Below are 72,089 nucleotides of genomic sequence, written 5' to 3' on the forward strand. Positions count from 1 at the left end.
TGGCTTGTGACATCACAGTGTTACATTTTATCATCACAGTGCTCCAGTTTGTAATCACAAAGTGGAAACATGACATCACAATGCTGCTGCGTGTCATCAGTATAAGATAGATTATATCACAGTGATCTACAGTGTGATCACAATGAGACATTATCTCACTGTTGAATTGTGCTCTCAAAACACAGACTTGTCAATGTCAATGCTCCATTGTGCCATTGCAATGTTCCATTGTTCCATTGTGCCTCCAGTGCTGTAATGTTACATTGTCCTCGCAATGTAAATTATAGTATTGCAATGACTAGGTTCATGTCACAATGTCAGTAGTGACATAGTAACTCTATTATGACATCACAGTGCCCAGCTGGGATATCACAATACTCCCTTGTTACTTCAGAAAGAGAACAGTCATATGTATTTTGTTCGTGTGCCATTACAGTATTCCATTGTGCCAACACTGTGTTCCACTGTGATCTATCAGTGCTCCACTGTGACAACAAAGTGCACCATTGTGACATTACACTGTTGCACTGTGACCCACTAATGGTCAATGTCTTCATTTGCCCATTGCAATGTTGCTAATGCCACAGTGCTAAAATCTGAGGACACTTTGCTGTGCTCTACTGTCACCGTGTCCTGTTCTTTTATAACAATGTTCTTTGTCAACCACAATGCCCACTTGTGCCATAACAATGCTTAATTCTGACTTCATGGTCCTTCCTTATTCTTTCACAAACCTGAATTTTGACATCTCGGCATGGCAACATACACTGCCACATGCTCTGCTGTGCCGTCAGTAGACTGTATGGCACCATGGCCATGCTTCATGTTGTATTCCAGTGATGAGTGTCGACAGCCAGTGTTCTGCTAGACCATCAGAGAGCTGCGTCGTGACATCACATTGCTGAACTGAAGCATCAAAACGCTCCATGAAATGTTGGATTGTGACAGTGTAGCTCTTGTGACACAACAGGATTCCTGTAGGACATCATAGTGCTGCATTGTAACAACACTTCACAGTGACATCACAATGTTCAAAGTTGGCACTTCAATAATCAGTTGTGCTGACATGAGGCTGGATTGTGATTTTGCAGTGCTATATTGTGCCGCACAGTTCCCTGTTACATCACTTCAGCACTAAATTTTTATGATACAGTGCTGAATTATGAAGTTGTCATGCTGTGTTTTATCACAGTGCCCCATTATTCCATGAACATGTGCTTTGTGATCCACGGCTCCCTTGTGAAAACACAAGAGCGTGAGTTACAGGCAATCCTGCTCTGTCCTGGATAGCTCCCAGCTCCTGTGAAGCACATTCCAGCTCAAGAAGCCCCTACTCTCATAACTAACAGCTTCCGTTTTCCACTTTCCCGTGGTCCACACTACTCATACTGTCCCTGCACAGCACACTTTAATCGTGAATCCTGCCTGGACACTGAGCTGACCCACCTCAGTCCTGATAAACCCAGTCCTGTAGAAGTCCGCTTTCTTTGCTTTTTGGTTGAGAGCCGTTCATCTGGTTTAATTCAAAATAGACTTGTCTCTATTGTCAAGCTATCTCTTGCGTTCCCTTTCGTCTTAGACCTGTGCTATCACAAAGCTATACTGAGGCATGACTATACCATGACATACCAGCGCTGCATTGTGCCATCATCCTGTTCCACTAAACCAGGAAAATGTTGAAATGTGACATTACAGTGTTCCATTGTATCATAACTAGAATTTATGTTACCATAATAAGATTGCCTGATGTCATCTAAATTCTAAAAGTGACAAACCAAATTCTTTTTAAAAAATTTATTTTTTTATTAATTAGAGTTTATTCACTTTGTATCCCAGCTGTAGCCCCCTCCTTCATCCCCTCCCAAATCTACCATCCCTCGCTTTTCTCCCCCAAATGCCCCTCCCCCAGTCCACTGATAGGGGAGGTCCTCCTTCCCTTCCATCTGATTCTGGTCTATCAGTTCTCATCAGGACTGTCTGCATTGTCTTCCTCTGTGGCCTGGTAAGGCTGTACCCCCCTGAGAAGGAGGTGATCAAAGAGTAGGCCACTGAGTTCATGTCAGAGACAGCCCCTGTTCCCATCCCTAGAGAACCCACTTGGATACTGAGCTGCCATGGGCTACATCTGTGCAGGGCTTCTAGGTTATCTCCATGCATGGTCCTTGGTTGGATTATCAGTCTCAGAAAAGACACCTGAGCCCAGAATTTTTTTTTTTAATTTCTTTGTGGAGCTCCTGTCCCCTCCAGGTCTTTCTATCTCTCCCTTTTTTTCATAAGATTCCCTGCACTCTGCCCAAAGTTTGGTTATGAGTATCAGTATCTGCTTTGATACCCTACAGGTTAGAGTCTTTCAGAGGGCCTCTGTGGTAGGATCCTGTCCTGTTCCCTGTTTTCTCTTTCTTCTGATGTCCATCTGTTTGCTGTTCTGAATGAGGATTGATCATCTTACCCCGGGTCCTCCTTCTTGCTTAGCTTCTTTAGATGTACGCATTTTAGTATAATTATCCTATACTGTATTTCTAATATCTACTTATAAGTGAGTATATACCATGTGTGTCTTTTTGGTTTTGGGTTACCGCACTCAGGATGTTCTTTTCTAGTTCCCACAATTCGCCTACAAATTTCATGATTTCCTTGTTTTTAATTGCTGAGTAGTATTCCATTGTGTAAATGTACCATAATTTCTGTATCCATTCCTTAGGTGAGGGACATCTGGGTTGTTTACAGATTCTGGATATTATGAAAAAAAGCTGCTACAAACATGACAAACCAAATTCTTAACTGTGACATCACAATGTGGCCTTGCAACAGCAGAATTTTCCTTTGTGCCATCTCAAATTTTTATTATGGCATCACAGTGCCCAACTGTGTTATCAGAAGGCTTTATTGAATATGCCACTGCTCAACCATACTAGCACAATGCTGAATTTTAGCACCAGCATGTTGCAGTGTAATAACACAATGCACCATTTTGACATCACATTGCTTCTATAAGACACCACAAAATGCATCTGTGGTATCACACTGCCCCCCCTTGTGATATTATAATAGCTCATTCTGATATGTCAAAGAAGATATTTGACATAACACAAAACCTAATGGTTTTCTTTGAGGGAAGTGCGAATTCTTATCACAAGTGCAATGTACCAACACAGTTTGCATTATGACATTATAATACTTCATTGAGAAAATATGATATTATGATTTGACCCCACAAGCCCAATTGTGAAATCAGAGGGCCACATTATAATACCTGTATATAATTGCCACATTACAGTGCACCATTGCCATTGTGATAACATAATGCTCTACTTTGGTGCTATTACACCCCACTTTGACATCATAATATACTATTGTGACATCATAAAGATTCAATGTGACATCAAAATATTCCATTGTCTTCCAGTCACAATATCCGGTATGATAGCACAAAGCTTCATTTTAAACATATTTGTTGGTATAATGTTCTTTTGAAATCTTACCCTTGTTCATTCAAATGCTGATTTATCTCCCCCCACATACACTCTGTGGTTTCAATCCAGATATTGCATTGTGATACTTAGTCTAAGCATCCTGTCTCAACTTTGTGTAAACAGGCCAAAATAAAGCAACTAGCCACATGTTGTACAATGCGAGGAGCCAGAGGACAGGAAAGAGGGGAGGAGCCAGAGGACAGGAAATGAGTGGGAGGAAAAAGGGCTAGAGGAGAGCTAGTAGAACAGAAGTGGAGGAGAGATCTTGGAGGATGTGGAGCATTAACCAGACCTAAGATTGCACAAAAAGCAAGTATAATGTGGGAAATCTAAATGTTAGGAAACTATGAGGGCTTAGAGATTTAGGAGGGAGTAACTATTGCCCAGCATTGTGTTCTAGGTTAACTAAAGAAATCCCAGTGTCTGTGTGTTGATTTGGGTATACAACTGTTTAGGATAAAAAGCAGCATTACTAAAAGATATATCAATAGCAAATATTAATCTCCACTTAAAAAACATATTCAATTCTTGAATCACAATGATCCATTGTGACAGAATTCTCCATTTAATATATGGATTTTCCACGTGATAATATCACAAAGTCTTATTATGAAATCATAATACTCATTGTACATTCACAATTCCCCATTGTGACATCACAATGCTCAACTCTGAAAACACAGTGCCACAATGTAGCATGATAATACATTTTATGACCTCATAGTGCCCAATGTGATGTTGTAATGAAGCATTATGATGTTGCCATGGTGATCTATTCTGGTATCACAGTTATCATGGTATCATCACAGTATTATATTTTGACATTAAAATCCATATTTGTTCCATTCTAGCTCCTCAGTGCTGAGTGTGATATGTTGCTGTCTTTTTTTAACTTTTATTATTTACATTTTATTCACTTTGTATCCCCCCATAAACCCCATCCTCCTCCCCTGCTAATCCCACCTATGCTCCCCCATCTTCATGCATGCCCCCCAAGTCCACTGATAGGGGAGGTCTCCCTCTCCTTCCTTCTGATCTTAGTCTATCAAATCTCATCAGGAATGGCTGCATTGTCATCTTCTGTGGCCTGGTAAGGCTGCTCCCCCCTCAGGGGAAGGTGATCAAAGAGCAGGCCAATCAGTTTATGTCAGAGGCAGTCCCTCTTCCCATTACTATGGAACCCACTTGGACACTGAACTGCCATGGGCTACATCTGTGCGGGGATTCTAGGTTATCTCCATGCATGGTACTTGGTTGAAGTATGAGTCTCAGGAAAGACCCCTGTGTTCAAATTTTCTGGTTCTGTTGCTCTCCTTGTGAAGTTCCTGTCCTCTCCAGATCTTACTATTTTCCCGTTTCTTTCATAAGATTCCATGCACTCTGCCCAACAGTTGGCCATAAGTCTCAGCATCTGCTTTGATAGTCTGCAGGGCAGAGCCTTTCAGAGGCCCTCTGTAGCAGGTTCCTAACTTGTTTCCTATTTTCTTCTTCTTCTGATGTCCATCCTCTTTGCCTTTTGGGATAGGGAGTGAGCATTTTAGTGAAAGTCCTCCCTCTTGATTAGTTTCTTTAGATGTACAGGTTTTAGTAGGTTTATCCTATATTATGTCTATATGAGTGAGTATATACCATGTGTGTCTTTCTGCTTCTGGGACAACTCACTCAGGATAATCCTTTCCAGTTCCCACCATTTACTTGCAAATTTCATGATTTCCTTGTTTTTCTTGCTGAGTAATAGTCCACTGTGTAGATGTATCACAATTTCTGTGTACATTCTTAAGTTGAGGGGCATCTGGGTTGTTTCCAGCTTCTGGATATTACAAATAAAGCTGCTACAAACATGGTTGAGCAAATGTCCTTATTGTGTACTTGAGCCTCCTTTGGATATATGCCTAGGAGTGTTATGGCTAGATCTTGAGGAAGCGTTATTCCTAGTTGTCTGAGAATGTACCAGATTGGTTTCCAGAGTGGTTGAACAAGTTTACATTCCCACCAGCAGTGTAGAAGGGTTCCCCTTTCTCCACATCCTCTCCAGCATGTGTTGTGACTTGAGTTTTTGATCTTGGCCATTCTCATGGGTGTAAGGTGAAATCTCAGGGTCGTTTTGATTTGCATCTCTCTGATGGCTAATGAGGTTGAACATTTCTTTAAGTGTTTCTCTGCCATTCAATATTCCTCTATCGAGAATTCTGTTTTGCTCTGTTCCCCATTTTTTAATTGGATTACTTGGTTTGTGCTTTTCAACTTCTTTAGTTCTTTATATATACTGGATATTAGCCCTCTGTCAGATAAAGTGTTAGTGAAGATTCTTTCCCAATCTGTAGGCAGTCGTTTTGTTCTGATGACAGTGTACTTTACTTTACAGAAGCTTTTCAGTTTCATGAAGTCCCATTTATTCATTGTTGCTCTTAGAGCCTGTGCTGTTGGTGTTCTGTTCAGGAAGTTTTCTCCTGTACCAATGAGTTCTAGGGCCTTCTACACTTTTTCTTCTAACCAATTTAATGTGTCTGGTTTTATGTTGAGATCTTTGAACCACTTGGACTTTAGTTTTGTGCAGGGTGATAAATATGGATCTATTTGCATTTTTCTACATGTACATATCCAGTTAGACCAGCGCCATTTGTTGAAGATGCTATCTTTTTTCCATTGAATGGTTTTGGCATCTTTGTCAAAGATCAGGTGTCCATAAGTGTGTGGGTTTTTTCTGGGTCTTCTGTTCGGTTCCATTGATCCACCATTCTGTTTCTATGCCAGTACCATCCAGTTTGTATTACTGTTGCTCTATAGTACAGCTTAAGATCAGGGATGGAAATAGCTCCTGAAGATCTTTTATTGTAGAGGACTGTTTTAGCAATTCTGGGCTTCTTGTTATTCCATATGAAGTTGAGAATTTTTCTTTCAAGGTCTATAAAGAATTGTGTTGGTAATTTGATGGGAATTGCATTGACTCTGTAGATTGCTTTTGGTAAGATGGTCATTTTTACTATGTTAATCCTGCCAAGCCATGAGCATGGGAGATCTTTCCATCTTCTGATATCTTCTTCTAATTCTTTCTTCAGAGACTTGAAATTTTTTTCATACAAGTCTTTGATTTGCTTGGTTAGGGTTACACCATGGTACTTTATGTCATTTGTGGCTATTGTGAAGGGTGTTGTTTCCCCTAATTTCTTTCTCAGCCCTTTTGTCTTTTGTATACAGGAGGGCTACTGATTTTTTTTTCTTTTTTCTTTTTTTTTTAAGTTAATTTTGTATCTGGCCACTTTGCTGAAGGTGATTACAGCTGTAGGAGTTTCCTGGTAGAGTTTTTGAGGTCACTTATGTATACTATCATATCATCTGCAAATAGTGATAATTTGACTTCTTCCTTTCTAATTTGTATCCCCTTGATCTCCTTCAACTGTCTTATTGCTCTAGCAAGGACTTCCAGAACTATGTTAAAGAGATATGGAGAGAGTGGACAGCCTTGCCTTGTCCCTGATTTCAGTGGGATTGCTTTAAGTTTCTCTCCATTTAGTTTGATGTTGGCTATAGGCTTGCTGTATATTGCCTTTACTATGTTTAGATACATGCCTTGTATCCCTGATCTCTCCAATACTTTAAACATGAATGGATGTTGGATTTTTGTCAAATGCGTTTTCAGCATCTAAGGAGATTACCATGTGGTTTTTTTCTTTCAGTTTGTTAATATGGTGGATCACATTGATGGATTTCTGTATATTGAACCACCCCTGCATACCTGGGGTGAAGCCTTCTTGGTCATAGTGGATGATATCTTTGGTGTGTTCTTGTATTCGGTTTGCAAGTACTTTGTTGAGTATTTTTGCATCAATGTTCATGAGGGAGATTGGCCTGAAATTCTCTTTCTTCGTTGGGTCTTTGTGAAGTTTAGGTACCAAGGTGACTGTGGCTTCATTGAATGAATTTGGTAGTGTTCCTTCTGTTTCTATTTTGTGGAATAGTTTGAAGAGATCTGGAGTTAGCTCTTCTTTAAAGGTCTGGTAGAATTCTGTGCTGAGATCATCTGGTCCTGGGCTTTTTTTGGATGGGAGACTTTCAATGACTGCTTCTATTTCTTTAGGGGATATAGGACTATTTAATTTATTTACTTGATCTTGATTCAGCTTTGGTAAGTGGAATCAATCAAGAAAATTATCCATTTCATTTAGATTTTCAAATTTTGTGGCATATAGACTTTTGAAGTAAGTTGTAATGATTGTTTGGATTTCCTCAGTGTCTGTAGTTATGTCCCCCTTTTCATTTCTGATTTTGTTGATTTGGATGATGTCTGTCTGCCTTTTACTTAGCTTGGCTAAGGGTTTGTCTATCTTGTTGATTTTTCTCAAAGAACCAGCTCTTGTTTTCATTGATTCTTTGAATTGTTTTATTTGTTTCTAATTGGTTAATTTCAGCCCTGAGTTTGATTATTTCCAGCTGTCTACACCTTTTTTGGTGTGTCTGCTTATTCTTTTTCTAGGGTTTTTAGGTGAGCCATTAAATTGCTTGAATGATCTGTCTCGAATTTCTTCTTGAAGGCACTTAGTGCTATGAACTTTCCTCTTAGCACTGCTTTCATTGTGTCCCACAAGTTTGGTATGTTGTGTCTTCATTTTCATTGAGTTCTAGGAAGACTTTAATTTCTTTATTTCTTCCCTGACCCAGCTGTCATTTAGTAACAAGTTGTTCAGTTGTGTGTATAGGCTTTTTGCTATTTCTGTTGTTGTTGAGGTCCAGCTTTATTCCATGGTGATCAGATAAGATACAGGAGATTATTTCAATCTTCTTGTATCTGTTGAGGTTTGCATTGTGACCAACTCTATGGTCTATTTTGGAGAAGGTTCCATGAGGTGCTGAGAAGAAGGTAAATTCTTTTGTGTTTGGGTGTAAGCTTCTGTAAATGTCTGTTAGGTCCATTTGATTCATGACCTCTGTTAGAGACATTGTTTCTTTGTTTAATTTCTGTTTTGTTGACCTGTCCTTTGTTGAGAGTGGGGTGTTGAAGTCTCCCACTATTAATGTGTGGGGATCTATATGTAGTTTAAGTTTTATCAATGTTTCTTTTACAAATGTGGGTGCTCTTGTATTTGGGGCATAGATGTTCAGAATTGTGATGTCTTCCTAGTGGAATTTTCTCTTGATGAGTATGAAGTGTCCTTCTCCATCTCTTTAAATTAATTTTGGTTGAAAGTCTATTTTATCAGATATTAGAATGGCTACTCCTGCTTGCTTCTTGGGTCCATTTGCTTGGAAAGCCATCTTCCAGCCCTTTACCCTCAGGTAATGTCTGTCTTTGTGACTTAGGTGTGTTTCTTGTATGCAACAGATTGCTGGGTTTTGTTAATGCATCCATTCTGTTAGTCTGTGTCTTTTTATTGGAGAATTGAATCCATTGATGTTGAGAGAGATTAATGACCAGTGGCTGTTAGATCCTTTGATTTTTATATTGGCTGTGGTCATAAGTTTGTGTGTTTGGTTGCCTTTTGTTTTACTGTAGTGAGGTTAATTATTTCCTGTGTTTTCTTGAAAGTAGCTAGTTTTCTTGGGTTGTATTTTCCCTTCTAGTGTCTTCTGTAATGCTGGATTTGTGTGTAGGTATTGTTGAAATTTGTTCTTGTCATTGAATATCTTGTTTTCTCCATCTATGAGGACTGAAAGTTTTGCTGGGTATAGTAGCCTGGGCTGACATCTGTGTTCTCTTAGGGTCTGCATGATATCCGTCCAGGCCCTTCTGGTTTTCATAGTTTTTGTTGAGAAGTCATGTGTGATTCTAATGGGTTTGCCATTTTATGTTACTTGGCCTTTATCCCTTGCAGCTTTTAGTATTTTTTCTTTGTTCTGTATACTTACTGTTTTGATTATTATGTGGTGGAAGTATTTTCTTTTCTGGTCAAATTTGTTGGGTGTTCTGTAGACCTCTTGTATTCTTATTGGCCTCTCCTTTAAGTTGGGGAAATTTTCTTCAATGATTTTGTTGAAAATATTTTCTGGGCCTTGGAGGAGGGAATCTTCTTTTTCCTCTAGTCCTATTATTCTTAGGTTTTGTCTTTTTATGTTGTTTTGAATTTCTTGGATGATTTGTGTCAGAAATTTTTTAGATTTAACATTTTCTTTGACAGATACATCGATTTCTTCCATTGTATCTTCCACACCTGAGATTCTTTCTTCCATCTCTTGTAGTCTATTGGTTATGCTTACCTCTGTAATTCCTGTTTTCTTCCCTAAGTTCTTTCCACAATTTCCTCCATTTGTGTTTTCTTTAATTTTTCCAATTCTATCTTCAGATCTTGAGCTGTTTTGTTGATTTCTTTCACCTCTCACTGTATTTTCCTGTTTTTCCTTCAATTCGTTTAGCTCTTTGTTTGAGCAATCCTCTGTTTCTTTTATTTCTTTCAGTGATTTAAGTATTTCCTCTCTAAATGCCACAAACTGTTTGGCTGCAACTTCCTGCATTTCTTTACGGATCGGATGGCCATAATCTGTTTTTCTTTATCTTCCTCTATTTCTTTACGAATGGCCATAATCTGTTTGACTTTATCTTCCTCTAGGTCTTTACGCATTTTATTTGTTTCCTCTGTTATCCTCTTCATGAGCATAGATATTAGGTCATCTTCTTGAATTTCAATTTTTCTGGGGTGTCCAGGGCTACTTGCCCCTGGATAACTGGGTTCGGGAGATGCCATATTGCTCTGTCTTTTGTTGGTTGAGCTTTTACACTGGCCTCTACCCATTGGACTATGTTATGTGTTGGGTGTTAGTTTCTGGTGGTTCCTGGAATCCTGTGGTGGAGAGAATCCCTTGGCAGGAAGATGGTTTTTCCTGAAGGAAGCTTCCTCAGGTTTTTGGGTATGGTCACTGTATGGCTGGTCTTTTTCAGGAGTTGCCACAGCTCACTTCAGGGGTATAGACCTGAGTGGTAACTGTGGTCCTTGTTAGTTGATAGGGCTCTCCTCTCACCAGGAGAAGTCCTGGAGACAGCTGCCCTGCTTCTGGGTTTCTTGCTGTAAATTTAGTGAGCTTCTGCTGTAACCTGGGTGTCCCATGGTTTGGTCCATGGCCTTCTATCCTGCATCTGCCCTTCTGATATACCCATTATTCCATGATGACAGACATTAGCCTCCTTACAAGCTTGATGATGGAGCACAGTATCAATGTCACAGGTTGCCAAAGGTGTGTTTTGACAGTGCTCTCACTCAGCTCCAGTGTGTAGACCCAGTACAAGGAAAAATGGGGAAAGTTCATTTGTGGGTGAGTCCCAGGTTAGTTGATTCTGCGCCATACCAGGAACAGGCAGCTGCTAAGATCCCAGGATGGAGGAACCATAAGTTACAAGAATTGCTCCATGAAGCAGCCTGCACTTACCATGTGAGACAGGGAAGCCTGGGGGAGCAGAGTGATCACCGGGCCCAGGATAAACTTCCAGTCAGGAGTCCAGATGGAAGTCTGTCTGGCCTTACACCAATTTTTTCCCGATCTAGACTCTGTATCTCTTTTCCTGTCTATTCCTGACTATAACAGCTCTTTCCAGTAGCTCTTGCTTGCTCTGTTAATGGCTGGTCTAGATCCGTCCCTTTCGGTTGCGATGGTAGAGGACTGACTTCTCCAAGTTGTTCCCTAAACCACTATTAGGATGTTAAGAGAAAAGTTATGCCCTATCAGGACCATGCTGTATCCTCTAAGGGACTGAGGAGACAGATGCTCCTCTTGCTCATTGGGCACATTTCATTTCTCTTGTTACACCATCTCCTGAGCACTCACACCTTGTGGGACATTGTTCTGTGAGCAATGAAAATGTTTCTTGAGGAGTCTGTTCCCAGGCAACCTGGATAAAAGTAGAGGGAATTGCTTTTTATTGTTTCTTCTCCACCAACTTTTCTGTCTTCAAGAATCTTCTATTATCTTCTAACAAGTACTAGAGCCAATTAAAGTTTTATCTCAAGTCTCAGTTCCTAGAAAATTCAAATGTTTGCCTTCTATCTCTAGAAAATTGCCACTCTGTTTTAAGCAGTAGGGGAGGTGTGTTCCTTTGGATATAAAACCACAGCACTCTCACCTCTAGCCTCAGGTGACTTTTTAATTTGCAGCATCACATTATATTTTGTTATTTTGCAAAAATAGCAGCTGAATTTACAGGAATAAGAAATGACAGAGAGAAATGCCTTACTCAGCTTCTCAATTGTAACATCAAGAAAAATTATGATACAATATCATATCTATGAGTATTTATTGGATGAATGAATAATAAAAAACAGAATATAAAACTAATCTGTTTGCCATTTATATATAAATATTATTACTTAAAATTCTTACCAGAACACCCATATGCACGTGAAAAGGACATGAATTAGACAATCCTTGGGTCCTTTGCCAAACATTATGGTAGGAACTATAAGCATTGAGTCAAAATAGATACAGGATCCTAGAGGCATATGAATAAAAACAAATTACAAACCATTAAACATGCCAATACATTATTGTTCACATTATCAAGAAAGTTGCTTAGGCTAGTGAGACACCATGGAATGATAAACAGAACACTGAAATTCTCTAGTCTGATGTCCCTCCACTACAAATTTACACATAGGATCACAATTGTGAAATGCAGTGTTTTCTCATAGCAGTAAAATCCATGACTACTTTTACTACACCTTAAAATTACTGAGTCTATGGATATAAAAATACCTCAATAGGTCAAGGCAGTTGCTGGGAAAGCCTGATGACTCAAGTTTAATCTTTTGAACACATATAAAAGTGGAAGATGAAAAGTGACTCCACAAAGATGACCTCTGACTGTCACAAACTTGCCACTGCGTAGGCCAGCCTGCAACCCACGAGTCATAAATAAAAATTTAAAAATTCTCCATCCAACACATGTTCTTTGTAGTGAAATTATTTCTCAGCATGGTTCTCTGTGATGAGTTGTGGGGATTTCTGGGGATTTCTTGATCCAAAAATAAAATTTTAAATGTTGGGGAAGGCCACGGTGGAGAGGAGTGAATGACAACACAGTGGGTGCAGAAGCTAATTAAGTGGATCACATAACTGAATTTATGGAGGAGGTGAAGTCAGAAAATGGGAAACTCCAGTGGTGAAACAGAAGAAGCACGATCTACTTTCAGATTGCATCAGAGAGCTCAGAGCTGTGTGACAGAGCTCAGCACCTCAGTAAAGGACTCTTCTATCCCTTCCATCAACGTTTTCTCAGAGCCTTCTTTACCTATTTATTCCCAGGGCTGTAGATGAAAGGGATAAGCATGGGGTGACCACACTGCACATGACAGTTGACTGAATTTTCTGTTGAAGCGGAACTGAGGTAAACACCCAGGCCTGTGTGATAAAATAGAGACAACCCACAGGTGAGATGCATAGGTGGAATGTGCTTTGTACGTCCCCTGCAGTGATGAGATTGCACTAATGGAGGAAACTATCTTGGAGCAAGAGCAAGTGATGACCATCAGGGGACAGCAGGCCCACAGTACAGCTGGAAAATAGATAACCACACCAGTGGGAAAGGTATCAGAGTAAGCGTGGTGCACTACTTGGTTAAGTTTGAAGAAAAAGTGTAGGGTTTCCAAATCTGTGCAGGACATTCGCAATGTCATTAAGCTCTGTGTTGTGGAGTGGAGGATATTGATGATCCAGGACTCTAGGAGCATCAGCACAAAGAGTTGAGGGCTCATGATGGCAGGATAATGCAGGGCATGACAAATGGCCACATGCCTGTCATAGGCCATCAAAGTCAGCAGAAAAATGTCCAACACTGAAAAGAGTATGAAGAAATGCATTTGGGCAATGCAGTTCTTATATGAGACGACATGACTTTTTGTGTGTATATTTACCAACATCTTTGGGACCGTTGTAGAGATGAAGCAGACACCTACAAAGAGTAGGTTGGAGAGGAAGAAATACGTAGGTGTGTGCAGGTGGTGGCCTAATATTGTTGCCAGGATGACGAGCAGGTTTCCAAGCACGGTGACCAAGTACATGGCCAGGAACAACACAAGTAAGAAAGGCTGGTGGCTTGGGTTCTTTAAAATTCCCAGAAGAAGAAAATGGATAATCTGTGAGTTGTTCTCTGGCCCCATTTAGTTCATGTGGCTAATGGAAAGAGAAAGGGCATGAAAATATGTCACACAATTGTCCAACCTTAGAGAAACCCAACCACATACATCCTGTATTCCGGACTTTACATATGAATGGGACCCGCAATAGCCCATAACCTTCCCTGTATGACTTAAAAAACTCTTACCACACTCAGCCTTTTCCCAAAAGCTCATAAATTTTGAGTGCTAACTTTCTCCTGCATCTGAGAAATATAAAGTAGTTATGATCCAGGAGTAGGCAATGCCCAGGAAGGAACTGATCTGTTCAGAATGCAGATGTTTCTAAAATCAAATAAGGGTGAAATAACACAAGCAAATAAAAACAAATATTTAAAGTCATCATGTAAGGAAGGTGTCAGTAGGTGACAGTTACTCTGAAAGAAAATAAAGTTACACGGAATACAGTCATATTGGGAGTGTTATTTTGTACTAAGCATTTTGGAGAGAAAAAATATGCAAGTGAAAAGAGACCTCTAGAAAGGTAACAAGGGAGCTGTTCCCTAAAGGATCATCACCATATTCTTAATCTTATAAACTGAAACGCATCTCTTTGTTGCTATCATCTATTACTATAATGGTCTAGCCTCCGTGTCATTATGAGATTTTTGTTTGGCATGAGTTTGGGCAAGAATAACTTTTCATTGTACCCATAGATTAGCACATGCCTCAACCTTCACTAGAGAAGCTTGGGCTTTTGCAGTAGAAGACAATGAACACAGAGACCTCTGACTGGTCATGGTGCAGAGAATAAGAGGCTGAAGAGCAGTTAGCTCTAAATGAACATCTATTTCGATGCTCCCCTCCCAAAGCCCAGAAATCATCATGGAAAAGAGCTCATAAAGATCATAAAACCCAGAGGCTGTTTGTGACCTATGTAACAGATGCCTGCTGCGCAGCATGCACTTCCCGTGTGAACCGGCTGTAGTTGAGGCACTAGGCTGTTTGGTTTTGCCAGCACATGTTTCAAATACCCACAGTATTTACAATTCTGCATGTCTGCTCATTAGCTACATTTCCATCCTATTATTCCACAGTTCAACCAATCATTTCCCCATGGGGTGTGGCTCTTCTTAGGAACCAATGTCTTTCCTGACTCCCTTTTCCCTGAGATGCCTGGCTATTGTCAAGTGAATCCTTTGTTGGTGCGGTTACTTCTCTCTGGACTCTCCTAGTGCCCAGAGATCTACAGTCTGAACACAGTACATAGACCATCAATTAAAGTTTTCTCTGGTTTATAATTAATGAACCTATCTTTAGTAGGTCCCATGTGTCCCAAAGCCTTCATTTGCATTTGGAGAGAGCCACTGATAAATCCACTTTTTAATATTCTTCTTTTCTATAAGGGACTAATCTGTGATTCCTCAATAGAAAACCATGAATGTACAATGCATGTGTTCATGCTACATTTTTACAAGACAAACACTAATACAAGTGTGTAACAAAATTAGTGTTTCCATTTCTTTAAATATTTTAATATTTTAGAAATATTTTACAACTTAAATGTAATCATTTCTTTTAATTTATGTTTGAGTTTCATATATGTATACAATAAATTTTAGTTATTTGTATCCTCCATTACCCTCTCTCATCTTCTTTCCCCCTCTTACTCTTCTTCTCAGCAATTCTCCTTCCTGCTTTCATGTCTTCTATTGAGTCTTAACCCTTTGAGTTTAATTAGGGCCACTTGCATGAGTGGGGGTGAAGGTTGAGAAGACTGAGAAATTTATCAGTCCCTCCATCACCCATTAACTACCCATAATCCCTCAGTGACAGAGCTTTGTGAACCTCTTTCCTGAGCATGGTGAAATGGTGGTGGGCCAGATAATCACAATTTCAGTGAGGCCAGCAGTGCAATGGCCATACCCGTATATAGAACACATAGTATTATAGCAATCCTCTCCAAGCGCTGGCTCTGTCATTCTCTCCCGCCCTTCTGCCCCTGTGTTCCCTGAACCTTGGAAGGGAAACACAGACGTGCCATTTAGGGCTGAACAATCCAACATCACTTATTCTGAGAACATCAAAACCAAATCTGTACATTTACAGATTTATTTTTTTTAGGAGTGTCATATGTCGGGTCTGAAGCAGGCATGTGAAGATCATATAACCAAAAAAGTTCTACATCTTACTGCAGAGATATTTGCTCATCCATGTTCTGGCTGCTTTATTCATATTATCCAGGAAATTTAAAAACCTGGATATCCATTAATAGATGAAATGGAATGTTGTTGACTGTTAAGAAAAACGAAATAGTGAAAACCGGAGGTAAATCAGTGGAGCTAGAGACAATCATCCTGAGTGAGATAACTCAGACCTAGAAAGATGAATGGATCATGTTTTCTCTAGTTTGGGGGCTGTTATCTTTGAATCTTCAGAAGCATGTCCTATTGGGAATTACCAGAGAGGTCAGAAAGTTAGTTAGGTGGCCATAGGAAGGGAAGATTTCAAGGGAGATAGGTTTTCAAGATGGAAAATAGAATGAAACTAATAAAGGAGGAAAAAGAAATAATGTAACATGAAGGGTAAATGGAGCAAGTGTGGGAGGGCAAAGTCCAAAAGCCGGCACCTCTGTATTCCGATGGCAAGCACGCCGAGAGCAGGACCCCTGGAACGTCCTCATTTGCCTTCGCTTTAAATATATCTAGGAATAAGCAAAGGAAGTGGCACTTCTCTACAAAGAAAACTGGCTGCTCCTCCTTCCGCTGGCTGCTGTTCCCACAGCTTATGGCACGCAGCTGCGGCTGGCAAGAAGGACCAGAGGAAGGCACAGCACCCACTCAGGCCCTCCACCAAGCGAACCAGCTGGCTGCATCAGTTCCCACCAATCTCTCTGACTTCTTCCCGAAATGCCAACTGTGTCAAGGCCTTCGAGGATGCCAACCAGGAGATGCACTCTCTGGCCTACCCTGACCTTGGGGTGAAAGATCGAAAGGCGGTGACATTCCTGCACTACCCCGCAGCCACCTCAAATGGAGCCAAAGCCAATGGGTTTCCCACTAGCCCCTCTAGATCACCATCTCCAATAGGGTCTCCTACTACGATCCCCGCTACCAAGCCCTCACCCTTCAGTGACCCTGCCCCTCACCGGCTGGCTACCATGCAGCTGCAGAAGCTAGTCAGTATCAGGAGCCACAGAGGCAGCCATGACCCCTCCAGGTCAACCATGGAAGGCGGGGGCCCAGGCAGGAACGGCAGGTTCAGCCTCTCCTCCTATGCCCAGAGCTCTGCTATCATTGATTCTGACCCAGTGGATGGGGAGGTGCTAATGTCTCTGGTGGTAGAACTGGGGCTAGAATGAGCCAGTGAGTTTCCCAAGCTGTGGCTGGAACAGAATGAGCTGGATTTCACCTCTGGCTGCTGATGTCAAATATCCCTAAAAATTGAGGAACAAAGCCACCAATTCTCTTGTAAATAGAAATTACTTGCAAAGAAAAAAAAAAAGATTTTTCTCTTTGCAGCAGATGACAATCATTTAAAAGTGATACAACTGGTAAAATTCGAGCACATCTGACTGCAGATCCCTCTGCTCCAACGCTGTCTAGAACACAGCCCTCACACCCAAGGGAACATCTCAGAGGAGGGGACGGAAAGATTCCAAGAGCTATGAACCAGGAAGTCTGCTCTGAGGTCCTGTCTCCCAGAAATGACAGGGAATTTAGCCAAACAAGACCCGAGCAAGTGTTCGGCACCTTTAACAACTAGAGAAATGCAAACTGAAACCACTTTGAGATTTCTTCTTAGCCTGGTCAGAATGAAAAAGGTTAGAAAGCAAAGAGCAACAACAAAACCCAACAAGTGCAATGAAGACATGGAAAAGGGACAACGCCTATGCTCTGTCGGAGGAACCACTGTGGAATTCAGTGTGGAAGATTCTTTTTCTTTTCTTTTTTTAACTTTGCACTTTATTTATTTAGGTGTGCACTTTACATCTCAATCATAGCCCACATCCTCCTCTCCTCCTAGCCTCTCCCTACCCCTCAGGAAGGGGTTGAAGTTTTTGTGGGTGGTTTGGTGTTCCACCTCTGTCCTCTAGGAGTCCTGTCTAGGTAGAGGTGGCCTCCTCAGTCTCCAGGACCCTCATTACTAGGGGTCTCAGCTAAAAAGCTAAAAATAAATCTATCATATGACCAAGCCATACTACTCCTCAGCACAGACCCAAAGAACTCTTGCTCATAATAATGTAAAAGGAATGAACATATATAATTAATCAGTAAATTTGGTTTCTGTTATACGAACTTGAAGAACTCTTCTGTATTTTTGAATCACTAAATTAACTAAATATAAATTAATTATATTTATTATTTTGTCCTATGATACAGAATAAAAATCAGGCTATGCCTTCTGTTAGACAATCTGCAAGATACACACACACAGGGGTTGGGGAGCAGAGAGAGGGGGGAGGGAGAGAGAGAAAAGGGGAGGGAGAGGGAGGGAGGGAGAAGGAAAAGGAAGGGAGGGAGTAAGGAGAGGGGGCAGGAGGGAAGGGATGAGAGAGAAAAAGAGAGAAGAGTGAATTCCATTTTCTACTACCAAAGCTGAGGACTTGGATTCAGGAGAAACCTGTCATTACAGGACTGTGTCATCTGAGAATGTAGCAATAAATTTCATCTGGCGGGTGTGGCAGATTCTGGATGATGATCTTCAGTCCACTTCTTCTCTTCTTTTTGGCTTCTTAATGGAGGAGTTTCCACACTGATATTGAACTACCTTTGTATTTCAGAATAATCTCAATCTCCTGATCTTGTTGAATCTATTTCCTGAGGTCTGGGATTTTTAGGTGTGTGTTACTGTACTTACTTATCAATATATTTTAGGTGATTTATATGTATAATTAGAGAGAAGGGTCTGTTACCTTTTCTCAGCCTGTGGGGACCCAAGTTTCTTGGTCTGGTTTATAGATGAGAACTCCTGGATATAATGCATTTATCCCTGTGTCTGGTTTTGTCCTAATACCATGATCATTTTTTGATTACTATGGCTCTATAGTATAATTTAAAATTGAATGTGCTCTTATGGAGTGTTATTTTTGTTTAATGTTGCTTTGGCTATACTATGTCTTTTTGCCTCCATCTAAATTTTGGATTTTTTCCCTGTGATTTTAAATAATAGCATTGGAAAGCTGATTGGGATTGCACTGAATCTGTAGAATGACTTTGGTAAGATGGTCATTTTTGCAAGACCTAGAAGGTCTTTGAATGTGGTCTCTTGCCCGAGCAGCCATGTTCTGAATGATAATTTCTCTATGCTTAGATGACTAGAAGGCTTTACCATTCTACTCAGCCTGGCCTCTTGCATTCTCATGGGCCTGAGGCACTGATGTCCTTTAACGTGGTTGTGCTCATATCAACAATCCACAGTCACTCAGGACTTCATCTGCTTCCTACGATGGGGGATTTAGTTGTCTCATTGTCTGTGGTGAGGAATGAGCCCCATTTTTCATAGACTTTGACAGAGAACAGGAATTCTGAGCTGAGAGTTAATGCTTAGCCTCTGGTCTTTTTTGCCAAGGCTATGTGTTTTTGCTGAACTGTAAGACTGAGAATTCTGAGCTATGGGGAAAACAACAACAACAAAACATTGGATTTTCGTAGCTTCCTCAGCACTCTCAGGTCATGGCGCTCTCATGTGGTGGGTTGAGTAAGAATGGCTCCCATAGGCTCATAGCATATATTTGAATGGTTAGTCACCAACCGTTGTTGTGTCACAGTTTAGGATTAGGAGGTGTGGCCTTGTTGGGGTAGAGGTAGCCTTGTTGGAAGAAGTGTGTCACTGGCAATGGGCTTTGAGACTTCAGAGCCCAAGACAAGCTCAGTGTCTCTCCCCTGCTGTCTGCTGATCCGTCTGCAGAACTCTCAGCCACTTCTCCAGCACGCCTGTGTGCCACCACGATCCCCGCCTTGACAACAGCAGACCAAACCTCCACAGCTGTCAGCAAGCCCCAGTAAAATGCCTGCCTTGGTCATGGTGTCTCTTCACAGCAGTAGAACACTGAGGACGACTGTGCACCAGGCTCTTCACGAGTGGAACTGATTCTTTGCTCTCTTGCTTTCATTCAGTCTGGGGAGAACAGAAATTTGTTCAGGAAAAAATTCAGAAGACATTTAAGAAACCGCTAGGAAGGAATTCAACTACGTTGATGTTTGAAAGAAGTTGTTTTGGGGATCAGACTCACACTCAATTACTCTGGAGAGCTTTAAACATTATTAATTGCCCAGGTCCTACATTCTGGATTCTGAGTTCACTGGGCCTTTGTAAATTGGCTTTCGCAGAAAAGTTCCTCCGAAAACCTTTGCTATAATGTCAGAGGTTACAGCCACAAGTTCTGTGGTTTGTGAAGCTTGAGCTATGCATGACATCTGTGAGTGCTGTAAGGCTCTTCCTGATGCAGCATCTGAGTTCTAGATGGGAGAAAACAGCTTTGCCTCGCCCTTGTTCAGCTACATTGCTGCAAGGGAAAATGCATTCTTTGCACACATCTGTGCCCCGTGCTTTCATGGGATGACTTAAGCACAGACATTTGATTATTGTCTGTGTTGAAAAAAAAATCCTATAAACCCAAAAAGAATGTAAATATCTTTTAAATTTTTATTTATTCGTGTATTTATTTATTTATTTATTTTTGGTACAGAATTTCTCTGTATAACAGCCCTGGCTGTTCTGGAACTCAGTTTGTAGCTGGCCAGGAACTCACAGAGATCTACTTGCCTTTTGCCTCCAGAGTTCTGGGATTAAAGACCTTTGTCACCATGCTGGGCCAAAGAATGAATGAACATATTTTGCAGGCATGTGGGATGCATTACACATGTTTTTCAGATTTTTCCTGAGGTGAGCAGTAAAAAACATGGCATTGGTTTCTTAACTGGTAGTTTTTACAATCAAATTCAAATGCTTGTGCTTTTTTTTTAAGTGAATACTAAAAAAAAAAAAATTAAATTTGCTCTTCTAAGTAATACATAGGACACGACAATGTATACAGATTTATATACAATTCATGAATATCATACTTTATTTGCAAGTTTAAATGTAGACAAATAATTTAAGCCCTGCCTTAATTTACCTTTGAGAGCAAGGCCTTGTCATCTGGCTTCATCTACCTATGGGTTGAGGCAAGAACTGTCACTCAGGGGGGGACCTGAAGCACTAACCAATCAGAGGCGCTGGGCTGAAGGCTATCCAATCAGACACACGGACGGAGAGGAGGGGGCGGGCCTTCAGCCCTGCGTCCACTGTTGCTGACCCGCCATCTTGGCGTGCGCGGCCGCTTTTCTTCTCGCTTCTCGGGCTTCTGGATTGCGCCTGGTCTGTGTCGCCGTGTGAGTCGCGGGCGCCCGGACGCCCACCGCGAGGGGGTCGCTCACCCGGAGTCCCGAGATGGTGCGTGTACCCGCGGCGGCGTCCCGGGCCCAGCCCCGCGTCGGGCCACCGGGCTGCCCGGGTCCGCCCGCAGCCTGCTGCCCCGGCCTCCTCCCTGGTTGCGGGAACCGCCTGTGGGAGCTCGTCCCCTCCCCCGCGCCGCCGCCTCTGCCCTTACGGCCCCCTTTCCCTAGCGTCCTGCATCTCTGCACGTCCCCCCGCGCGGCGTCCGCTCAGGCCCCGGAGGGTGGCCTGGAGTAGGTGCCTCTCTCTGAGCTGTATTCCCCCCTCGGCTCTGGCTCTCTTTGTGTTTCTGGAGATGGAACGCAAGAATTCATCATACAGGGTAGTGCTCTGCCGTGAGCCCGCGCTTTTAGTGTCATACATTGATGGTACAGCGTAGCCGCATGTCACGTTTTTTTCTTCATCCAGCCTCTCCTTCCCTCCCAGTCCCTTTCCCACCCCCACGGATTCCCTTTCTCTTCCCCAGTACTTCCCCTTATTCTTGGTTGTCGTTTTGTTTTGTTTAAATGACACCTGACTTAAAAAAAAAAGATTTATTAATTTTATCATTTATACAGCGTTCTGCCTGCGTGTGTGCTGGCACACCAGAAGGGGGCACCAGATCTTTCTAGAGAGGGTGATGAGCCACCGCGTGGTTGCTGGGAATTGTTTAGATCTTGTTCACATCTTACCTCTAAGCCAGCAGGCTTGGGGGTACAGGCCAGTAAATGTTATATATATATGATCATAATATATATATATATATATATATTGTATATATATCATAACCCTCTCCAGTACACCTAAAGTCAGGGGTCATTTAAAAATTATATAAATGTATATCATATACATATACATATTCATATATGTATATGATATACAAGTTTGAAGACTATAAAGTGAGTTCATGGTGGTCTTGGTCAATTTAGTGAAACCATAACTTAAAAAGATACAAGCCAGGTCAGTGGTTTGTATGTGTGACGTGTGTGGTAGGTTCCATTCCCAGTCATCTCCCTGTGGGACTTCAGAGAAGCCAATCCTGGCTTTAGATTCTGTTCTGTAGAATGATGTCAACCCCTTTTTGTTGTCCTGCAGCCATAGCAAGAGCAAAATGGGATTGCTGTGAAAGGCCAGAGGATGCTTTAGTGCCTACAGACCATCCATTCTGGGACCCGGAGACCAGAAGAAGGGCACTCTGAAGCTGTTCCCCCTATCATGAGGCTAAGGGTAGTACGTAGGAAGTGATTCTATCACTGCCCAACTCCCTGGGCCAGTGACTTGGCCCTCCAGGACGGGAGAAGGCAGCCTGTGCACTGGGTTCAGTCAGCCTCAAATGGCTGGCAGGGGTGGTGCGGGTGTTCTTTGGTGGCTGTGGACAGATGATTTACTAATGGTTCTGAGAGAAGAGAACCTGTAGGAGGAAGTGAGGGTCTGTGGGAGGAAGTCTCTGAAGGGAATTCCTCCTACAGGCAGTAGTGTAGGATTGCCCTTTTCCCAAAAGCTGCTGACAGCAGGAGCACCTCTGGAAAAGCCACTTCCAGATATGGGAAGATGGTGTCTGGAGACCTGGCATGACCCAATGGGAGGAAGTGAAGGGAAGGAAGGGGCCAGCTGTTCAGCATCTGTCCCTTTCTGGAGCTAATGTTTCTGAAAGACCCAGTTTCCACAGCAGCTTCAACTGCCGTATCAGGGATGAAGGACATAGGATAAGGATGGCCAGCTCTTGCCTCAGCTCTTCCCTGTGGGTAAACTGAGCCTTTCCGTCGTGTGGGAAGCAAGTTTGAAAATCCAGAACCCTGTCTAGGACCTCCACCACCTTCTGTGTCTCTGGCAGCCAATTCTAGTCTTTTTTCTGTAAGTGTTACTAAATAGCACCATCCGTTTTTGCTTGTTAAGAATTTATATGCATGGCATGCATGCAGTAGTCTCAAGAAGCCGGGAGAGGACATTGGTTCCTTGGAACTGAAGTTGCAGACAGTCCTAAACTGCTGTGTGGGTGCTGGTAACTAAACTTGAGTCCTCTGCAAGAGCAGTGACTGCTCCTTAACTACTGAGCATCTTTTCAGCTCCATCATCATCTCTTTTCTGTAGTATGATGAGAGCTATTTGTTCCATATGATCCGGGATTTATTAAAAAACAGACATGTTTTGTCTTCTCTTGAGTCCTGGGAGCAGTGGATATTTGAAGTATTTAATTTTGTTCATAAACATATCACAAGAGAGGAAGACTGAGAGATCCACTTGAGCCCACGTAAATGATCTTGTGTTTCTCTCCTGAATGCCCTGCAGGCAGAAACCTTATCTGGTGACATTGTGTTGAGCTGCCCCCTAGCAAGCTTTAGAGTGTGATGGACCCCACCCAACATCTGTACTTGCTGGTCCTGTGCCCACAGAAGCCATATCTCTGATCACTTGGAGTGTCTAATGACTGTCAGCGCTGCATTTCTCTATGAGCAGGCAGTCTCATATGTGCTTTAGGTCTTTTGGGAACAGGTGGCTGCAGGGGCCATGTCCTGCCATGTCCTGCCAGTTAGTTGTTAGCATTCTTGGCAGTGAGTGTGGCTGTGGAACCATCTCTTCACATGTAGACTTCTTCTGTGTATACAGCAGCCATGGTGGTTGGATAGTATGGAAGATCTGTGTTTACAGTTTTGCAGAGTGTGAATACTACTTCATAAAATAAATACTGATTTTACACATCAACAGAAGAGCTCTAGAGTTCCCTCTTTGCCGTGTCCATCGTAATTTGACCCTTGTGATTTGTCATTGCTTTGATGTGGGTGGTCATTCTCTTAGCTTTACTGTAGCTGCAGGAAGTATGCCCTCTGCTACATCCAACTCTGGACCAGGTTTGTTACAGTTCACACTGTTCAAAGAAAGGGACTAGACAGCAGTCTGTCTTGTCATCCTTCTTGGTGTTATTGCTTGATTTTAGACAGTTATTTTCTGGATCCTAGAGAGATTCGCATGTGCCAGATCACTTTGTTCATAGACCATTGGAGTTTAGCATATATCCCCACAAATATACCCAGTTTAAAGCTGAGGCATTCTGTGAGTGCGGACTCCTTCCATGAGCAGCTAGTGCACCTGGAGATGTGTGGCGAGCAGTGGGGGTGCAGAAGCCTAAACCCCCATTCAGGGACCACAGGGTACTGTACCACGTTATGTTTCTCTGTTATCCTTGAGGGACAAGTGAAAGCTCAGCTGTCAATAACAGCAGCAGACCATGGTGGAGACTCCCTCCAGAGAAACGTGGCGTGGAGTTTTAAACTCTTTTTCTCTCTCTCTTTCTGAGACAGGGTTTCTCTGTGTGGCCTTGGCTGTCCTAGACTCACAGGCTGGCCTCAAACTCACAGAGATCCACTTGCCTCTGTCTCCCTGCGTTCTGGGATTACAGGCGTGTGCCACTGCACTCCACTAGGTGCTGAGCCAGTGGAAATATTTGTATTTGCATATTAGCATATGAAATCAGTATATGAAACCATGAGTTTTCTCAGTTTTCTAGAGAGGTGGGAGGGTCCACATATTCATTGTATGCTCATTATCTTTCCCCCTCTCGATGACCTCAGGAGCATGGAATCATTTTCCTCATGTATAGCATATGATCCAAGTTGAGTTCTTGCTCGTGTGTCTAAGCATTTTTTAACTCACCGCTGTGACTTTTCCCCGTTGCCCAGTGTATGGAGGGCAGCTCATTGATGCTTTTAAGAGAGAAATGATCCATATAAATGCTTTGTGCTTATGATTCCTTTTTGCCTGAGAAACTGTGTGTGAACCCTTATATAGAAGTTAATAAAATAGAAATGTAAATCAAACATTTGTGTTTAATAATTTTACACACTTACTTTAAAGTAGTTCCTTACAATTTTACAGTTGCAAAAGATGAAATGAACTTTGCACACAAGCAAAAATGCACGTGCTTGCTTATATAATACAACACAAGTCAAACACATGCTGTTTCAAAGAGAGGGATGACGTTGGGAAAATATTTAAAATCTTTCATTTCCATGATTACGTCATTCTTTTAATAAGAGTGGGGACTATTGCACAGTAGAGGCAGTGAAGTATGAAGCATCTTTCCAGGCTGTGTTCCTGGAAGTCAAGTGGTGTGATGGCGTGGTGTGTGTTTACAGCAAAGGCTGCAGTGCGGTCGCCCAGTGCAGCATGGCTAAGTGCTGTCCAAAAGATTGTGCCCCAAACCTGGGCTTCCTTATATGTCTTTCTGAGTTATAATTTGGTCATGGCATATTTAGGAAGCCTCTCTTGCAAAAATAATTTTAAGACCCTCTGTATGTCAGGTGCGCCATCTATTCTATCTTTTAACAGTAAGATCTGTTGTATAGGAGCATGGGCTTGAGCTCAGACTCCTGTATCTTCTACACTGTAGCACAGTGCTACTCGGCCAGCCCAGCATCTGCCTTTTCACTGTGCTGTTCCGACCTGACAGATGTACTCTTGTGTTTTTACCACTGAGCTTGCAGAATTCACTCTCTCTTAATGCAAACCTTACAAACACAGACTCAGCTACAAATTTCGTTTCTATTGTAATTTCTTGGAGAGCTCTTTAATTGTAATTTCTTCAATTCACTACATTAATACAGAAGTAAGATACATTGATTTTAAACTGTCCTGCTGTACAGAATCCAAGTCACACCCCAGCATCTGTGTGACACTGGCAAGACACAGACACCTAGGGAAATGGACTCTGTTTCCAGAGCTGAGGCCCTGGGTTGACATGAAGTGTGTCGTTGCAGGGGCTGGTGTCATTTGAGGACGTGGCTGTGGACTTCACCTGGCAGGAGTGGCAGGAGCTGGATGCTGCTCAGAGGACCCTCTACAGGGACGTGATGCTGGAGACCTACAGCAGCCTGGTGTCCTTGGGTGAGTCCCATTCCCTGGCAGCTCTCGGCGATTACTGTCCTCTTGGTTGAGACTACAGGGATTGTTGCTAACTGTTAGTACCACGTTGAGCCACAGTTTCACTGGTCTGTGTAAGTGCTGACCGGGCATGAAGAACTGTGGCTTTGCAGCACGCTGGGGTATATATGTGATTGGACGAAGCCCGTTGTCGAGTCTGCCAGCGTGGATGCAACGCGCGTGTAGTAGGAGCATTTACATTCTCCCTGAGAGCTGTTTTGAAAGAATTAATTGCTGTCAGATATAGTTATTACCACACCATAAAACATAAGTTTTGTGTCCCATGGCTGTGTACCAAGAACAAGTACTAATCATCCTCTGTCTACCTGTCTGTCTATGCTCTGCTCATGTAACTGCCATTTTCTCTACTTCGTTGACATCACCTTCAGCTGGCAAGTATGATGAGGACATGTGAGATTGTGCTTTTTGTGACAGATGTGGTTCATTTATCTTGTGTCTTCCCTGTATAGACATAAGAAACCATGTGTTTATTCCCATTATGGAGGAAGTCAGTAACCCAAGAAAATGTCCATCTATTCCAGTAGGGTAACTCTCAGACGGTGGTAGCCCTGAAAACCCCTCATTCTTCTCAGTTTTGCCCTCTATGGTACATGCATTTGGGCAGAAGGGGTCTGGATTAGAACCCCTCTTGAGAGGTCCGTGACAATCTTCTGAGGGCATGTAAGTGGCATCATTACCATGGTCAGAGACCTAGGTACTTGCTCTATTTGTGTATCAAGCACTCCTGTGGGTCAACAGTATTTCCGCTTAAGCGTGTTCTTTGTGGGCTCAGAAAGAGTGATGTAGCTTCACAGTGTCTCTCCAGCTCTGTCCCTGGGCACATGTTTCTGTTTGTGAGGCGATTCCCAAGAAAGAGTGTTAGGATGTCAGCACCTCCTTCCTTTGCTTTCTGGCTGCAGTCAGGTGAGGAACATAGCTCAGCCACTGCGGCCTTTTCTATGTGATGATTTTGAGTCTGGTGTTTTTTCATTTGCTGATTTTGCTTTGATGGCTGTGCATATGGCAGACATCAGAATACCCTTTCTCTGCCTCACTGTCCTGAAGTGTTTTCTGTAGTGGTTCTCAGTCTTCCTAATGCTGCAACCATTTAATACTATTCCCCCAACCAAAAATTATTTTTGTTGCTACTTCATAGCTGTAGTTTTGCTACTGTTATGAATTATAATGTAAATATCTGATATGCAATTCCTGTGGGAGGGTTTGTCTACTGCCAAAGGGGTTGAGACCCACAGGTTGTGAACCAAAGGTTTGTTGTATATTCCAGGGACATCGTTATGTCAGGTGTTACATTTAAACCTTTGAATTTCTTTTGGTTTTTCTGTGTCATTGTCATGCATTTGGAATGCACTTTCTCAGGCTGTCTTTGAACACCTTTGTAGCAGAGAATGATCTTGACCTTCTGATTCTCTTGGCTCTATCTCAGGTATATGCTAGTACACTCAGAACTTGATCTGTTTTAGTTGATTTCTGTGTAAAGTTTAGAGTCGGTTGTCTTTCATCATCCTGACTAGTCCATCTTTCTCAGCAAGACTTACAGAACTTCCCTCCTGGTTATAAGGTCTTGAATCCTTTGTTGAAAATCAGTTGTATTAGTCGGCTTTCCATTCACTCTGAAAGAATCCCTGAGGGAATTTGTTTTTTAAAGGTTCATTTTGGCGCAGTTTTCTAAGATTTTTCATGGTTTTACTTGGCTTTGTCACTTTGGTCCTATAGTGAGGAAGAGCATCATGGCAGGGAACATAGAACTAAGATATGCTGCTTACCTCACCACTGCCAGAAAGCAAAGAAAGGTTCTGCCATGCCAGCAGCCCTTCTTTGTCCCTCCCGGTGACCTCCTTTGCTTCTGCTCGACTGTACCTGCTGGTGTTATCAAAGACTGTAACTGTGACGTGAGCAGCCATTCTTTCTAGTGCATTTCAGTCCCAGTGTAAGCTTAGGTAGGTGTGGTTTTGCTTAGGGCTGTCCAATTGTTGCAGTGTATCTGTGTCTCTTTTGTGCCAGTTGCCTGATTGTGTACAGGGTATTTTAGTTTTTTAACTTCCTGTTCTCTACGTGTTCTCTAGTTTTCTTGTAGGTTTTTGTTGTTGTTATTGTTGTGTTTGTTGTTCTTTTTCTTCCCCCACAAGTCCTTTCAGTTTTTTTCTATGTAGCTTCGTTTACCTTTCATACCACAGCTCAGATGGAGCGGCCATGTTCCATCAGTGAAATGGATTTCCTACTTGGGAATAGTTATGTGCATTTTCCATTTACAGGGCACTGTGTTACTAAACCTGAGCTGATCTTCAGATTGGAGCATGGATTTGGGCCGTGGAGTATAGGAGAGGCTTCACTCTGGAATCTCCCAGGTCAGTGACCATGAACTGGGGAGGGACATCAGCAGGGATGACTCCTCACAGTGAACTGCTCATGTTGAGCTTTCTTGACCAACATTGCAGCATTAGTCCAGGCGACAGCTCCTTCGTCTGTCAGTCATTGACTTTATGCGGTTTCACATGGGGTCTCTGTGTTAGTCCATCTCCTGTTTTGTTGTTAAAGTCTTTTTTCATACATTTGCTAAAACAACAACAAAAACCAAAATGAGAAATTGATCTTTTATCAGTTTTCTCAGCTATTGTCTAACATTGCCCAGCCTTCCCTCACACTTGTTTTGTAGATAGGGCCGAGTCAAGCGCCTTACCCTTTTCTCCCCGCCTCCTACAGCCGGCATGCCTCACCACCCCATCTTCTGTGTACATTTGTCAGTTAGATACTTTGCCCAAATATTTCATTTGAATTCTTAATTGTCATTCCTACCTTCTTTTATGTTGAAGGTTTCCGTAGATCAGTGCTTGGTCTTGATCTGAAAGTTTGGTAGAAGTAATTTATGTTCAGATATATTTCTTCTTGAAGGGCTTACATTCAATAAGAGAAAAGTGAAATGGTGATGTAATAATATACCACAGTGAGATAAGAGACACGAGGAATTTTTACCTTGAGGAGGGGAAAAAAACAGATGGAGTTTTACTATAGAAAATTCGTTAGGGTAAAGACATCTGTTGAAGAAGTATTCATTTATTTTAGTTTAATGCTGTGATTATTGTTTTTAAAAATTTTGAACTCACTGGGGCTGTATGATGGTGATATACATCTTTGATCCCAGCACTCAGGAGGCAGATGCAAGCAGATCTCTGTGTTCGAGGCCAGCCTGGTCTATAGAAAGAGTTCCAGGACAGCCAGGGCTACACAAGGAAATCTTGCCTCAAATAATAAGAAGAAAAAAAAATGAATTAAATATATGTGAATATGAATTGAACACTTGAAAGTGTGAATAGGATGGAGAAAGAAATTTGAAAATTGGTGTCCTAAAAATACAACTGCAAAAAATTTTTTTTTTTAATTAGGAAAGCATTGGAAGTTTAAGGATGGGATGCAGATCAATTTTTTATGCTAATACATGAATGCCCAGTGCCAGAGTCTTGCTCATAACACAGAATATAGAAACTGTGTCATGTGAGTAGCCAGAGAAAGAAAATCTTCCCACCTCACTTAATGAGAGAGATGTGATGGTAGATGGTGTGTGTACAATTAAGGTAATAGAGGAATGGAGTTCAGGTTAACATAAGCAGTAAAAATTAATGTGCTAAAAACAGTATCCAAGAAGTAGGTAGAATAACTTTTTTCCATATATTTCATAAGAGTAAAAGCAGCGGAGAAACATGACTTAGCACTGACTTACCTGTACCTGTAAAACTTCCCTTAAGCTGAAGACTTGTGAAGAAACTTCACGGTTATATTATAACTGGATAAACAGTGTGTTAGATGTATTTAATATTGTTTCAGGTGTTCTTGAAGTGTATGCTCCAGATAAAACTTGCCTGGGAAATCCAGAGAGTCACATCTGGCCGTTGGGAAGTGTCAGCGGGAATCTGTCAAACAAAGAGATGATTGAAGTAGGTAAACATGAACATCTTGAGCCTGGACATAAGGACTGTAACTGCTCACAAATGTGTTTTCAGAGCTTAATCTGTGCAGAATGCCTGCATAGTGAACCTAATGTGGCGCAAATGGTAAAGAACCTGATAACATAACTGGCAAACCTCTCTGGCACTCTGAGCACCTTAGTTTCCCTACCAAGCTTGGAAGTTCACATTATGATGTTTAGTATATTTGACCAGGGATACACATCTTTACAAAAACAATATTACTGATTCATAAAATGTTTCATAGTTTCATGCATTGAAAATCTTTGTGTAACACCAACTGTGCAAAACATATCTTGTGTAAGGAAAGTATTGCATGTAACAGACTCAGAAGAACATGCTAACGAATGGAGCTGAGAGGTAGCTGAGCCATTAAGAACATGAGCTGCTTTCACCCAGGACGAGTTAGGTTCCTAACACACGTCATGCAACACCTAGAACTCCAGCTACAGGGGAACGTGACACCACTGGCCTCCGTGGGCACCTGCACCTGAATACACATACCCCTACACATAAATAGTAGATTTATACAATTAAAAATTAAAATTTTTAAATAATTAAAAATAGTAGAAAAAAATGTTATAAGTGGCAAATTGCATACTGGGGAAAATATTGGGAAAGTACTTTCTGTAAAACTTTTTTGTAAGGATAAGAAGTTATCCTCACAGACCATTAGTAAGTACATGATAGAAAAAAAATACCCTTTGATATAAAACCTTGACAAGTTCTTTTGTCTCAAGGCAGAAATGAAGGTTCAACTGGCACTCCATCGAGGTACAAAACCCTATGAATGTAAACCATGTATGAAAATGGTTACTCTGACATCGCAGCAGCCGGGCAAGCAGCAGGAGTATTGTTCAAGTGTGAAACCCTACGAATGGAAGGAATGTCAGAGAGCTTTTCATTCTAAGTCAGCGCTCTCTAACCATCAGAGAACTCGTACAAGATTGAAGATCTATCAGTGTACAGAATGCAGGAAAGCTTTCCCCTCCAAGTCAGAACTCGCTGTGCATCATAGAATTCATACCGGGGAGAAGCCCCATGAATGTGAAGAGTGTGGGAAAGCCTTCTATCGTAAGTCAACCCTTACAGTACATCAGAAAACTCACAGGGGTGAGAAGCCGTACGAATGTAAGGAATGTTGGAAAGCTTTCTATTATAAGTCAACCCTCACCGAACATCAGCGAATTCATACAGGTGAGAAGCCTTATGTGTGTAAAGAATGTGGCAAAGCTTTCTTCTACAAGTCAAACTTAACTCGCCACCATAGAACTCACACAGGTGAGAAGCCTTATGAGTGTGAAGAGTGCAGGAAAGGGTTCTCCTCCAAGTCAGAGCTCACTTCCCATCATAGAACTCATACTGGGGAAAAGCCCTATCAGTGTGAAGAATGTGGCAAAGCTTTTTACTGCAAGTCAACCCTGCGTGTACATCAAAAAATACATACAGGTGAAAAGCCCTATGAGTGTAAGGAGTGTCTGAAATCTTTCTATTATAAGTCAACCTTGACCGAACATCAGAGAACTCATACAGGTGAGAAGCCCTATGAATGTAAAGAATGTGGTAAAGCTTTCTTCTATAAGTCACAGTTAACTCGCCACCATAGAATTCACACAGGTGAGAAGCCTTATGAGTGTGAAGAGTGCAGGAAAGCTTTCTCCTCCAAGTCAGAGCTCACTGCTCATCATAGAACTCACACTGGCGAGAAGCCCTATGAGTGTAAAGAATGTGGCAAATGTTTCTGTCGTAAGTCCCACTTAACCCTCCATCATAGAATCCATACAGGTGAGAAGCCCTATGAGTGTAAAGACTGCAGAAAAGCTTTTTTCTGCAAATCAGGACTTGCTCGACATTTGGGCACTCATACACATGATACTAATACAAAGAATAGAGAAAAGCATTTTCCTGCAACTCACAGCTCAGTCAACATCAGAAATGTCATGCAAGTGAGGAACCCTGTGGCTATAAAGAATGAAGAAAAACTCTCCACTATAAATCAGGCTTCACTCCATACCATGGACTTCTTAGAGCTGAGAAGTCCTATAGATATACATAATGCAGGAAAACTTGATTTCATAACTCATACATCGTTCAATATGAGTGAACTCAGATGAGACACACTAATAATGTAGAAGAGGAAAGAAAGCTCGCAGTCAGCCAGGATCACTTGACATTAAAGAATACCTGTAGAATGATGACACATGAAAACTGCCATGAGGGAGACCTTTTTCAACATCAGAAAACCCATATTGTTGTGAGACATTTGTATCTGGAAAGAGCACAGGAAAGCTCTACTATAGTTATTTCAAAGTAAGTAACTCATACATGTGAAGAAGCTTATGAATTTAAAAGCCAAAAGGTTTTAATGGTAAGTCAAGTCTCAGTTGACATGAGTATATATGCATTGAAGAACCCTGAGAATGTTTAAAATCAAAAACATGTTCTAGTGTGGAATACTGTATGTCCTAGTGTGGAATACTGTATATGTGCTAAGCTTAGGAAGCAAACATGTAAGGGACCTAGGAAAAGAACACAGGAAAATGTTGATAAGTCAGATCACATTCTGTGTCAGGAAAGTCATAGACTTCGTGCAAATAACAAATTTGTCATGTATACTGCTACTTGCTTATGGTCCATGCTCACTGAGACATAGTTATCCAAGACTAGAAACCTCAGATCCTCTCCCGCTCTGGTTGGGCCTAGAGTGTTGTAAGGGCATGTGTACCTGGTAGGAGGCACTGGCATCTTGTAGAACTGCTACAAGAGAAAAGATGGCGAATCTTCTGATAAGGTCGGTTTAATCTGACAGTCACTGACATAGGAGTCAAGAAATTAACAGTGCTTATTTCCTGATCATCCTCAGAGAAGGGATAATTAAGAGTAGTGATATTATATCAGATTAGGAGCACAGGAGAGACAGGTACATGGGGATTGTACCACACTTTGCAGATACAGAAGGGAGTCTAGACCCAGGCCTAATATAACAGACCAAGTGAGTGTTAGAGCCAGGAGCAAATATCCCATCTCAGCTCAGTGATGAGTGCCCCTGCACCATTTTACTTGGTGAGCTTTATACCCTGCTGTTAGTGGCCGAAGGGAGAACAGTCTTCACTTCCATTTTCTAACTCTGGCAGAAGAGAATCTTAATAATGTTATCTTGAGTGACTGTCCTCTCAGCCAGGGAACTGCCATTTCGGGGAATTCAGTTGTGCCCCTTTCAGAAGCTCATCCCAGCTGAGCCTGTTGATGGCTTACACCCTCTTCTCCCCTTCCCAGTGTCCCAACTGCTCCCTACAACCGGAAGCTCTGCAGACTGCCTGGGGAAAAGATTTAGAGTGAGTATGTGTATGGATGTGTGTGTGTGTGTTAATGCATACGTATTTATATGTGTGTGTACGTGCATGCCAGGGAAGACTAGGGAAGGGGCCACATCCTCCATCTGTGCTGTTTTGGAAAAGCCACATTCCTGTTGGGTAAGGATTTCCAGATGCAGCCCACTGCGGGTAGAGTACCCACACCCTTGTAAGTAACCCGCAAGCTCTGTAACGAAGCCAAATAAACTCACTGGTTTATTTGTGAACTTTGATGGAATCATGTCTCTGTTTGTCTTCGGACCTTAGGAGAAGAGATAGACATTGCTTATGTCTCCCCTGGCAAGGAATTTATAGCAACATAGGGTCACCCTTAGATGAACCCTCAGTCAAGATGAGGCAGTGGCCACACAAGGTGAGTGTTGTTCTGGTAGGTTGGCGCTCGAGGAACTTGAGTGATTCTCATTCGCTGGTATATCCTCTAAATCCAGCCTTTTCCCCCTTTCCCATGGTACTTAGTGATACTACATTAAGGAAAGTAGATAGTGCAAGAAACTTACATGCTCGGAAAATTCTCATTCAGGTTGAATTGTGGTAAGAGACACTGATTAAATAATAATCTTAGTAATTCACCCTGACTCAGTAGAGTGAGAAGGTCAGGGAGATACAGCTAAGGGTTCTAGTAACTCTTAAGTGGGACATCCAAGAGTATCCTGGAAGCCAGTTAATGAGTTGTCAGTTCAGCAGCTTCCTGGGCCTTGGGTGGGTGCCCAGGCATATGCATTCATCACTGCTACCTGATGGCACATTGCCATCCCATTACGTTTCACCTTTCTCACCGGTTACTCTGGATGTTTGTGAATGACTGTGGGTATTGAGTGATTGTGGAGTCAGATCCTTGGGACAGAGTCTGGCTGAGGCTTGAGAAGAAGTCTCAAAGTCTCAGCACATAGAAAGTCCTTTCAGAAGCGTCTCAAATCTGAAATTATGAGCTGGGTGCATATCTTCTTATGTGACATAATCTTGACAAGATTCAAAACATCCAGCTGTTAAGGTTCCTGACTGCACAGCAGCATGAGGTTTTCACTAGCTTGCCATTAGTTTCAGGTGTGTGTAGATGAAAGGTAGCAAGTGTCCCAAGTATCCCACGTGTCTCCAGCCTGTGTCCATAGATTCATGTTTCTGACCAGTCCCCATGTTTTTCTTCTAGAGCCAGAGCTTGGCATATAACCACACTGTTTCCACACATATCTGACTACAGAAGGTCCTGGAAATAGTGCAAGTACCGGAGTGTATGGCAGCATTGATGTGAGGGGGGTTTTGATGGACTGGTGTAGTTTAGAGTAGGAATGGGGAGGTAGGAGTCACTGTCTCCCAGGGCTAGAACCTGCATTACACTACAGCTTGCACTGTTGACTTCTTAGGTTTTCAAAGACACAGATATTACACATCAGGGTCAGAAGAGGGCTTTGGATGGGACTAGAAGAATGGACAATTATGTGTGGGTGTGTGTTTTTGTGTGCACACACTCTTTGTAAACTCAAGACTAAACATGGTTTACATCTGTACTAAAGAAAGAAGTTGGCTCTGTTTAATAAGAATTCTGAGAGAGCATCACCATTCACCTGCCATCCATGTGTCCTGTAACATTCTCATGGGCCATGAGTAAACAAACTCGGAGCCTAAAAAGGGAAATTGCAGGCTATACTTAAAGAAATAGAATGACCCTTTCACGGGGGACTCCTAAGACCATTGGAAAATACAGATATTTATATTCCAGTTCATAACAGCAAAATACAGGCATGAAGTAGAAACGAAAATAATTTTATGATAGGCGAATTAGAGTTAGTTTCTGAATCCCATAGGATTAGTAAGAGTCAAGGATATGCGCAAAATATTTAGACGGTCTTTGAAATTAAGCATTCACTTATCTTACTCAGAGAACCAAAACCTCACTACTTATGAAGTAACTAAAAACTGAATTTTTAAACAAATACCCACTTAAATGAGTGTGCTGGATATTACTGTACTCCAAATTTTAAATAAGGACCAGTATTCTGAAAAGGTCAGAATAGATAGATGATCAGAAATTAGCATATCTGTCTGACATACCCATTGAACAAGTATTGGAAGGTGCTGAGTTAGGTAACAAGCAGGATTTTGGCTCTTTTCCAAATATCAGGCTGTGCAAACTACTCCAGTTGGGAAGTATTTTAATCACAGGTGTTTTAATAGCAGGGAGAGGAGTTTGCAGTTGTGGTGGAACTCTTGGAAAGAAATACATTGTAGCTAAGTGGGACTGATTCCTACAGTCTAGTTGAACAATTTGTAAATAAACTGAAATGTTCCACTGAACACTGCCATTTGTAACTGGGATCATCAACATGAACTTATTTTGTGACTTTTTCCCTGTACTCTTGGGGTTCTAACTTTCTGAACCAACATTGTTGTATTCTCTTGTATTATAATCATGCACATGGATACTAATTTATGTGTTGTGTCAGTAGTAAGAAAATATCAAATTTATTCATCCACAAATTTTACTAAATGGATAATATTTTTATATTTAATTTTTTATTCATGAATATTCAGTTACTCTAACTTTTCAAGTAGGGTTTTTAAAGATATTTTCCAAGTTAAAATATTATATTATTTTCTCTCTTCTCTTTCCTGCCTCCAGCCCTTCCCCTGTACTCCTTGCTCTCCAAAATTCATGGTCTCTTTTTCCTTAATTTTTGCTATTGATGTATGTGAATATATTCCTAAATACATAAATACAACCTGTTCAGTCTGCGTAGTGTTACTTGTAGGTGTGTGATTTCATTAGGGAAGACTATTTTTCCTATTCTCAGCATTCCTTAGTTATCTGTCGTCCTCTGTCCGAAATTGGGACCTGTGAGAATCACCCCACCCCGTTAGTATGTCTGTTGATACTATCCTTTTAGAAAAGATCATAAAATTGTGTGTGTGTGTGTGTGTGTGTGTGTGTGTGTTTTGTTTGCTGTTATGTGCATACACCACATACGTGTTTGCTACCTGCAGATACCAGAAGATGTTGGATCCCATGGAACTAGAGTTCAGATGGTGTGAGTAACATGGATGCTAAGAACGGAGCCTAGCTCTTGTGTAGGAACAAGTACTCTTAACTGAGCCATCTCTCCAGCCCATGCCTCTAGCTAATTTGTACTGCTGCACTGATTTTGTTTCTCTAAACAGGTTGAGTATAACTTACAATATTGAACACTTATCTATGAATGTGTTCTATCATGTGGCCATTCAAATCTCTGTCGGATTTTTTTGTTCTGGGCTGTCTAGTATTTCCTTTTATTTTCAAAGTAGTTGAAGGGGCATGGTAGCCTGTGTTTTAATCCCAGCATTTAGGAGACAGAGGCAGGCATATCTCTGTAATTTTCAGTCCAGCCTGGTCTACATAGTGAGTTCCAGAACAGCCAGGACTATATAGAGAATAAAAACATAGTCGTTAATCTAAGTGGTTTCTCCTGGTGTGTTATCTCTTTTTCCTGTGAATTGTGAATTATATAATCTAATACATAGTTTTAATATCATTACATTTTAAATACTTTTTTATAATAATGGCTTTAGGCAAGTTTGGAAGGAAATCTTCATAACAATAGTTTTCCTTAATCTTCACATACATTTTATAAAAGTAAAGAAGGGTCATAACACTTTCGACACAAGTATCCTCCATTGTCTCAGCGGTTTCATTTTGAAAGGGAACAAACTGTTCTGTACTCTAGCCTCAGCATCCCCTCCCTCCTCATTTTTCTATGTGAAAGGTAAGGATATATATTTATTCAAATTTTTAATAAGGTTGTGCAGGTTGTTAAAGCATCGTAACATGTGCTCATATGATATCACTGGACTCCATATATGGTGGTGATTTTAACTCATAGCATATAGGTACAGTGCATTGTACCATCTAGGTTTCTATACGAATAATATGTTTTCACAATGTCATGATTATGTTAGACCGTTTCTTTCATAGGGTATTCATGTCATAAAACATGAGTGTTTATCTACAGGGATGCATTCCACTTATTTAGTATCCTGTAAGATTTTAAAATTGTCTTTACCAGAGCCCTTTCTGTTTTATTATTTGCTTAACCAACATTTGGTATTGCTGATTATTTTTGTGATGTGCTTATTTTCAATTTTATTAAATTTTGCTGTTTAAATTGATTATCTTTACTTCATTTTTATAAGAAATTCTTGTCTAAATTATTAAGACTAATGATTAACTGATGAATTATTTTATTTTTTATTTCACCTATTAAAGACTGATATGTTTGCTGCTACTTTATATGCATTCAGCTTTTTAAAATGTATGGAGTTGTACTTAACATAGTATCTATATATTCTGTATTTTTATATATGTTGTCAGTGCCACTCAAGATAATTAACACATGCATCACACTAAACTTTTCTAGTAGCTTTTTAGAATCCTTCATGCACTTGAGTACTAGTTCACTGTCTTTATGCCAACAATTAAGTTGGACAAGTGATAGTTATATAGATCAATGAAATAGGACAAAGGAACACATGATATAATTAACACCCTATTTCAAGAAGCTGAAAATTCACTGCAATTCAGAAAACACTTTAATATGTTTTCAGCATCAATATTGTGTCTATATTCTTCTCCATAATGGTAACAATTTTATTTTCTAGGTAATAATGATAAGACATTCTGATACCATCTTTTTGGGCATTTCTGATTTGCCAATAAAAATTGATGGCTCATAGATTGATGCCTGCATAGATCTAACTAACCGCTTTCTACAGAAGCTCGGTCATTTGATAGTTCCAATACCATAATATTGTGGCTGTTCATCTGCTAGTTTTATTTTACCTTTGAGGACATTGGTTTTATATTATGGCTGGTTGTACAGGAGTATCTCAGTGTTTTAATTGATTCGGTATGCATCACTGTATTTGAACACTTCTCCATTGAGTTACAGATTCTTAAAAGCTGTTTAGTCTGTACTCACGATCTTCATGCTGTGACTGTAGAGATTGGTAGGGACAGAACTAATGGTCGCCTCTGGCTGACATAGCAGAGAGATGTGTTACGTTGGTGTGCAGGCGGTTCAACTGGCCTGCCCTCGGGGCTTTCGAGTCCTGTCCACGTCCTATGTCACCACCTGTGGCTTATGTCATCACCTGCACCGGGTGCTCAGGATAGAACCACCTGCCACCCCGTTGTCTCTCTCCCTCTCTTTCTCTCCCTGCCTCTCTTTCTGATTTTCAGGTTGACTTCCACCATCCAAAACACACACATTCTCTTCTCTCTTACGCTCTCTGGCACTGTCTGTCTCTCTTCCTCTCTCCCTCCCCTTTCTACAATAAACTCCCTTGTACCAGATCTGTTGCCAGTCGTGTAATTCCAGTGTCCCTTAGAATAAACTAGTAATAAGACAGTGGTTAAAATTGACCTTCACTCCTGTACAGATCTGATGGGGTATTTTACAGGGTGAGTTTATGCCTAACTGGAATTGGAGTGAGTTTACTTTAACTGGTAATTGCTAATTGGAGTACACAAATTGTGTATCTCCCATCTATCTTGTGACAAAGATCCATTCCTTTATCATTTTTCTTAAAGTCTCTATTGATCTAAGGACATGTAAACAAAATTCTAGCATACTTGGAACAACTGAAAGATCTATCCCCCCAGAGAAGTTAGCACCCTATATAGCTGCGCACCTGAGTGGATAGCTCACGCATCACGTAGCATTCAGTGTCTTGACAATAGTGTTTGAGAAAGATGTGGTACACAGCAGCGGTTCTTCTGAAATTTACCATGTAGGACAGGCTGCCCTCAACCTTGCTACAGTCCTACTTCTGCCTCTCATGTGCTGCCTCATGTGCCACCATGCCCACCTGTGCTCAGTTCTTTAAAATTGGACTAGAGGGGCTCCCACATACAACTATGAAGACCTAGATGGTTATGCAACCCCGACAAACCGCAACTCAGAAGCAGTACATGCAGTTACTTTTTGCCATTTTCTGAAAGGTTCTTACACATCTATATACAACTTGTCTATATATGTGACAGTGTTGAGGTGCTGAGTTATAGTATGAGGCCTCTACTGGCCTTTTCCACAGCCAAGGTTTTACCTACCCCTCCATCCCTCCATTCATTCTTGGCATGGGTTACAGGCCCCCCATCTCCTAGCCACATTTAAGCTCCTAGACTTCAAATTTATCAACTTAATACAGTTTTTATGTGTAACTACCAGCTAAAGTATTCTGTAATTCTAAAATAATTACACACACATATATGTATATATACAAGGAGTGAGTTGTCCTTTAAGGAAGCAATTGCTCTTGATTTTTGTTAGTTCACCCTTCCTTAAGAAAAAATGACCTGCAGTGAAAATTGTAAAAGAGAAAAGGTTTTTTTCACTTTATTCAAGAGTTACCAGTCCATCATGACAGGACAAGTGTATTAACAGGATTAGTTAACCATAAGGTAGTGAGAGTTGAAACTGTCTACCCCTCACATGCTAGAGGACAAGGAAGCAGAGACTGAGGGCCAGAACCAGTAATAGGTATCAGCCTCAAAGCTGTGTGAGTGTACTTCCGCAGGCTCAAACCTTAGTCACTCTAAGTTGGAAACCATGGAATATTGAATTAAAGCAAGAACAACAGCTCTTATAGTAAACACCCAAAACTTCTGTTTTATAACCAGCAGCTGAGAGTTTTCTTAAGTTCATCTCTTCCCCACTTAGACATCTCAAACCTTGGAGTGGGACTTTATAGCCATCTTCTTCCTGCATGGTGGGATTTGGTCTGGGTAGGGCTTGCAGTGTAGTTCTGCATGGTATCTCACTTGCTCCAATACCATTGTGCAGCTGCCTTGTGTTTTGAGATCACTATTTACCTGTTTGGATGGAATTTAAAGACCTGGTAGTGATTGGGATAAAAATGGAAAGATAAATTTGGAAATCAGCAGCCTAAAGAGAACAGAGAATAGACCCTAACATTGGAGCCACCTGCGGAGTCATTTTAAAAAGTGAGAATGGAAAACATGAGGACCTCCAGACAGAGATGGCAGCTTAGGCAGTAGCTCAATGCTACAGAATAAGTGGGATGGGTCAGAGTAACAAGGGAGAGTGTGTTCCCTAGAGAACACATAAGGAAGATTACTGGATCAAGAAAGCGGTTTCAGGACCTGTATAATCTGGGAAAGCAGAAAGACCGTGTAGCAAGATGGAAACCGTTTGCACTTTCAACAAGGAACCCAGGTGATAGTGGAACTGGAAACCACAGCAAGATAAGGCATCCTGCATGGAGCCCTGCTGCTGAGAGAATGGGGTCTTTGCCATAAGAGAGAGATGTGCTGGCGGATGTTCACTTTGTGGTTTTCTGTCACGCTGCATCTTCATGGCAGATTAGACTGTGAACATAGTGACTGGATTTATTCACATTCAGAGTGCTATAACCAGGAGCCATCTGGTACGTGGTGAATCAGTCAAAAAACAAAGGGACCAGGGGACATAATGACTGAAATTGTGTATGTAGTCATGGATAGTGGCCTGTTCAGCTGCAGATTTTTCAGTTAAGGAGCAGGAGACTTGAGGAGTGTCTCAACCTCTGTGATGAGAAGTGAGCCTGTTCCTCATCGACATTGGCAGACAATAGGAATACTGAGCCCTGAGTCCTCAATTTTCATACCGTATACACCCCTTTTCTATCCCTGCGTGGTTTACCGTACCATTGGATAAAGAATTCTGAGGTTACAGGCTTCTCACTGCAAATGTGCTCATTGTTCCTTCAGTTCTGAAAGCAACAAGGTGCTCAGACTGGGGCATATTTCTGTCTGATCTCACGTAGTCCTGTGCCCCAAAGATCCTATTTGGCTTAGATTTCTGCCTTCCCTTTGTGTGGGGAGGGAGAGGGAGGGAGGTGGTTTCTTTAAGAGTGTAATCTAGTTCTAACTCAGAAAGTCACAGGCTCGTTTAAGTCAGCAGTAGCCCCTTCTGTAGAAACTGGTCTGTTGTTGAGTGAAGCCTTGCTGCTGCTGCAAGTATATTGATGAGTCGAGCCCAGAGCCAACACACAGTGCATTGTTGTGAGTATCCACCAGAAAAGACTGAGAGTACATTTAGAGACTTCCCCAGAACTATGGTCTTTGGCAGATTGGGCCCTTCTTTTCATTTCTGCAGGTAGTACCATCTATGTGCTCAGTTTCATGGCCTGAGTGCTTCTTCCACCATGGAGTCAGCTGTGTTAAGGTCTGGGGCCTACTAAGATTTGGGACCCTGTTACAGTCCTCACCGATCTTAGTTCATGAGTAAAATTGTGAAGTCACCCTGCTCTACAGAGGTATAATTGGTCTTAGGACCATTAATTTGATTGAATTAAAGCATAATTGCTGGGGTAGTTTAAGATACAGGCCACCACCATTAATCTAATCAGAATGAAAACTAAAGGCCCGTTTAGTGCTTACAGCAGAGTAGTTAGTCAGGGGTCCCAAGAGAATGGAGTCTGGTATCAATTATCTGATGTCTGTCTTTGCCTCTTTAATTTTTTTGTGGGGGAGGTTCCATAATTGTGGTAAGGGTTTTTTTGTTTGTTTGTTTGTTTGTTTCTAATTCCTCCTGATCAATTAGCATGGAAACAACACTTTCTCCTAAAGCCATATATATATAGCCCCCGTTATCTCAGAAGTCTAAACCTCCTGTTTTGAGGGATAGTTTTCAAAGGAATCCAACTTGTTTTAATTTAGAAGTGGAAACCTTTTAATTCCTCTAGGTCTAGATCCACCTGCCTGCTTAAAGCTTTTTTTTAATTTTATTAATTACACTTTATTCATTTTGTATCCCCCCATAAGCCCCTCCCTCCTCCCCTCCCGATCCCACCCTCCCTCCTCTTTCTGCATGCATGCCACTCCCCAAGTCCACTGATAGGGGAGGTTCTCCTCTCCTTTCTGATCTTAGTCTATCAGTCCACATCAAAAGTGGCTGCATTGTCCTCTACTGTGGCCTGGTAAGGCTGCTCCCCCCTCAGGGGGAGGTGATCAAAGAGCAGGCCAATCAGATTATGTCAGAGGCAGTCCCTCTTTCCATTACTATCTTAAAGCTTTTATCTCCCGTCATAAAGGCTGGTGTATCTGTGGCTGTTGAAACAGCTGTGCCAGCTCCACCCAGTAGTGGGATGAAGACAGGTATGGGAGGTGGGAATCCAAGCATAACCAGGAATCCTGGCAGATTTCTGGCTGGGAATGATTAAATGGTGGACCTTGTCAAAAGTATGAAATAGGGATGTGGACCACTCAGGGCCTGGGCATCAGGAGGTGGGACTCTGACCCTGGTCATGTTAAATGCTTTGGAGGGGAGAGTTGGCCAGGGCCTTGGCAAGAGTAGAAGATCTTTGTTAGGACCCAGAGGTCTGGGGACCTTGAGGTGAGGTTTAAACTTACCCCTAGGCTCCTTTCCTGTAGCATAACGTCTAATCCGAAGGCTTTTCCTATTTCCCTGAGGCCAGAATCTTTCTTAAGTAATTTTTCAGAAAGCCTGAGTCATGTTTTGCAATGGAAACTCCTGTGGGTCTATCCTCAAGGGGGCCTAGCCTCAGGACATGCATAGAATTGTAAGCTCTGTATTCCTATCTCAGAAGTTAAGCTCCTACACCCTTTGTTTCTGCAGTACAACCAGGCATGTAGAATGGAAATCAATAAGCAAACTTCAGCATGGAAAATGGGTTGCTAGACTTTGGCCGGATTAGCCATCACCTCCCTGTATTTGTCTTTCTCATCACTAGGGCCAGGCCTGAGGACTGTGACCCTGTAGTTTCATGCCAAATGTAAGATTCTGGAAGATGTAGAGGGGCAGGAAGTGGAAGGGGCTTGATGAATCCATAATTTTAATGGGTACTCAAAAGTCCAGAGATAGTCCATTTGGCATCCACTGTGGCGTCCACTTTCTTGACCTGGTGTGGTGAATCCATGTTGCAATGACAGTTACCTTCAGAACCATAGAAATGTAGAGAATTGTTATAAAGGGTCTTTTTCAAGTTGGTTGCAGTGCCTCTTTGGCTACCTGCTTGAGCCAAACAGTATCACCAGGATTGATCAGGGGGAAATATCTGGTGCGTCTTTCAGATAGATGAATAACCTTATGGAGAAATGGAGATGCTGAAGTGATTTGAGAAAGGAATGGCAAGAGTTTTGCCAACTGCTGGTCTAACCCTGGGAAGCAGTGGGGAGATTTTCCAAACAGTTTGATATGGGCTAAGTCCCTTCTTATATGGGGTTGTGCTGGATAGCTTTATACCAACTTGACACAAGCTAAGGTCATTTGAGAGAACAAAAACTCAATTAAGAAAATGTCTCTGTAAGATCAGGCTGTAGGCAAGCTTATTCGGCACTTTCCTAGTTGAAGTTGAGGGGGAGGCCCAGCCTATTATGAGTAGTGCCATCCCTGGGTTGGTGGCCCTGGGTTGTGTGGAAAAGCAGGCTGAGTAAACTAAGGGGAGCAGTAAGCAGCGCCTATTCATGGCCTCTGCCTCAGCTCCTGCTTTCAGGTTCTTGCCCTGTTTGAGTTCCTGTCCTGACTTCCTTTGATATGAACAGTGCTGTAGAAGTCTTAGCTAGATAAACCCTTTCCTCTCCAGGGTACTTTGGTCATTGTGTTTGATCACAGGAATAGCAAACCTAGCGAAGACAAGTTGGTACCAGGAGTGAGGTACTGCTCTGGCACATCTGACCATATTATTTATGGTGGGGATTGTGGAAGGAGTTTGGAACTTTGTATAAGAAAAACCATTAATTATTCAATGCTTTGGTGAGCTGTTTTGTAGGAGCCTAGAAGATAAGAATGTTGAGGGCAATGCAGAAGATGGAGACCGGGCTTGTAAAGTTTCAGGGGGACGTTTAAAGACTCTACCAAGCCCATTTGTTATTTTGAATTAAGATTCTGTGGTTTTGGTTAGTTGGGGTGGAAGAATCAGTTGTAATTAACAAGATACCAGAAGTAGTAAAGCAAAACCTTTGTGTTGCTGGGATACTCAGTGCTGGTCAGCTGGAGCTGAGAAATTAATGGTGATTAAGGCCCTAGAGAGGATGCTTAAATCTCATTCAGAATGGCAAACAGGATAGACACCAAAAACAGTAGAAGAGGCAACAGGATGGAAATCTACTATAGAAGGTCCACTGAAAGGATCCACCCAACAGGGGATCGAAGCAGATGCTGAGACTCACAGCCAAACTTTGGGCAGAGCACAAGGAGTCACGGAAGAAGAGAGGGGTGAAGATAGAGGAACATGGAGGGGACAGGAGCCCCACAAGGAGACCTACAAAGCTAAAAGATCTGATCACAGGGGGTCCTGCAGAGACTGATGCACCAACGGAGGACCATGCATGGAGAGTACCTAGACACCTGGCTCAGATGTGACTGATTGGCAGCTCAGTCTCCATGTGGATCTCTGAGTAAGGGGGATCAGAGGCTGCCTCTATTGTGAACTCAGTTGAGTGCTCTCTGATCACTTGCCCCTGATGATACAGCCTTGCCAGGCCACGGAGGAAGAGGATCCAGGCAGTCCTGATGAGACTCAACAAGTGGAGATGGCAATAGTGGATGACAATAGTGGAGAACTCCCCCTTTCAGTGGACTAGGGGAAGGGGATGGAGGGAAGGGGGGTGGAGCTGGGGGCAGTTGAAGAAGGGGGCTTCAATCGGGATTATATAATGAATAAATTGTGAAGAAAAACAAAATTAAAAAAAGAAAAGTAGAGGTTTTTCTAATAAAAAGTATAACCACAGAATAAATTGTACTTAATAAAATATCAACTACTTTAGATTTGCACATAGTATTTTTGGTTTTAAAGAAGGCTTCAAATAATTTTATGAAATAAGTCAATAGCAAAAATTAAATATTCATTATTTAGAAAAATGCTAATGGCATGGTTTTAGAACAAATGTAACTTTAAAAAAATCCATATACATGAATGATATATGTACATTGCCTGTTTTTAAAATATTGTTAATCAGAAATAAAGTATTGTCTTCTCTGTTTTAAAAACAAAAAGAGCCACACATCACTGAGGTGACCTCTCCAGGGAAGTGTTTCCTGAAAGCACACAGAAGCTGTGTTCCAGAAGCAATCAAGGTTGGACCTTGTGAAGCTGGTAGTGTAAGAGTCACCCACGGGGTACTGGTTTTGGAAGCATGAAAGAATCATGGAGAGCCCTGAGGCTTGGGACTGTGAGAGGCCAAGAGGGCCCTAGTGCAACCTCAGTGGCATTTGAAAGCCCAGGATTGGAGGGGTCATGCAGAGAAGTTGAGGCTTGGCATCGTGAAGAGAGCCTATGAAAGGTTGGTGGTGAAAATGCAGCCCAGTTTCAGCAGAAGACCCCAGCATTTTGGAGGTGCACCAGAGGATGACCACCATGAAGAGCCGCAGCAGTGGGGCTGAGTGGAATCAGCCAGAATGCAGCAGGCAGGCTGTGTGTGCTGCAGAGGGCGCAGCTGGAGAAGTGGCTCAAGCCGTTTGGAGGATCACAGAAGATCATGAATGGATCCCGGATATTGAACATTGAATTATTTATACAGTTGAAGGTTTTTTGTTTTGTTTTACTTTGTTCACATTATAATTGTGCCCAGGTTATTCCTTCTACAGGAGTCCACAGTTGAGGAATTTTGAACTTTTAAAAAAAATAGTTTCAGAGGGAGACAGGGTGCAACCAAGGGGAGAGAAGGGAGGGAGCTTCAGGAATACAAAGTGAATAAATTGTAATAATAATAATTTTAAAAATCTTCACCATTTTTCACTAATATTTATTTTAAATATACGCAAGGAGGGTGTGTGGGTTTGGTAAGTTGGTAAGTAAACTTAACAGTATAATTTATATATAAGAATCTTATTACAATAAAATCTGTTTTATTTTCTATGCCCACGTATACAAGGACATTTGCTCAACCATGTTCATAGCAGCTTTATTTGTAATAGCCAGAATCTAGACACAACCCAGATGTCCCTCAACTGAGGAATAGATACATTTACACAATAGAATACTACTCAGCAATTAAAAACAAGGAAATCATGAAATTCGCAGGCAAATAGTGGGAACTAGAAAAGATTATCCTGAGTGAGTTATCCCAGAAGCAGAAAGAGACACTTGGTATATACTCACTTATAAGTGGATATTAAATATATAATATAGGATAAACATACCAAAATCTGTACACCAAAAGAAGCTAGGCAAGAAGGAGGACCCTGGGTAAGATGCTCAATCCCCATTCAGAAAGGCAAACTAGACGGACATTGGAAGAGGGAGAAAATGGAACAGGACAGGAGCCTACCACAGAGACCCTCTGAAAGACTCTACCCAGCAGGGTATTAAAGCAGATACTGAGACTCTTAGCCGAACTTTGGGCAGAATGCAGGGAATATTATGACAGAAGTGGGAGATGAAATAACCTGGAATGGACAGGAGCTCCACAAGGAGAGCAAGAGAACAAAAAAATCTTTGCACAGGAGCCTTTTCTGAGACTTGATACCCCAACCAAAAACCATGCATGGAGATAATGTAGAGCCCCTACACAAAAGTAGCCCATGGCAGCTCAGTCTCCAAGTGGGTTTCCTAGTAATGGGAACAGGCTGTCTCTGACATGAACTCAGTGGCTGGCTCTTTGATCACCTCCCCCGTAAGGAGGAGGTGTAAGCCTTGCCAGGCCACAGAGGAAGACAAAGCAGGCAGTTCTAATGAAACCTGATAGGCTAGAGTAAGAGGGGGAGGAGGACCTCCCCTATCAGTGGATTGGGGGAGGAGCATGGGAGGAGAAGAGGCAGGAAGGGTGGGACCAGGAGGAGATGAGGGAGGGGGCTACAGCTGGGATACAAAGTGAGTAAGTTGTAATAAATAAATGTTTTCTAAATAAATAAATACATATTTTTAATTTTTGATTGGATGTGTTCAAGGGATTGAATTTTATGTGCTTGAATTTGTAAAAATTGGGGGTTTTAAAGCTATATTTTTATTAATTTGTTATTTATTACAATTTATTCACTTTGTATCCTGGCTATGGCTCCTCCCTCTTCTCCCCCTTCCCTAGTCCACTGATGGGGAGGTCCTCCTCCTCTTTTATCTGACTCTAGCCTATCAGGACTGGTTGCATTGTCTTCCTTTGTGGCCTGGCAAGGCTGCATAACCGCCCCCCCTCCCAAGGAGAGGTGATTAAAGATCCAGCCACTGAGTTCATGCCAGAGACAGCCCCTGCTCCCCTTACTAGGGAACCCATTTGGAGACTGAGTCTATGGGCTACATCTGAGCAGGGATTTTAGGTCCTCTCCACGCATGGTCTCTGCAGGACCCCCTGGGCCCAGTTTTTTTTTTTTTTTTTTTTTTTTTTTTTGTTTTTTTTGTTTTTTTTTTTTTTTTTTTTTTTTGCTCTGTTAGTCTTGTGGAGTTCCTGTCCCCTCCATCCCTTCAGGTCTTTACTGTCCCCTCCACCCCTCCAGGTCTTTATATCTCCCCCTTCTTTCATAAGATTCCCTGCACTCTGCCCAAAGTTTGGCTGTAAGTCTCAGCCTCTGCTTCAATACCCTGCTGGGTAGAGTCTTTCAGAGGTCCTCTGTGGTAGACTCCTGTCCTGTTCCCTGTCTTCTTCTGCTTCCAATGACTAGACCATTTGCCCTTCTGAATGAGGACTGAACATCTTCCCTGGGGTCCTCTTTCTTGCTTAGCTTCTTTAGGACTATAGTCTTTAGTATATTTATCTTATATGTCGAATAACCACTTATGAGTGAGTATATACCGTGTGTGTCTTTCTGCTTCTGGGATACCTCATTCAGGATGATCTTTTCTAGTTCCCACCATTTGCCTGCAAATTTTCTTGTTTTTAATTGCTGAGTAGTATTCCATTGTGTAAATGTCCCACAGTTTCTGTTTCCATTCCTTAGTTGAGGGACATCCGGGTTGTATCTAAATTCTGGCTATTACGAATAAAGCTGCTATGAACATGGTTGAGCAAATGTCTTTGTTGTATACTTGAGCATATTTTGGATATATGCCTAGGAGTGCTATAGCTGGATCTTCAGATAGCACTATTCCTAATTTTCTGAGAAAGCACCAGATTAATTTCCAAAGTGATTGTACAAGTATACATTCCCACGAGCAATGGAGGAGGGTTCCCCTTTCTCCACACTTCTCCAGCATGTGTTGACACTTGAGTTTTTGACCTTAGCCATTCTGATGGGTGTGAAGTGAAAATTCAGGGTTGTTTTGATTTGCATCTCCCTGATGACTAAGGACATGGAACATTTCTTTAAGTGTTTCTCTGCCATTCGATATTCTTCTATTGTGAATTCTCTTAATTATCTCTGCACCACAGTGTTTCCCCTGAATTTCCATAGGGAACAATGTTCTTCAAGATCTGTGATCCTTTTCATTTTACCTGTTTTTTTCTTGAATATATAGTAAGGATGGGAGTTCTCAAATACACTAAACACTGTGGAGTTGTATTCAATTTTCATATTCACCCTGATTTAAATTATATCACTCTTATTGCAAAAATTATACAGGCATATTTATCCTGCAAGACACAAAGGAAAACACTCTTTGTTATTATGGTTCATAGCAGTTCTCAGGTCAGATTTATTGGAAAGGGCGTGAGCACCTGTCTGTGTAGAGCCGTTCCTGTAAGGGGAAAATTATATGTTTTTGTCTGCGTGCGAGAATCTATAGTCTGCATCCTATATGCAGCATGTGAATGACCAAAATAAACCAGAGAAGTAGAAATTCGAGAGTGATATTTATTGATATGTGAAGGCAGGAGTCACTCATTGTCCTGACTCTTATCATGTAGGCTGGGCTGGTGTGCTAGCAAGGCCCATGCACCTCAAGAATCTTGCAGAGAATCTCTGTGTCACACATCAGGAATTCTCCAAGGGTGTTTAAACTCAGGCTTTCTATTTTGCACAACAAACACTAATACTCCCTTCCCTCCCCACTCCCCCATCCCACAAATCTGTTGTGAATCCCAGAGATCATCCTCATTTAATCAGCCTCCCAGCCCTGTGAGTTTTTTTACCCAGCTTCCACTCCATCAGTCCCTCCCTGGGATTGTACAGGCCACTCCCGCCAGGGAAGCAGGGAAGTGCAGTACAGATTCATTTCCCTCTCCATTCTCCCAAGTCAAATCCCACAGTCTCATCTGCACCTCTGCAATGGAACACCTGTGGGAGTGTTCCTCTTCTCATCTCTATCTTATCACACAGTCTTCCCATCCAAAGCCCCTACTCTAAACTAACATGAGTATCCAACTGCTCCTCAATCAACTGAAATCTCTATACCTGTCTGAAAGCGGTTCTAAAAAGGTAGGGGGATGGATCTAGAAAGGGGATTCCATAGATATGGCTATATAGGAGCTTCCTCATTTTAGAAGTTATTTAAGAAGCTATGATACTGATAAACTTTCAGGCTTCTGGTCCTCCACCCTTGCAAACCTTCCAGGTTTTACTTTTTTTTTTTTTTTAACTCTATCTTTCACTTGGAGTCCCTATATGAGCCAGGAAGAATCAATGGTCTGTTTTACTCATTTGTATTCTGTCAGGAAGCCCAAGAAATCCATTGCTTCTATAGAGAGAAATTGCTTCGTATTAGATCTCATTTTGGGAGCTTAGGAAAAGGGATAGACATTTTTTTGTGTCTCCCACTGGAAAGTAATTATAACAATAAAAAAATTGTAGGATTCTGGTACTTTCTTTTTTGAGAACATAGTTTTTGTTATTGTTATTTAACTCACTTTTTACCTGCATTGTAGAACAGTATAGGATGCCAGTAGACTGTAGCCCTTATCTTTAAATAGTAAACTCAATTATTATTATGAACATATTTCTAAAACATAAATTGTCTATACTGCATACAGTTGTAGTCTCAATTTTTACTATTACATTTAACCAACAAATAAGATGATACAGCCATCCATATTTTCACTGTCATTCAACTATAGATTAATTCATTGCCCGGTTTCTCTTATAAATTCAAGCCTTTTTTAAACATATGATTTATGTGACTTTCAGGAAAATATACACATAATATATTTAATTACTTATTAAGAAGAACTGAAGCCCTCCTAAAAATGTAGAGTAGGCCTGCTAACTTCAAATGCCTACATATAGCAAAGCGCCGATTTCTTTTGAGATTATACTGATATTACCCTTCCCTCTCTGTCCTCAACAATAAATACTTCCACATCCCTTGTCTGGCTATCTCTCAAAGCCATGGCTGCTTTTGAAATTCATCGATGTCATATGCATATATGTATGTGTATGTGCATACATAGTCCTGAATATAACCTGCCCAGTCTATATAATATTACTACTATGTATGTTTTCAGGAATGACCATTTGGTTTTGGGTAACTAATTAGTGCTCTCTTCATTGAGAACCACTATTGCTCCCTCTTTCATCATTCCTTAGTTGCCTGTAGTTCTTTGTATAGAGGTGAAGAGACATAAGCACTCCTTCACATCAGCTTGTCTGTTATTGTTGTCTTTGCTCACTTCCTGTTTAGGCAGTCTGGTGGTGAGACATGATGGGTGTAGATCCTCACATTACTAGATGACACAATCTCACAGCAACCCTCCCATGATCCTCTTGCTCTTAAAGTCTTTTTGACCTCTCCTCTGCAAATACACGTGAGATTTTGATAGGGGGATTGTATTATAGATGCATCACATGGAATTGAGCTCTACAACTGTGCATTTTGATTACTTGTGGCTTTCTTTAATGATCTGCATCTTCTTCAAAAAGAAGGTTCATTGATAAGGATAAGTTTACTTATTGATATAAGGACAAATATTTGACTGTGGTTAGGGACTGTGCTGTTCTAGTAAACTGAGAATTGTAGGTTCTCCTCTAAGATCTAAGACTTCACTAGTCTTTGGTAGTTGGCTAGATTCCCAGTACTTGACATGATTACCTTCTTGTTGATCTATTATAGAGCTAACAACACATTTTTGAAAGTTTGTACAAAGGGTTATAGAGTAACAGATTGCTAGAAGAAATATCATACAGTATGAAATGTCTATCAGTTTTATTGATCTTTTCTTTGACATGAAGATTACACTGAATTTTTCAGATCTAATATTCTTCACTATAAGCATATAAACCTAAAGGAAGGCATGGGAACTTAGTAAAATGTTGTAAGTGCTTTAGGAACACATTGATATTCATGTACAATTTAGGTGTATTGAAAGCCAAATATAAAATAAATAAAATATAAATATATAATTATTGGTTTCTTTTTCTACAAATGATTAGAGGAAAATATAAAATTTTCTTAGGGTAAACTGTACCAAATCAAGTGGAGGAGATAATATGCATATATCTCATAAACAAATTAAATGGATAAGATGGAAATTTATAATCTATATTGAAGGAGGATACAAAAATTCTACATGGGCCAGGTGTGATGCCATCTGTCCTTACACATCAAACAGTGGCAGTTCTCAGTGAACTCAAAATATAGTCCACAAAGAAGGTTTCAGGAGAGCTTAGTGAGGTCCTATCCTCACAAAAAGTACATTGTGAATTCCAAATATGAATAAAAAGAATCAATTGTTTCAAGACAAATAAACAATAATTTAAAATGAAGAAATGTTAGCTGATAGAATCAAACACATACTACAGTTGTGTGACACACATTTAGAATGATGTAGAACCCACTTTAATTCTTATATTTGTTAACATAGGTACTAAGTTAATTTTTTTAACTAGGGCTTGGGGGGGTTATTTATTCTGGAATTTCTTTTGTCCCTGATATGGTAAACTGTGTTCTTCTCTGGTCTGAACAAGATAATATAGCACTTAGGGGCAAATATGAAGCCAAGGAGTGCTGCACTGGAAGCCAAGATAGAGAAGACTTCCATGGCCACCATGACCTTCCCCTTTGTGCTGTGATAGACAGGGAGGAATGTGACCCCCACACAGAAGAACACCAGCATGCTGAATGACAGGAATTTGACTTCATTGAATGTGTCAGGCAGATTCCTGGACAAGAAAGCCATGATGTAACTTCCAAATGCCAAGGAACACAGGTATCCCAGGACAATGTGGAAGGCAGCTGCTGAGCCCTTGTTGCAGACAATGATTTGTCCATGTTCTGTATAAGTGACTTGGTCAATAAAGGGAGGAGAGGTTGTCATCCATATTCCATAGAACACAAGTTGGATCAAGGTACAGATGGGAATTTTATAAAGTTTGGGGCATTTGATATCATTAACCACCTCATCACTTTCCCTGGAAAACTGACTCTGAACACAGTAATAGCTTTGCCCAACATAGTGGCAAGAGCCATGGTGAATGCACCTCCAAATATGGTTTGCTACAGTATACAGGTGGCTGTGTTGGGCTGGCCAATGAATAGCAAGGAACAGAGGAAGCATATACTGAGTGTGATGAGCAGTATGTAACTGAGGGTCCAATTATTGGCCTTGACAATGGGAGTGTGTCTATGCTTTACAAAGACACCAAGAACCATGGCTGGGAGGAAAGAAAAGCACAGGGCTATTGTGGTAAGAGCTGTCCCCAAGGGGTCTGCATGGGATAGAAAACTCACAGTTTTCTGGAGGCGGTGATTCTTATCTGTGTTTGCATAGTGACTTTCTGGACATGTCATACACTGATCTACATCTAGACAGAAATGAAGGTGACTGATTTATGCTGAGGCAATCGTTTTGTTGAAAGTCATTCTCAATGCCTGTTCATAGGTTTCTTATGTAAATTAATTTACACTGTTTTCTTGGGGACAAGAAAAAAAGCACTAAATCAGGAATTATTCTAAATACATACAGTCCACCTCATTGATATTATATGTATTATTTAATATTTATGCATTCATATTTAATGTGTTTGGACCCAATCCATTGTTGTTGTTTTTCTGCACTCCTACTCCTTCCTTCTGATGCTGTCATGTTTTCTTTTTAACTCAATGTGCTTCCTACCTCTTCCTTTTCAATTTTAATACCCACTAAGTCCATTCAGTGTTATCAGTGCATACAAGAGTGGAAGTAATGTACTGAAAATGGGTAGCATTTCAGAATTCATATCACTAAAGAAAGAGGCACCCCTCTTTCAATAGCCATAGCTATCAGTTGCTTCTCATACAACCCATCTTTTCTCTAGTGATATAAACCAAACAAGCCTAATGGTTTTTCTCTCTACTTACATATTTTGTCTTTTCTCTTATGGATTAGTGCATTATGTTGCATAAATCTATTTAGTGAGTAATATAATCCCCTATACAATTACAACTCTATCATATTTGACTTGTGAATTCTACAGAAAAGAAAGAATGTCTTTTGATATTCTTTCATATAATGCTGTTCTCAGAAATGGGAAATTTACTTGGTTCCATAAAATGTTTGTGTGTCCTACTTCTGTTAATTCACCACTGGAGATTTAGTAAACAGATAGTATTACATTTTTTAAGATTTTAAAAGTACTCCAGTGAAAGTGTTTTCATAAAATTTTGAGAAATGGTCTATTTTCTCATAGATATAAAACTTTTGAAATAGTTTTAGAACTTCAAAAATAAAATTTCTGGTATCCTGCTCTTAATTTTTTTTTAATTTCATATTTAATTTTAAAGCTTTGCACGTTGATTTGTCTATATCAAATTTTCATTATGTCAAAATTTTATGAATTTCTTAAACTCTGAATTAATCACTAGATTTTCAGTATTACTTTGTTGATATTAACACTTTATTACATTTATTATAGCAAAATAAAATTTATCTTTATATGTCTCATTAAAGTTTCCTTGTTTCCTTAAACTATCTTGTCATTAAAAAAAAACAAAAAACCCTGTTCTCAGGATATACTATAAAGCTAATCTTCCTGACTCTTTTCTTTTCACTTATTTTGAAAGTGCTTATTTTCCATTTATTTTCTACTTTTTAATGATTTATTTACATGTACAATTACATCTCTTACTAAATTCATGTGAAAAAGTTTTGTGTCTTATTTCCTCTAGGAATTTTATTTGCAGGATCATGGGGAGAGATAGAAATGTTCTGTGCTAAACTTGCACTTACCTGTCTCATTGGAAATCTCAACGTGTGGGCAAGGAATGCAGTCGAAGCAGCAGGAAGGTTTCTCTTCCCGGGTGGCTTTCCTGAATCCAGGCTGGCAGCTCTGACTGCACACAGACTGAGGAACCTCAGAAGAATGAAATCAAATTATCTAATACTCAGTGTTTTATAGAAAATCTAGTAAATACAGTTTTAAAGTATTATACAGTTTATTTTAAAATGTTATTTCTACCAATGGAAAAAATGGTTCTGAAAGGCGTATGGTGAACATGTGCTTGTGTATAATGATTTGTCTGAAGATTATCAAAGTGTTGGACAATCTGGAACCTTAATAAATTAAGGACAAGTGTAAGGAAGTGATGTCACTGGGGCTATGACCTAGAAAAGCCCAAGACTGACCCTGTTTCTGTACTTACTGGTTAAATGATGGAGCAGCTCTTACTTTCATGATTATGAACCTTGCTTGTCAAATTGACAGAACTTAGAATCATCACAGAAAGAAATATTTGGGCATTTCTGTGAGGGATTTTTACCAGAGATAAAATTATGCCAGAGATGAAATGGGTCATTCTAAAAGTGAGTGCTACAATTTCATTGGCTGTTGTCTCAAAATGAGTGAAAAGGAGGAAACAGTAAGCAGTTGCATTCATTGTTACCCAATTCCTGAGTCTGAATGTGGTATCAACAGCCACCCACGCTCCTACAACCAATGCATTTGCAAAGCTAATGGACTGCATCCTCAAACTGTCAGCCAAAATAAGTGCTTCCTTAAGTTAATTTAGTTATAGTTGCAGCAGCCAGACAAGCCAGTGACATACAACTATGCATGCTAAATGGTTCTCTTTCTCTAGACATATCAAAGGAAAACAATGACTGATGATGGACTAGAACTTCTAAGCAAGGAATCAAAATGAACCTGTGATTTCCTTAGAGACAATGAAGGAATTCTAATACAGATTCTATGTGGTAGTTTAAATTAAAAAAAAAAATGTTCCCCATAGTTTAAATATTTATTTCCTCATTGGTGGGGCTACTTGGGGAATTATTGGAATTTTAGACTTGTATAGACTTGTTGGAGAAATTATTTCAGAGGTTAAAGATTTTGAAATGCTAAGCCCTACCCAATTCCATTGTTCTTTCTCTACTTCCTGTGTGTTAATAGAGATGTTATCTCTCAGGTTTCTGCTTCTTTCTCTGTAGCTGTCACTTGCTGGCATGGCTGCAATTAGCTGTCATACCAACAGAACCATAGCCAAAATAAACTCTTTCTTCAAAAAGGCAATTTTGGATATGGTATTTAATCACAGTAATAAAACAAAAATATTACATGGTTTTATAATGTGAAAACTAAATTAAGTGAATTACATTATAGACTGGCCTGTGGAATATTTAAGAGATTGAGGTTCTCTCTTCCTAAATGTCCCTAATTACTGTCAAATTGACAAGAAACTAATCTATATATGACTGAAGATTAGGAAACGTGTTTAAAACAACACACTTCCATTTAAGATAATCAGGAGTGCAAAAATATCCTTTATTGTTAGGGATGTTTTTCTATTCCCTTCTTGTAGCTATATACATTTTTGGGCCTTGAGTGAGAAATCAAATGTCATTGCAATGGGAAACAGTTTTGTTATTGTGGTAAGTTCAATTATTAAGAAAATATTGTTTCCCACATGTGTCTTTTGCAAGAAATGATGAAGCTGAAAAGGATGCGTGAGCCTGTGTTAAAGTGGGCCAAAAAGATGGAAAAGAACGCTGTTATAGGAAGTCTCTTGTTGTTTCTAATCTTGGTGTAAAACAAACCATGAATGTAGGTATTCGTATGGTGGAGCAGTGGAGTCTTAGTGAACGAGATGCAGCAAGAGAAGAATTAGGACCAAGGAAGGGTAAGAACTTAGTTACTGTGCTTCAAGCAATTCTCAGCTCTTGGAATAGCAAGCTGCATTTGTTTACTTTCAGAGGACATGCAGACATTCAGTGTGTAAAGTGGACTTACTGATGTCTAACAGGTAAATAAGGGATCATTTAGGTACTACTACCATGTTGTAATGAGCTATGTCATTAATTCACTTAAAGATCTACATCCTCCTCCAGAGGGAAAGAGAACTGAGAGAGAGGATTGGAATTGGTTGGGTGGGGGTCATCTCTGGGACAAGCTAGAAACCTAGGACAATGGAAGCTCTGAGGGTTACCTTAGCTAAGACTGCCAGAAATAAAGAATATGCAACATGAAACAGCTAACTCCTGTAACCAGGCAACTTCCAAAAGAGGGGTGGAGACATCAGCCCAGCCACAAAACTTTAGACCTACAAGATGTGCAGGGATAAAGATGGAGCAGAAATTGAAAGAATGGCCAGCCAATAACTAGGCCAGCTTGAGACCCATGCCAGGTGAGAAAGCTCACCCCGTAGGAGGCCTCTTCTTCTCTGAAGAGAAAGAGAGGGGGAGTAGGGACTGGGAAAGTGAGAAGGTAGGACTGGGAGGAGAGAAGGGAGGGAAGGGAGGGAAGCTACAATCAGGATGTAAAGTAAATAAATTAATAATAAAAAAGAAGCATTCACTCTAAAATGACTGTTAAAAATGCCCAAGAGGTTAAATGGAATAAATAAAATAAATTTTATATTAAAATATACTTTTATTAATTCTTTGAGCAGTATATGGGGAAATTCTAATATTTTCTCTTTTTTCCAGGGACTAAAAAATATGGAATGCTTCACGAATTTTCATGTCATCCTTGCTCAGGGGCCATGCTAATCTTCTCTGCATCAATCATATTTTAGCATATGTGCTGCTGAAGGAAGCACTCTAATATTTTCTTATGGAAACGATTATCATGAGAAGATTATGAGGTTATTTGTGACACAAACTTAATATTGACTGGAAACGTCCTTTTTGTTAGCTGAGCTTGATACTCCAGCAATACCCATAAGTGAATCTACATTGAACTCTGACTAAGCTAGTGACCACAGACTCTCCAGGGATTCTTAACAAAATATGTGGAAATGTAGAATACCTAACTTGGTACCTTCTCAAATTCTCAGAGTTATAATTTTCAAATTCTAACATTGAGAATGTTAGAATTCAAATCGAAGGCTATTACCTACCAGGAGAAAAAAAAATCCATTTCTTCACCACTTGCATATGGTTGCCTTTGAACTTGTTGAAGATTCATCTCGTGGAGACTGTGGTCCAGGCAAGAATTCCAAGGAGGCATTGGGTTCGCAGTTTTCTGAAAGTTTGCAGTCAAGTTGAGAAAATGAACATTTGAAGAACAAAAACCACAACTTAGGAAGATAAGTGTCTTCTGGGTAGTTGTAAGGACTAACTGTTCTAATAAAATCAGTAAATTCAACAATCTGCTCATGGTGGTGTGAAAAGATAATACTCCCATGGAATGAATTTAATAGGAAATAATCAGCATGGTTGGTAACATCCCATTGAGAGTTCATGACCCAGACTCTCCATGTTATAAACTGTTGCCCTAGATTTCGCATTAAACCATGTAAAGAATCAATGTCACCAAAAATGATGATAACATTGGCCAATGATTCTTAAACCTTCTCTATATTTTTCCAGAATTTATTGGAAAATGAAGTCCAGGTCCTTGGGATTATTTCCACAAGAGCAATGCACATTTTATTACTCTCCATCTTTTGTCTTAAATCTGTTAGTATTTGAGACCCTATGTGGTCATCTGGAAGGAACAGACCAACCCAGTTCCAGTTGAAATAAAGTATCAAAGAGACAATGGCAAGTGAAAGAGATGTGTCTTTGGGAGCCATCTGATAGAGAAAGTTAAAGTTACCTTGGTCACTCAATGTGGAATCAAAAGGCCCAAATGTAAGCTGATGGGAAAACAATAGAACACAAAGGAAAGACACTTGAATCACACATGGTTTTAGCCATGAAACAGCATATGGAGATGGTTGGGCTGAAGATGTTTTCATCTTGATTTTAAAGTCAGATTTCTATGTCAGATATTTACAGTAAATTAATGACAGTTCTTCCAGTTTGACAGCCATCTTCATTGGTCCAGACTTCTGTTCCTGTCTACTGCAAACCAGAAAAATATGGATCCATCATCAATTGCCTAGCTCCTTCCTCTTTGATACTTGAGCAGTTTAAGTGTTCCTCTTTTATCACTGCAGTATCTGAAATGTCCAAACAGCAGATTCGGATCTCTTTTCTCACACCTTTTGTCTTACCTGTGGGAATTTGTAGAGTTGTAGCAGTGTGCCGATGTAGGCAGAAGTTGCGGGTGATGTTCCTGTAAGCACAGCAGCTGTCTTGCTCCTTTTTCTACGGTTGTAATTACAAAAGGGATTGCTCAGCCCTGTGAGCCAAATGAGGACATTCACTAAAATGTGTGTGTCATTTTATGGAATATTGTAGAAATCAAATCCCAGAGATATGCTGGGTAAAGGATGGGGATTCCTGTTGATCTCCTCAATGGCAAACACCAGAGCCAGAAGAAACTGGTAGTTCTTAAACTTATACCTGTATGGATGGCATAGAAGCACGCAGAATGAAGACAGACTACACACAGCTGCAGATTTAGTGTGATGTCATGCTTAATATTACGTTTACATGACTGAAATATGTCCTTGTATCTCCTATTTCTTAAAGATATTATGTGTAAGTGTTCTGCTGCACATACAACACGCCAGTAGATGGCGTTAGATCCCTTTATAGATGGTCATGAGCCACCTGTGATTGCTGGGAATTGAACTCAGAACTTCTGGAAGAGCAGTCACTGCTCTTAACTGCTGAGCCATCTCTCCAGCCCCTATCGATATCTCATTAGATTGAGATGAGATGCTGAAGGTATGACCCCATTTTTGACAGTCCCAGGGGAGCTCACTTTATATTACCTTCTATGTTGGGTACACTAAAACTTCTGCCCATGAATCTGAACACTGCCTCACAAAACATCACATCTCCTGGTGTATTTATCTTTGTCTTTCTGCTTCTACAGTTATAAAAAGCAATAATTGTAGATTGAGCCACCCAGTTTCCCAAGATAAAAATATTTTATTTTTTACTCTTGGACATATTTGTGTACAAAAATTTTAATTGAAAAAAATTTTAGATAAAATAAATTCACATTAGGGTTTCCCAACCCAGACTCTATCCAGATCTTTCCCATCCAGCCAGCCCAATCCATCCCTTTCTGACCCTCTCTCATTATAAAACAAGTAAGATTCTAAAAATCCTACTTGGGATTGGATAACCAATCAAGACACTGGTCTCTGAAGACAACTGATTTTCCACCTATTAACCAGCAGCTATTGATTGCCTGTCTTATTTAGGTCACAATACCGGCAAAATTTGGCAGGTACAGCATCCCTTCCTGTCTAGACAACACTATTCTCCAAACAACCATTCTGTTTCTCTGGTTCTTACACTTTTTCTGTGCTATTTTTTTGTGATTTTTCTTTCAGTTTGATGTGTAGGGATTCTAAGTGATATAACTCAGATTCAGTAAGACAATTGCCCTGTGCTCTCTCCTCTTTGTGGATCCTACCTCCACATCTTTAGATTTAAGTAGGTTAACTTGAAGTAACTGTTAGAGCCAAGAGATAGAAACTGAGCATGTTGGGAGGGCAGAAGGAATTGTAGAAGAAACCAGGAGCTATTAAAGGGGAAATGGGAAAAATAAGAAAGGGGACTTGAACTGAAAAGGGAGAGGGAGAAAATACAGAGGGAGAAAAAAAAGGGACAAATAACAATAGTATTTTTAAAGCATAAGAAACCTGTGTTTTATATTTTGATTTTCATGATTTATAGTAAATTTTTAATTTTTTCCACTTTATTGAAGTTCTTTTAAAAAAAAAAAAAAAACCATAGTATTTCTTCACTTCAGAATGCCCTCTGTTAACCCTCCCAGTTCCTGCTCATTTCCATTTCCATCTGGATCCATTCCATTTCTGTCTCATTAAAAAACAATCATGCTTCTAAATGATAATAATAAAATATAATAAGATAAAATAAAACTAACGCATTGGAATTGGGTAAAACTAACAAACAGAAGGCAAAGCACCATTCATTTTTACACTCAGGAATCCAAGGAACACACTAAACTTGAAGCCATAAAATGTAATCAACGGGGTCCTGATGCAGACCCGTGGAGGACTGAAGCAGGCAGCGTCCGTCTCTGTGAGTTCGTAAGAGCTTTGATAATGTTGGCTTGGAGACCATGGTACTCCTGGTGTCCTCCAGCCCCACCGGGTTGTAGAGTCTGCCTCCTCTTCTGCTGGCTTCCCTGAGGCTTGAGGGGAGGGGTTTGATGGAAAAATCCCATTTGTGGTGAGTGTCCTGAGGCCTATCATTCTCTGCAGAATGTCCGTGACTCTCTGCATCTGTTCTCAGCTGCTGCAGGCAGTTTCTCTGATGATGGTTGAGCAAAGCACTGGCCTATGACTATATCAGGAGGCCACTAGGGATCATTTTATTGCTGCCTTTCTGTGTTTGAACAGTTGTATTTGCTTTTACCTAGCTCCCTGTCCTATCTAGACAGAGACGCTTGGTCATGCCAGCAGTGCCGGCTATGCATTCTATTTCATGGAGACTGTTTCATGGTGCAAGCCTTAATTCAGATCAGACATTGGTGGGTCACTCCCACAACCTTTGCGCCACCATTGCACTAGCTGATCTTTCATGCAGGGTATTACTGTATATCAAAGGCTTTGTGCTGGCTTGGTGTTGTTTCTTTTTTGGTAGCATACAGGGTACCTTCCTATATGAAAGGCACTAATGTTTAGGGGTTCTATGTAGACCTGGAACCATGTTCATGAGTTCTATAGCTGTTGTCTTAAGCAATGGGGACTTTTTGTCAGTTTGTGGAGAGTAAACTATAGTCTTGGAGACAGCCTGGGTTGTTTGGTGATCATAAGGGACCTCTTTGGCCACCAACCCAATTCGGGGCATGGGAGATTCATTTGATGACAAGAGATAGTCATTTGTGGCTTTGCATCCCCTCTTATTTAACTATATCAATTACATCATCTTTATATCTATATATTTTAGGAAATGTCTAGTGTCCTAGCTTTTCATAATACTTCTCAAATGGCCTTATATTTATCTGTCTCTCCCCTTATTCTCCCCCTCACCCCATTCTTCTTTCTTTCCACTCAATCTTCCTGTTCCACCACTCTACTATCCATCCATAATTATTTATTCTACTTTCAATTTCTAACAAGGTCTGTCTGTTCCTTGTAGTCTCTTACTGTATATCTAACCTCTGTGTTTCTATGGCTTATAGCTGAGCTATGATTGAGTTAGCAGGTAATAAGTGAATACATAACATATTTATATGTTTGGGATATCTCACTTGGGAAGGTTTTTTTTTTCTAGTTCCATCCATTTGCCTGAAAATTTCATGACGTCAGTTTTTAAACAACTGAGTGATACAGTATTGTGCAAACATGCCATATTTTATCCATTCTTTTGTTGCAACATATCTAGGCTGTTTCCTGTCTCTGGCTGGTTTGCAGAGAGAGCAGCAATAATCATGGTTGAGCAAGTGTGCATATACCTTTTTGCATATGCCCAGGAATGGTATATCTGGATCTTAAGGTAGACTGATTCCCATCTTTGTGAGAAAATACCACAGTGGTTTCCGTAGTGGCTATTTGAGTTTGCATTTCCACCAGTAATGGAAGAGTGTTCCCTTTACTCAGCATCTTCACCAGAATGAGCTGTTCCTTGTTTTATTATCTTAACCATTATGACAGGTATAAAGTTACATCTCAAAGTAGTTTTGGCCTGTACTGACTTGATGGCTAAGGATATTGAACATTTCCTTAAGTGTTATTCAGTCATTTCAGGCTTTTGAGAGTTTGGTTTAGATCTTTACCCCAAGTTTTTAAAAAGAATATTAGAGTTTGTTTGGCTTCAGTAAAATTCTTTTTTCCCCCTTTTTAAAAATCGATTCTTCTTTCACATATTACATACCAACTGTAGTTTCCTCTCCTCTTTTCCCCTCCATATCTCCCTTCTCCACTAGCTCCACCCACCTCTTCCCCTCAAAAAGGAGAGGGCCTTTCAGGGACATCAACAAAACTTGGTATAAACTGTTACAATAAGTCCAGCATATACCCTTACGTCAAGGCTGGATGAGGCAACCCAGTAGGAGGACAAGTGTCCCCAAAGCAGGAAAAGAGCCAGAGACAGTCCTTGCTCCCCCTGTTAGGAATCCCAGAAAGACACTTAGCTACACAACCATAACATATATGCAGAGGGCCTAGGTCAGACTCATACAGGCTCTCTGATCTCTGTGAGCCCCGCCCCCTCATTTTAATTAGGTTATTTGTTTTCTTTCTGTCAGAGTTTTCAAGTTCTTTATATAATTTGGACATTAGCCATCTATCAGATGTGTAGTTGGTAACAAACTTTTCCCAACTGTTTGCTGCTGCTTTGTCCAAATGACAGTGTCCTTTCATGGTCAGAAATTTCTCACTTTTGTGAGATACCATTTTTTAATTGATGGTTTTAGTTCCTATGCTACTGTTATTTTGTTTGAAAAGTCTTATACTGTGCCAAATAATTCGAGGGTGTTTTTTTTTTTTTTGTCTTCTGTGAGGTTCAGTATATCTGGTTTTATGTTTATATCTTTGATCCTTTTGGAGTTGAGTTTTGTGCAGGGTGATACGTGTGAGTCTATTTGGATACCTCTGTATGATGTCATTGAGTTTTACAGAACCATTTTGAAAATCCTGTCCATTCTCCAGCCTGTGTGTATGTTTTCTTTTTTTTTTTTTAAAAAAAAAAAATTTATTTATTATTTATACAGTGTTTTTCCTGCATGTGTGCCTGCAGGGCAGAAGAGGGCACCCAATCTCATTATAGATGGTTGTGAGCCACCATGTGTTTGCTGAGAATTGAACTCGGGACCTTTGGTAGAACAGCCAGTGTTCTTAACCTCTGAGGCACCTCTCCAGCCCATGTGTATGTTTTCTATAACAAAAATCAAGTATCTATATGTGTGTGGATTTAAGTCTGCTTCTTCAATTCAATTTCATTGATCAACATTTCTGTTTTGTGTGTGTGTGTGTGCGCGCGCGTGCCAATATTATCCTGTTTTCTTGTTTCTTAAAAAAAAAATCAACAGCAGAATTAAATTTTATTCCTTTTTTTCCATGCTATATCTTACTAAAGACAATGATGCTATCCTTGTCCTAAACTTTTTCCTTTGACCTCCTTTCCGTACCTTTTAAGGGGCCACAGTGTGAGGCAGTCTGTTGATGTTGCTGTCACAAATGTACTGCTCATCTGAACACAGTCTGGTCATAGACTTTCTAACACGCTTATACTTAGCGTTCCCTGTCTGTGGGTAACACAGAGTTCTTGCTGCCTTTTTTAATTTAGTTTTACTTACGGCTGCATAGAAAGTGCTAGCTGAACTTGGGGATGTGGCGCCTCCTGCAGTTCTTTTGTCACTCAGGATTGTTTTAGTTCTCTTCGGCTCTTTGTGTTTCTATGTAAAGCTGAAAACTGTGCTTCTAAGATCTGTGAAGAATTGTGTTGGAATTTTGATGGAGTTTGCATTGAATCTCTAAATTGCTTTTGGTAAGATGGATATTTTTGCTGTATTTATCCTACTGGTACACAAGCATGAGAGATGTATCTTCTGATCTTCAATTTCTTTCTTCAATATCTTCAAGTTTTATCATATAAGTCACTCACTTGACTTACATGAAGATAGTTTATATTATTTGAAAGATATTGTGGAAGGTTTGGGTATGTTATATGTTAAATTTTATTCAATTCTAGCAGTCTTGTAATTTTTGAGCCAATTTTTATGCAGGAGGGAGTTCTTTAGTTTCCAAACTTTGGATTGCTGCTGCTCTTCAGCCTTAATCTGTGGTGATCAGATTGGATGCAAGATTTTATTTGAATTATCTTGTATTTGTTAATACTTGATTGGTGCCTGAGTATATGATCACTTATAGAGGGAGTTACATAAAGTGTGGAGAAGGAAGTGTATTTTGTTGTATTTGGGTGAAATGCTTCCTAAATATCTGTAAGGTCTATTTGGTTTACATTGTCAGTTAATGCAAACATTTCTGTTTAGTTTGTTTTTGTTTGTGTTTCTGTGTGTGTGTGTGTGTGTGTGTGTGTGATCTATGTGTGAGGGTCAGTATGTGACTTAACCTATAGTACTGTTTTTGTCCTTCCGTTTTTCTTTTTCTTTATTATCTTTATGAACTTGGGTGCCCTAGTGTTTGATGCATTGGTGCATAGATACCATGAAGTATAATGCCCTCTTTGTGGACTTTTCCTTTGATGAGCACATAGTGATGTTTCCTATCTTTTCTGACCAGTTTCTGTTTGGAGTCTATTATGTCAGATACAGAAATGGTTATACCAACTTTATCCTTAGGTTTGTAGGCTTTGAATATCTTTTTCCCCTTCTTTTACCCCAAGTTTATGTCTATTTTTGCCATTAAGGAGTGTTTTTGGAGTGATAAGAAATATGGGAGCCTGTTTTCATATTCATTCTGTTAGTCCTTGCCTTCTTATTGGGGAATTGAGACTATTGATGCCGAACAATATTAATGAGCAGTGTTATTGAGTCACGTTATATCGGCTTTCTGATATTAAACAGTAACATTAATCATGGAATTTGATCATCACATGTTCAGTTTCTGTTCTTTTATAATATGTAGCACATCAAAAATATGTACAGTTCATAGACCATAATAAAAAATGCAGCCTGAACACGGCATTATTAGAGTTTAAAAAAAAATAAAACACCAAGCCAGGGAAAGATTAAATCTCAGCAGCTGTTTGGAAGAGGACAGTGGAGGATAGCAGGAAGCAAGGCATGCTGCCTGAGTTAAAATGACACAGAGGTCAAATACAGGTGGACAAGCAGCCACCTAGCAGGGAGAGCAGTGCTGGAGAAAGAAAGGAAGACCAAACATAGAAAGCATACTTTGGTTCTGGCTAGGCACAAAAAGAAAGATGCAGAAAAAAAAAATGCAAAAGTTTGACTTATGGAGTCAATGCTCAATGGTGATCAAAACCAAAAAAGCAAATGGCGCGTTCAAGTATAGAAATATGTTATATGACATTTCCATCCTACATGTGCAATGAATTAAAAAACAGTACCCCATTTATTGGTCCAAAATTTATTTTGACTAATATTTAATTACAATGACTAGATGTTATTTGACTATACATAATTATTCTGAATTTTATCTATATGAAATACTTAAGAAATTGGGGGGAAAGATGAAAATTCAAAATATAAGACTGTGGCTACTCAGAATGCAAATTTAATAACTGAATCTGACCAGTATTGTCAGTAGAATGACAATGGTAGCAGAATGTACAAACACATTAGTAGGAAAAATTAGAAATCTGAGAATTTCTTGTATGTATTTGTAAGGATTTCCTGCATCATGTACTATCCACTGAAAATCAGAGGAGATATTATATACTTACTCAATTCAATAATGCAAGAGTAATATTCTACAGTTTATTTTTTGTTATTTAATCAGAGAGAATCAGTTCACAAATGCCTGAATTGCTAGTGAAGGTGAACGCAGTGGCAGGATGGACACTTCTACTTTTGTAAATGACAGTTTGTGAATGGTAGAAGAATCCCCACGTTGCTAATGATGACAACTATTAGTACTCGTCTCAGAGCTCTCTGACAAACAACCTTACGTTAAACGGGTTTGTATCTACCTGATGGGCTGCTTGTGTTTGTATGCTAAGCTGTTCTGGAATATACCTTCATGATTTGCTCTCTCTTTGTGAGTCACCTTGAGAGAAAGGGGGGTAGCCGAAAGACCTGACTGCCAACGAAAAGTACAAAATGGTAATGAAAATAGTCCAGTGGATATATGAGGGGAGACATGAAAGAGTAACTTTTGAAGTAAAGGAAAGCGGGCAAGATACACCTTGAGAAAAGGCTTCAGGAATATTCAAGGAGCACTGCAGTCATCTGCAGAGAAAAGCCCTCAAGTCTGCAGTTCATATAATAAAGAAGATCTGTAATGATTCCACAGACAATAGTGAAGAGAAGAGCTCAGAGTCAAGACATAGTTAGGGGTAGAGTCATTTCCCCTGCTAATACCCAGAGGAGGCACACAGAGAAAGAGACCAGGATGGCTTTATCTGTCTCAGTAATGCTTGGAAAAAAATGGCAGTTGTGTCTTTTTATTGCTTGCTTCAATTCCTGAGAAAATATAAAATACACTTTTTTACATGTATGCAGTTTTATTCTTAACCATTTGTCTTTCTCAAAATAACAAACCTTTCATTTCTACTAGTACAATACAAATTGATGAAACTTGGTTAATACAAGGGTGGTATACTTCTCCAGAAGCTTACCTATAAAACGCCGACTAGATCGTTCATGAAGTCTTGACAATATGACTGCCTAAACAAACACAGGCTGAGCAAGGACAAAAATTACAGATATGCCAGTGGCTGGAAAAGTCCACATGTTCGAACCCTACACTAAGAAAGAACAACAGGCAATGAAGGAATCCTGAGAGTGTGAGAAATAGTCTTTGCCAGGGAAGAGCACACCACTTTGTTACCCAAGAGCAAATGGTCCATTCTATAAACATAATGTATAGAGATGCTACAGTACAGAGACTGGGCAGTTTGTATTTAGGAATACATAGGCCTTCATGTGTGACATTCCGTATGAAAAATTTAGGAAGTGTGTTGTACAAAACGTGTGTTAATCTTTTATACTATTACCAATATTTTTCTAACACAAACGTAAGTGGATTTCATTTATGACTTCTTCAGAACTAGTGCTTAGTGTCCACATCACGGTCAGCGTGTCTTAGGAACATACTATGACACAGAGGAAGAAGTTAAGAGAAGTGAATGGAGCTAACCAGAAAAATAGAAAATGTGCCTGAAAATAAAAGATTGGCAGGTGAAGAATTGAATACAAAACTCAAAGACGGGCAGAGGTGTTTTGGTACCAAAGAAGTGTACCCAACTACAAAATCTGACACCCTGAATCAGTGGCATCTAACACAGGCAGGATTTGCCTGTGGACAAATTTTACGGGAACACATCTAGTGTTCTAGAATGCCATATAGTGCTGGATCAACACTGGATAAAATCCTTCTCCGTCTGAAGACCTACCACAGGTAACATGGAAAACCTGTGGTTGTAAATGCATGGCAAAGTAAGATCACAAGATTCAAATGAGCACACTTGGAAATAAGATCTAAAATAAAAATAAAAAATAACAAACTCAAAAATTTCTTCCATCTTCTTTGAAAGAAGAAAAGAAGTGCACAGGATTAAGTGAGATATTTGAGAATGGAAGACGGTTTGCCCTGGTGAGTAACATAAGGAGAAGCAAAATTTGATTCTATACACCACCTACATCATACGGAATACAATTTATAAAAAAAGGAAAGTGAATAATTGCACTTACTGTAAGCAAATATCCTTAAAATAGTGTGGCAGATATGGATGTGGAACTTTGTTGCCTGTGTAGAATACATGAATTGGGAAAAATGCACCGATAACCACACCTCCTTCACGGTGAAAATCTTCTTTGATTCTGTAGTAGCACCCATCATTGCTATAGGCACACATAAGACTGGAAATTTGCAGGAGCCAGAGAATAAAAATTAAGAGCATTCTATTAACACAGGTTAATAAGGCTGGCCAGCTGTAAGTCTGTTGGATGCAAGCCACACGTATCTCGCAGGTTTGTATACTTAGCTCATGTGCTTGTGAGCACATGTGTTTCTAACTCAGTTGATGAGTAAGAGTGTCACACCTCAACTTCTTTTAGAAACACTCCCCTGTCGTTGCAAGTTCTGAAACTTTTTCTTCCCTTAGGCTCTGAATCTGAGGCTCTGCATTTGGCTAGAAAATATGTTTGTGGATCTTCTCTAGCCACAGGCATTGTGATTCATTCAAGGATGCAGAAAACAAGAGCTCCAGGATAATCTTTATTGGTCCATCTTGGCCACAGGTGTGAAGCAATAGTGATTTCAAATGACAACAGCTTTGGCTGATGCAAGTGGCTGCATCATTGGATGCCAAGCTAGGTGACAGGGACCAAAGCCTGAAAATGACTAAAAGGATTAGACTCACACTGACTGTTTTTGCTTTGGGGAAGCATTGTGACCCATTTATTTTGACTGTGCATGCCTCACATGGTCTCAAAATTTCCTTTTTGATACATGTCTACCTGGAGACCATATGATAACCACACCCAACACAGTTTATTTTTCACTTTGGCAGAACCAATGTTCTTGCTGAGTCCAACAATTACAAGCCTGTTTATGAGGCCAATGACATGGTTTATTGTGGAACTGTTCCCAGTTCTCCTTAGAACAGTGGCTCTCAACCAGTGGGTTGTGACCCCTTTTACAGGAGTCATCTTGGACCATCAGAAAACACAGATATAATATGAAAATTCAGAACAGTAGCAAAATTGCAGTTATGAAGGAACAAGGAAAATAATTTTATGATTGGGGGTCACCACAACACAAGGAACTGTATTCAAGGGTCACAGCATCAGAAAAGTGGAAAACCACTGCCTTAGAATATAAGTTTCAGATGTTTTCATTTGTTTGGCAAGATTCTCCCAGCTTTCCCTGGTCTTCTTCCCTATTTCTGCTTCTTCTTGTCCATAATGTGTGGGGTTTTTTAAATTATTTTCTTACTGTTTCTTTCAGTTCATTATCTTAATTAAACTGTTCTCTGGTCTAAATTGAAATCTTACTGTTTCTTTGAGGAACCACTCTGTTGTCTCTTATATAAGGTTTGTGCTAATAACCCTGCTCAAGGTCTGATCACACCTCTCACCGTCCCGACCCTTTTGTTTTAGTCAAACAAACACTCTTATCCCTGAATGGCTATATCAACCATTCCCTGAAACCACCTGACTTCAACAGGCACACAGATGCCTTTGAAAAATCCATTTAAGTTTTTTTGCAAAAAGGAGAAATGTGTCAGTACTAAATTTCAGATCACATCACTGAATACTAGCAGGGTGGAGATGACACAGATAATTTAGATATGCATGAAAATTAGCTCAGAGTTGGCTTTGTGTCTGTAACATTTGGTCCTATCCTGTAAATATAGTTTTCTAGGCTTTTAATTAGAGTTTCCTTAGAGTTGAATTTTAATGTATTTCAGATGAAAGGACATTTACTTTGAAGTTAGTATTTGAAGAGTTGCATCACTGTGCATTCCTATGTAAGTATAAAAGCTAACTGTGATGGAGCTAGTAAAATATATTCAGCAGCCCTTGAGTTTCCATAATGATCCTTTCCAATCATTTCTACATAGACCCTTCCCACAAGCGTGATAACCATAATTATGTTTCTCAGAGTCATGTGCAGAAATGGGTTTGGAAACTGAAAGCTCAAAAGTATGTGAAATAATCCATTTTGTGGAAAAATCCTAAAAAGCCTCCCTCACCTGGGCTTCACATCAGAAACAGAGTAATCAAGATGAACCAAGATACATAGGTACCATGTAAATGTTCTATAAGGAGTGTGATTCTTATGGCACAACACTATATGGATTTTTCACTGAGCTCCATAAGACACTTCCTCTATCAGGAGTGTTTTTCTTTTCTTAAAAACTGTATTTTATTTCCAGCCTCTTATTTCTAGTGTAATCATTTGTCCTAAGAAAAAAAAGCACCTGAAATCAGGGGCTCCTGATCTCAGATCTTCAAACTCACACTTACCATGGTACTCTTTTCTATTTCCTGCATATGGGCTTGCTAACGCTGGCTAAAAGCCAAGAATTCATACTCTGAAACTCTAGGCTCTCTTAAGATTTCTCCTACATCTATTCCTAACAAGATGCCTGACTTTTTTTCCATTTGTACCCTCGTAGCAACTGTAAGATTGCCAGTTGACTGCCCTGTTGTTTCCCCCTCACACTTTATAAATTTGTGATAAGACATGGTTGGTATGGCTTTGGGGATTCCCTAGACAACCGTGCCCACTACAAGAAGGTACAAGTTTACAAACTGTGACTCTGGGTTCTGAGGTAGTGGGGCGGTTCCTGGAATGAACTGAGCAAGACTTTGGTGATGAAGGCAAAAGACAGAATACAGTTTCTTTATGTGTTACTAGCAGAGCTCATCTGAAAGCATGAGGTACAAGCAGAAATTTGTGTTCATGCTAACTGATTGTGTGTATGTGTGCATGCATCCCTGAAAGATATGCTTGCGTGAGACTGTCCTTGTGACTGCCTACATGTGAAAGACAGAGGGCAGCTTTGTGTTGAATATTCTCTCCTTTCACCTTCTGTGAGCTCTGAGGATCTACTCCATGTTGCCAGCTTGCACAGCAAAGGCCTCGTGTCTCAGATGATAGGTGACTGGATTATGCTGTGCAGTGGAGTATATCAGAGACTGCATCCTCCTCCTAACTGCATACACATCAGAGTCAAATAGCAATTACTCTGCACCCAATGCTTCCCAAACTGACATCTGAGAATGCTGTGAATACGGACATGTCATGCCTCTGCCAGCCACTGAACTGGGAAAGCATGCTAGTTCATTTCACTATGCCCTTCACCCTACTTACACTTCTTTCTCCTAGCAAAACTAATTTCAGGGCTCATATACTCACCACCCATGTATCCTGATTAAAGAAGGATTTCAGATACTCTGTCCTGAAACTCACACACAGCTTTGGAAAATTATTCCAGATATTTAAGTGATACCCTTGGAGCATTGCTGGGCAATCCCATAAAAAGAAAGACTCAAAGGGATTTTATTTATTGATTCAATTTTTAAATCAGATGGGGAATTTAAACAACTTCATTCACAAAGCTTTCAGTTGTTTATTTTCTATGTAGGAATCTGATGTAAGAAACAAGTACCTTATATTTGTACAGAACCCTAGTTCATGGTCCAGCAAGGTGTACTATTGTATTTAACCATACTAAACAAAACTAATGTTAATCATGATGTTAGACTTTTGATGTTTCTCACAAGGCTATAATAGAGAAGGCCCGATGAATGATCCTGAACTTATCCAGACCAGTGAAAAATGTCTCAAGCTCTTCCAGCAAACCAACAGCTTTGCATTTTAAAAGCAACAATACCACAATATCTTCAGAGTTGCTAAAACCCAAGACAAAGCTTCCCAAAGATTCCTTGATGTTTTTCATGCTGTTTCCCTTCAGCCAATAAAGAAAAAGTGATCATTCTTTAGATTATACATTTAGTAAGATCATAATAACGCTAACAGCTGCCTTTTTCTGTTACAGATATTACCCCCACCGCATATCATACCCCAAGAATACACACTATAGCTGCATGGCTGTCTTTGTTCTGGACCTTTGTCATCTGTTAAGTGTTAAATGTGGGCAGTCAGATGGACCCTTTTCTCAGGCACACTAACTGCTGCTGTTCCACAATGTCTTTTCTCAGCTTGAAGCAGTTTAGAGAGGTTGGTGCCTCCAACCCCTAAAAATAGTTCAGCAGACATTTGAGAAGAGTATTGATAGTCCATGGGTCATCCAACTGTTTCTGCTTGACACAGGCCTTGTTACAGATTCAAAAATAAAACATGTGGATGGGACTTAATTCTTTTTATTCTTTTTCTTTTTATTCAACTTTTATTAATTACACTTTATTTATTTATGGGGGGATACAAACTGTATCCCCCCATAAGCCCCTCCCTCCTCCCCTCCCAATCCCACTTTCCCTCCCCCTTCTTCACGCTTACCCCTCCCCAAGTCCACTGATAGGGGAGGTCCCCCTCTCCTTCCTTCTGATCTTAGTCTATCAGATCTCATCAGGAGTAGTTGCATTGTTATCTTCTGTGGCCTGGTAAGGCTACTCCACCCTCAAGGGGAGGTGATCAAAGAGCAGGCCAATCAGTTCATGTCAGAGGCAGTCCCTCTTCCCATTACTATGGAACCCACTT

At 40.4% G+C, this 72,089-nt stretch overlaps 2 protein-coding genes, 1 long non-coding RNA gene, 1 other non-coding gene and 1 pseudogene across 6 annotated transcripts; 3 read left to right on the forward strand and 2 right to left on the reverse strand.

Annotated features, from left to right (window-relative positions):
- Positions 1 to 12,657: 12,657 nt before the first annotated feature.
- On the reverse strand, positions 12,658 to 13,552 carry LOC110566696 (olfactory receptor 7A17-like; annotated as a pseudogene).
- A 2,905-nt stretch (positions 13,553 to 16,457) lies between these two features.
- LOC110566695 (cbp/p300-interacting transactivator 1-like) lies at positions 16,458 to 16,868 on the forward strand. The gene has a single exon (XM_021664583.1). The coding sequence runs from the start codon at positions 16,458 to 16,460 to the stop codon at positions 16,866 to 16,868; it is 411 nt and encodes a 136-aa protein (XP_021520258.1).
- Positions 16,869 to 20,795: 3,927 nt separating this feature from the next.
- Positions 20,796 to 35,922, forward strand: LOC110566697 (zinc finger protein OZF-like). 3 transcript variants are annotated; one of them, XM_021664585.2, is made up of 6 exons: positions 20,797 to 20,944; positions 25,681 to 25,807; positions 28,117 to 28,209; positions 29,684 to 29,793; positions 30,564 to 31,356; positions 33,100 to 35,922. In XM_021664585.2, the coding sequence occupies exons 1-6, from the start codon at positions 20,942 to 20,944 to the stop codon at positions 33,351 to 33,353; spliced, it is 1,380 nt and encodes a 459-aa protein (XP_021520260.1). In that variant the 5' UTR covers positions 20,797 to 20,941; the 3' UTR covers positions 33,354 to 35,922. The 3 variants fall into 3 exon arrangements, with proteins under 3 accessions (XP_021520259.1, XP_021520260.1, XP_021520261.1); XM_021664584.2 differs by having other exon boundaries at positions 20,796 to 20,944; positions 30,564 to 35,922; XM_021664586.2 differs by lacking the exons at positions 20,797 to 20,944; positions 25,681 to 25,807 and having other exon boundaries at positions 28,181 to 28,209; positions 30,568 to 35,922.
- An 18,099-nt stretch (positions 35,923 to 54,021) lies between these two features.
- LOC132648018 (uncharacterized) lies at positions 54,022 to 59,121 on the forward strand. Its single transcript, XR_009586368.1, has 2 exons — positions 54,022 to 56,201; positions 56,884 to 59,121. It is a non-coding gene; the product is annotated as an uncharacterized LOC132648018 (long non-coding RNA).
- On the reverse strand, positions 56,890 to 56,996 carry LOC132648176 (U6 spliceosomal RNA). Its single transcript, XR_009586553.1, has one exon. It is a non-coding gene; the product is annotated as a U6 spliceosomal RNA (small nuclear RNA).
- Positions 59,122 to 72,089: the final 12,968 nt, after the last annotated feature.

Source organism: Meriones unguiculatus, chromosome 15 (genome assembly GCF_030254825.1).
Source record: "Meriones unguiculatus strain TT.TT164.6M chromosome 15, Bangor_MerUng_6.1, whole genome shotgun sequence".
Classification (NCBI taxonomy): Eukaryota; Metazoa; Chordata; class Mammalia; order Rodentia; family Muridae; genus Meriones; species Meriones unguiculatus.

Excerpts from the sequence above, each read along its gene's own strand:
- LOC110566697 (XM_021664584.2), top strand. Across the intron at positions 25,808-28,116 it reads CAGCAGCCTGGTGTCCTTGG|GGCACTGTGTTACTAAACCT; the intron begins GTGAGTCCCATT and ends TTCCATTTACAG. Across the intron at positions 29,794-30,563 it reads CAAACAAAGAGATGATTGAA|GCAGAAATGAAGGTTCAACT; the intron begins GTAGGTAAACAT and ends TTTTGTCTCAAG.
- LOC110566695 (XM_021664583.1), top strand. The coding sequence starts at position 16,458 with ATGCACTCTCTGGCCTACCCTGACCTTGGGGTGAAAGATCGAAAGGCG.